At 46.6% G+C, this 72,089-nt stretch overlaps 1 protein-coding gene across 14 annotated transcripts; it reads right to left on the bottom strand.

Annotated features, from left to right (window-relative positions):
• Positions 1–17,628: 17,628 nt before the first annotated feature.
• On the bottom strand, positions 17,629–58,025 carry LOC123155894 (thylakoid membrane protein slr0575). 14 transcript variants are annotated; one of them, XR_006477666.1, is made up of 10 exons: positions 57,603–58,020; positions 57,431–57,477; positions 57,238–57,340; positions 56,952–57,038; positions 39,936–40,019; positions 39,704–39,754; positions 38,927–39,003; positions 24,063–24,170; positions 17,968–18,013; positions 17,629–17,898 (listed from the first exon to the last, which is right to left on the bottom strand). XR_006477666.1 is itself a non-coding variant. In XM_044574037.1 (10 exons), the coding sequence occupies exons 1-10, from the start codon at positions 57,828–57,830 to the stop codon at positions 17,837–17,839; spliced, it is 852 nt and encodes a 283-aa protein (XP_044429972.1). In that variant the 5' UTR covers positions 57,831–58,020; the 3' UTR covers positions 17,629–17,836. The 14 variants fall into 14 exon arrangements, 13 of the variants coding, with proteins under 13 accessions (XP_044429972.1, XP_044429976.1, XP_044429977.1 ...); XM_044574037.1 differs by lacking the exon at positions 24,063–24,170 and adding an exon at positions 18,755–18,817 and having other exon boundaries at positions 38,923–39,003; XM_044574041.1 differs by having other exon boundaries at positions 38,923–39,003.
• Positions 58,026–72,089: the final 14,064 nt, after the last annotated feature.

Raw genomic sequence — 72,089 nt, forward strand, 5'->3', positions numbered from 1 at the left:
ACGATGGGGCTGAGGGTCGCCTCCTCCTCATACAGGGATGCCAAGGCAGGCCACCTTGTTGCTGCACGTGGTGACGTTGATGTTGGTGTCCTTGACTCCTTTGCTTTGGAGTAGGGAACGGGAGGGGAGACCGGCCGCCGCTGGGGCAGGAGAGCACGATGATGTAGCAGGCCAAGAGGGTCGCGGCGCTGGAGACCTGCAGGGAGATCAATGAGAGATGAGAGAGAGATTCTTTTGGCTACACTTACGTGTTGTTGTGCGTCCAACTATTACTGCTAGCAGGGAGAGAGAGAGAGAGATGAGATGATATTTTCTATGCTTATTTGCTTGATGCTATGATGAGGACATCAATACCATTGTTACACCCACAACCCCTACTGCTACATATACTAGACCAATTACTAGAGCTCGCGCACACCAATTAAATTATCAGGTACTTTCGTTTCTTGGTAATGATTCTAATGTTCATGAGAATATGATGCTGCCTAAATTGGATACATTTGTTTTGCTTACAAATGAAGGGCCTAGCTTTGAGAAGGATGAACATTGGAGCAAGAACAAGGATGGAGCTGATGGCATGCGCAACGGGAACAAGAACGGAGTTACAAGTGATAATTTCAGGACTTTGAAGCCACCATAATGAGTGCATGAAGCCTTGGATGAAATATACAAGATGACACTTCATAAATTTCGTCCCGAGGCTATTCTAGGTGTCGCGTCACCTTTTGGGCCAGGCCCATCTAATTTTGAAATACATAAGTGTAGGCTATTTTTAGAGTTCGTGTGTGTGGGGAAACAAGAGATAGGGTTGGTTTTGGACCCCTCCACCAAGGGCCACGAAATCCCCCCCCCCCTCTTCCTCCATATATACAGCCTTTAGGGCACCGTTTAGACTTTGGGTTTTGATTAGATTAAAAGTTCTCCATAGCTGCAACTTCGCGTACTTCGTTTGTGTTCAACGACCAGACCAAGTCGTCACAGAACCCCACATTGATCAATAAAGCTTTCATCTTATATTCGCAATATCCAAATTGCAATCTCAATTTCTTGCTTGTTCTTCGTTTGCTCGTTGGAAATAGACCCTCGTGGTCAGGTTTATCGTGCTCCGGCGCGGTCAATAACCTCTCGGAATTGGTTTAGCGATTGCTAAGGCACGACGTCCTCGCACGTACGTAGTCGGATCATCAAAGTCTACTCCTCCGAAAGGATAATCACCATCTCATCGAAAGATGGGACACCTTTGCCTCTATCAAGTGGTATCAGATTTTCAGGTTGCTTAGTGAGATTTTACAGTTTTTCGTAGTTTAGATCGAGTCTGTTCTTTATACCTACAGTCCATGAAAAAGCCAAAAAAAATAAGGTTAGTTCATCATATCCAAACCAATCTGAGCCAGTGCATAATCTTTTCTGTATTTGCGTTGTTGAATTTGCAGTTGCTTCGTCGTGTCAAGTTGCTGGCCTTAGCGTCTAGTTCTTTAGAGTTTCGAGTTCTGTTCACAAGTCGTCACGCCGCCGCCGCACCATCACCATCGCCCTACCATATACCACCACCGCTTATCCGCTACTTCTCTAAGTCCATATACCACCACCGATCAGAGTCCATATACCACCACCAATCCGATTCCATATACCACCACCAATCCGAGTCCATATACCACCACCAATCCGAGTCCATATACCATCACCGATTCGAGTCCATATACCACCATCAATCTGAGTTCATATACTACCACCAATCTGAGTCCACATATACCACTGTCATATACCATCACCAGTGCGAGTTCCACCAGATTCATCTCTGCCACCAGTCCTAGTCCGAGTCCAGTGTTTGTTCCTTTATCTTCGAGTTCTAGAGCACGCAATACTACGAGTCGTGAACAAGTCGGATTCCCCAACTTCTGTGCTACCCATACAAGAAAAATAGTTCCAGTTTAAAAAAAAACTAAGTCTGGAAAATTCTGGCTAGGCAGCTTTTAGGCCATCTGTAGACTTTTTCGAAAAAAATTTGTTGCGGAGCAAAAAAGAAGAGGAAAAAGTGAAAAAAATAAAAAAAAACTCAGTGTGATCCTCCCTTGATTATGTGTCGCGTCGTGATTTTGTTAGTGTTCTAGGCTCGCGTCTCTAGCACGGTCTAGCCTAGGACCAGCACAGTACCGTCGTTGAGCGTTTATTCAACTTTGCATCTCTGAATTGATTATTGCTGACCCTCTTTGCTACCATATTATAAGCCTTCCCATCTTCACATACACCTACGTTGTGCGTTTGACTCTCCCTGGTGATCGCTCTATCCAAGCTTTGAGAGTTTTGACTACAACGGTTGCCGATCACCACCTGCTGCTGGGTAAGAACTGGTAAGAATTTGAGATTCGATTGACGGATTTGTGACATCCAGCCACTTTCTAGTAGTCTGTAGGATCATATTCTTGTGTGTTTCTATTGCTGCTAACCATGGCAGGACCACAAGCCGACGAGATTGACTGGGAGAACTTGACGAACAAGGAGTTGCATGATAAATTTTAGCAAATGATGAGTGGCCATGTGGGAGATGTGCTAAACAGATTTGAAGAGGCTATGGAGAAGATAGATGCCGTGGAGAAGTCATTCGAGACAAAGCTGGATAACAAGTTTAATGAATTGCTCAAGCGTCTTCCCCAACCACCACTGGCTGCACCTGTCGCACCTCTACAACAACAACAACAACAACATCTCCAACGCCGCCTTCCAAATCAAGTGGGACGAGCACAGCGCGTTCCAATTGAGACTGGTCAAAATTCTGGTGCCAATGCACCTACTGTTGATGCTTCTTTGGCTCTTGCTACTGCAGCTGCTGGTGCCAAGGAGGATGACAATTATGCGGCCGATTATGAGGATGAAGTTGATCAAAATTAGAACTACATGCAGCCACCAGCACCACCACCAACAGGTCGACCTCAGGTATATATTCGCAACGATAGGCCTGCACCACCACCTCAGGTACGAGATAATGACCATATTCCTAAATTGAAATTGAATATTCCACCATTTGAGGGTAGATATGTTCCTGATATATATCTTACATGGGAGTTAGAAACTGAACAACGTTTTACATGTTTACAATATCCCGAGGAGAGACGGGTTGCTGCTGTTGTTTGTGCTTTCACTAGTTTTGCATGTGTATGGTGGTCTGAACATTGTAGATTATATCCTATTCCAGCTACTTGGGATGCTTTGAAAACTGCTATGCGTACTCAATGGGTTCCGCCATATTATCAACGTGAATTGCTTCAAAAATTGCAGCGTTTAAGACAAGGGAAATATTATGTAGAAGAATATTATCAGGAATTACAAACTGGCATGATTAGATGTGGTATTGTTGAGGAGAATGAAGCTATGCTTGCATGTTTAATGGGTGGATTAAATAGAGAGATTCAAACCATTATAGAGTATAAGGAGTATACTAATATCACTCGTTTATTCCACCTTGCTTGTAAAGCTGAACGTGAAGTGCAGGATCGACAGGCATTGGCGCGAACTAACTTTTCTGCAGGTCGACCTTCATCATGGACACCGCGTGCATCTTCTACTTCCACTTCACCAGCACCTCCATCAGGTGCTACCTCCATCCGTGATACAAGGAAGCAGGCACAACCACCACTTTCTGACAAGAGCGCACCTGTCGGGCCTGCACAGAGCTCTCCTTCTTCCATGGCATCAACAGGGCACACAAGTGATATTATTTGTCATCATTGTAAGGGAAGAGGTCATTATGCGGGAGAATGCAAATCTCAGCGTGTGATGATTGCTACTGAGGATGGTGGGTATGAGTCCGCTAGTGACTATGATGAGGATACTTTGGCTCTTATTACACGTGAAGAACATGGTGGAGATGATTCTGAACATGAGACGCAATACATGGCTCCTGAAGATGCTGACAGGTATGAATGTTTAGTTGCTCAACGTATTTTGAGTGTGCAAGTCACACAAGCTGAGCAAAATCAGAGGCATAATTTGGTCCATACAAAGGGAGTTGTGAAGGAACGTTCTGTTCGCGTCATCATTGAAGGAGGGAGCTGCAACAACTTGGCTAGCATGGAGATGCTGGAGAAGTTATCTCTCACCACAAGACCACATCCACATCCTTACTATATGCAATGGTTCAATATAAGTGGCAAGGTTAAGGTAACGCATGTTGTTCGTGTGCATTTTAGTATCTCTACATATGTTGATTATGTTGATTGTGATGTGGTACCCATGCAAGCATGTTCCTTATTACCTGGTAGACCATGACAATTTGATAAAAATTCTGTACACCATGGTAGAAACAATCAGTATACTCTTGTTCATAAGGATAAACATATTACTTTACTTCCTATGTCTCCTGATTCCATTTTGAAAGATGATATTAATAGAGCTAATAAAGCAAAACAGGAGAAAAATAAGAGTGAAAATCAGATTGTGGCAAAAGATTTTGAGCAACAAATGAAGCCTAATAATAAACCATCTAGTGTTGCTTCTGAAATTAAATTGAAAAGTGCATGTTTATTGGCCACCAAATCTGATATTGATGAGCTAGATTTCAGCAAATCTGTTTGCTATGCTTTTGTGTGCAAAGAGGCATTATTTTCATTCGTGGACGTGCCTTCCTCTTTGCCTCCTGCTGTCACTAACATTTTGCAGGAGTTCGCTGACGTCTTTCCACAAGACGTGCCACCGGGACTACCGCCTATTCGAGGGATTGAGCATCAGATTGACTTAATTCCCGGTGCTTCACTGCCAAACCGTGCGCCATACCGTTCCAATCCAGAGGAGACGAAGGAGATTATGCGTCAAGTACAGGAGCTTCTCGACAAAGGTTATATACGTGAATCTCTTAATCCTTGTGATGTTCCTATTATTCTAGTGCTGAAAAAGGATGGTACATCGCGTATGTGTGTTGATTGTAGAGGCATTAATAATATTATTATTCGCTATCGTCATCCTATTCCTAGGCTAGATGATATGATTGATGAATTGAGTGGCTCTACAATATTGTCCAAAGTTGATTTGCGTAGTGGGTACCATCAAATTCGTATGAAATTGGGGGATGAATGGAAAACTGCATTTAAAATTAAGTTCGGATTATATGAGTGGTTAGTCATGCCTTTGGGGTTAACTAACACACCTATTACTTTCATGAGATTAATGAACGAAGTTTTACGTGCTTTCATTGGACGATTTGTGGTAGTCTATTTTGATGATATACTGATTTATAGTAGATCTTTGGAGGAACATTTGAAACATTTACGCGTTGTTTTTATTACTTTACGTGATGCACGTTTGTTTGGTAACCTTGGGAAGTGCACCTTTTGCACCGACCGAGTATCTTTTCTTGGCTATGTTGTTACTCCACAGGGAATTGAAGTTGATAAAGCCAAGATTGAAGCAATTGAGAGTTGGCCGCGGCCCAAAACGGTCACACAAGTGAGGAGTTTTATTGGCCTTGCTGGATTCTATAGGCGTTTTGTGAGAGATTTCAGCACCATTGCTACACCTCTCAATGAGCTTACAAAGAAAGATGTGCCTTTTGTTTGGGGGTACCGCACAGGAAGAAGCCTTCATGGTATTGAAAGATAAGTTGACACATGCTCCTTTACTCCAACTTCCTGATTTTAATAAGACTTTTGAGATTGAATGTGATGCTAGTGGAATTGGCTTAGGAGGTGTATTATTACAAGAGGGCAAACATGTTGCATACTTTTCTGAAAAATTGAGTGGGTGTAGTCTGAATTATTCTACTTATGATAAAGAATTATATGCTCTAGTTTGGACTTTAGAAACATGGCAACATTATTTATGGCCCAAAGAATTTGTTATACATTCTGATCATGAATCTTTGAAACATATTAAAAGTCAAGCTAAACTAAATCGTAGACATGCTAAATGGGTTGAATTCATTGAGACTTTCCCTTATGTCATTAAACACAAGAAGGATAAAAAAAATGGTATTGCTGATGCTTTGTCTCGTCGCTATACTATGCTTTCACAACTTGACTTCAAAATATTTGGTTTGGAGACCATCAAAGATCAATATGTGCATGATGCTGAATTTAAAGATGTAATGCAAAATTGTAAAGAAGGAAGAATGTGGAACAAGTTCGCCGTTAATGATGGATTTGTGTTCTGGGCTAACATATGCATTCCAGCTAGCTCTGTTCGTCTTTTTTGTTGCAGGAGGCGCATGGAGGAGGATTAATGGGACACTGGCGTGAAGAATGCGGAGGACGTACTTGCTACACATTTCTTTTGGCCAAAGATGAGACGGGATGTTGAGCGTTTTATTGCTCGGTGCACTACATGTCGAAAAGCTAAGTCACGACTCAATCCTCATGGTTTATATATGCCTTTGCCTGTACCTAGTGTTCCTTGGGAGGATATATCTATGGACTTTGTTTTAGGTTTACCTCGAACAAAGAAGGGGAGGGATAGCATATTTGTTGTCGTGGATAGATTCTCGAAAATGCCACACTTTATACCATGTCATAAAAGCGATGATGTTGTTAATGTTGCTGCTTTGTTCTTTCGTGAAATTGTTCGCTTGCATGGTGTCCCGAATACTATTGTTTCAGATCATGATACTAAATTTCTTAGCCACTTTTGGAGATGTTTATGGGCTAAGTTGGGGATTAAGCTACTTTTTAGTACTACTTGTCACCCCCAAACTGATGGACAAACTGAATAGTCAATAGAACATTGTCTACTATGCTTAGGGTTGTTTTGAAGAATAATAAGAAAATGTGGGAGGAATGTTTGCCTCATATTGAATTTGCTTATAATCGTTCATTGCATTCTACTACTAAGATGTGCCCTTTTGACATTGTGTATGGTTTCCTACCTCGTGCACCTATTGATTTATTGCCTCTTCCATCTTTGGAGAAGGTTAATTTTGATGCTAAACAACGTGTTGAATTGATCTTAAAAATGCATGAGTTAACTAAGGAAAACATTCACTACAAGAAATATATCAAGTAATGACCTTCTGTCAGTGACCCTGGAAGAATTGGTCATAAATCTATGACCATTTGAGACCAATTGGTCAAAAGCTATTCGGGGGGATCCAAACCCTAAACTATAACGACCATTTTGGTCAGAAAGGTCATAATTTCCTTACACGAAATGGTCATAAAGCAGATAGCACTAGTCCGTTGCCTTATTTTTAGCTGATCATGACCAATATAGATGGTCATAACCTTGTAAATTGTGGTGGGTTGCTATGACTAGGCGCCACCTCATCAGTTTTGCCTATGTGTCATTTTCATGTGTCAGTTTTTGCCCTAGGTTGTGAAGCAACCTATATTTCTGTCATTCCCAAAATTCCCAAAAAAATCTCATAAATTCTTTGGGTCATATCTTCGTCAAATATGTAAATAACCTTCCTTGCCTAGTTCAAAAATAATTCAAAAATATTCATTTTCCTATTCTGTTCAGAAAAACACTTTGTGAAGGAAGTGCTATTTATATATTCTTGATTGCCCTCAAAAAATTTGGGCCCTCTTTCCTATCCAACCAATGCCTCATGACAAAATTCAGCTCCATTTGCCCAGTAAATCTTCCTCGGCAAATTTCGAAAGTTTTTGTCCACCTAGAAGCATTGTGAAGGAAGTACTATCCATGCACATCCAAATGGCATGAAAGTTAGATAGTGTCTTCATATGCCCAAATTATCACCCTCCTCCAAATTGCAGCTCAATCAAATCATCTATGTGAGCCCAACTTCAATTTTTATTTTCTGTCCAGATTGGCACATTGCAAAAGCAAGTGCTATCTATACCACTCCTATTGCCCTCAAACTTTTTGGTCAATCTTACATACCCAAATCATTTCCACATGCCAATATTCAGCTCTATTTTCCTAGTAAATCTTCCTCGGCAAATTTCCAAAGTTTCTATTCACCTAGAAGCTTTGTGAAGGAAGTACAAGATAGGAATATCGTAATGAGTTAAATTTTTGCCACATATTCTATATGCCAAAGTCATAGCTCTACACAAAAGTTTACCACTATCTAACAATACATGTGAGGTCACCATCGAATCTTTGTTTCTGGTAATATTTTCAGTTTGTGAAGCAACTACATTTTATGTTGCTTTATAATTGCTGAAAATTTAACAGGACATTACCTAACTATAGAAAACCCCTACACCAAATTTCAGCATAATCCAATCATCTATGTAAGCATAGCTTCAATTTCAATTTTCTGTCCAAATTGGCACATTGCAAAGCAAGTGCTATCTAGACACCTCCTATTGTCCTCAAACTTTTTGTGCCATCTTACATATACAAATCATTGCCACATTCCAATATTCAGCTCCATTTTGCCTATTAAATCTTCCTCAACAAATTTCTAAAGTTTCTATCCAGAGAAAAGCTTTGTGAAGGAAGTACAAGCTAGGATTATCCAAATGGTATAAACTTTTTACAGTGATTTACTATGCCCAAATTACCATATCCATAAAATTTCAGCTCAATCCACTTATCCATTTGAGCCCAGCTTCAGCATCCATATTTCTGCCTGATGTGGTACTTTGCAAAGCAAGTGCCATCCAAACTCCTCCATTTGAGCTGAAAATTTGCCAAGACAGTGTCCCTAGTAGATGATCATCCTCAGCCAAAACTCAGGCCCATTGGCTCTGTGAATTTCCCGTACCGCTAAGCAAACACTTGGCTGCTAATTCATGTTTGAGCATAGTTCGGTCTCCTCGTGAGATTATTCTGTTGTTATTTTCTTCCAAGCATCTACCTTGGGAGTGCCAAACCTACTAGACATGCATAGGCTTTCCAGAACGCATGGCAACGCCACGGTCACGCGGTGACCACGCGACGGGCATGCGAGTCTACACGCTTTGGAGCTGTGGCCCTGGGCCACCGTCCAAACCTCAATGTATCACCACCAAACCATGTATTTATGCTTAAATAGATACTTATGTACCTAGAAATGATTTTTGGAAGAAATAAAGAGCAAACTATAAGGCAGCTGCAGTTCAAATTTGACCCGCTTCCTACTAAATCAGCGGAAAATTGTCTTTTTCACTAGAGGTGGATCAAGGCTTTTGACACCCAACCATTTTGTCAATTGTGCATTAAACATGGCCTAGTATTTAATAAAATTGATTTGGTCCATTTTTGCAACAATTATTTGGTAGTTCCTTCACAAAAAAATCTCATTTCGGGCACTTGAAAAATGGAAAATGAACTTTCCGTGCAAAGAAAATGAAAACTCCCTTAGGAAACATTGTTTGGAATTTCAAGATGCACCTTGGTGCACAATATGAGATCATTTGAACAAACTATGCCATGAATGTGGCCATAAGATTGATCATTTGGCTTGAAAGCCATGAATCTTCACGCATGATAGATCATTCTGAGAACACTTATTTAAAATAATTTCCTTATTACAAGTTTAATATTTTTCCTGGAAACTTGGTCACATATGATGACACAATGCGAAGGTTTTCCAATTTTTTGATTTTTTTGAATTTTTATGCCCGTTTCAAAATGCGGTCAAAACGGCAGGCTTGACCGTTCCTAGCTAGTTGTTGATTCTTGGAAACCTTTTGATGTTTCCATGATTAAATATATACTTATGTACCTATAAATGATTTTTGAAAAAAATAAAGAGCAAACTATGAGGCAGCTACAGTTCAAATTTGACCCGCTTCCTACTAAATCGGCGGAAATTTGTCTTTTTCACCAGAGGTGGATCAAGGCTTTTGACACCCAATCGTTTGGTCAATTGTGCATTAAACATGGCCTAGTATTTTATAAAATTGATTTGATCCATTTTTAGAAGATTTATTTGGTAATTCCTTCAAAAAAACCTCATTTCGGGCACTCGAAAAATGGAAAATGAATTTTCCGTGCAAAGAAAATAAAAACTCCCTTAGGCAACATTGTTTGGAATTTCAATATGCACCCTTGTGCACAATATGAGATCATTTGAACAAACTATGCCATGAATGTGGCCATAAGATTGATCATTTGGCTTGAAAGCCATGAATCTTCACGCATGATAGCTCATTTCTGAGAACATTTTTAAAAAAAATTACTGTATTACAAGTTTATTATTTTTCCTGGAAACTTAGTCACATATAATGACACAATGTGAAGGTTTTCCAATTTTTGGATTTTATTTTTATTTTTTTATGCACGTTTCAAAATGCGGTCAAAACTGCGAGCATGACCGTTCCTAGCTAGTGGTTGAATATTGGAAAACTTTTGATGTTTCTCTGATTAAATAGATATTATTGTACTTAAAAATGATTTTTAGAAAAAACTAAAGAGCAAACTACGAGGCAGTTGCAGTTCAAATTTGACCCGCTAGCGTATGAATGCTAAATATAAACTTGCTGAAGATAAGGGTAGAAAACATGTTGTATTTGCACTTGGAGATCTTGTTTGGTTACATTTGCGTAAGGATAGATTTCCTGATTTGCGCAAATCAAAGCTAATGCCATGTGCTGATGGTTCTTTTAAGGTGTTGCAGAAAATATATGATAATGCATATAAACTTGAGCTGCCTGCAAATTTTATGGTTAGTCCCACTTTTAACATTGCAGATTTGAAGCCTTATTCGGGTGAGGAAGATGAGCCTCCGTCGAGGACGACTTCATTTCAAGAAGGGGAGGATGATGAGGACATCAATACCATTGTTACACCCACAGCCCCTACTGCTACATATACTAGACCAATTACTAGAGCTCGCACACTCCAATTAAATTATCAGGTATTTTCGTTTCTTGGTAATGATTCTAATGTTCATGAGAATATGATGCTGCCTAAATTGGATACATTTGTTTTGCTTACAAATGAAGGGCATAGCTTTGAGAAGGATGCACATTGGAGCAAGAACAAGCATGGAGCTGATGGCATGCGCAAGGAGAACAAGAACGGAATTACAAGTGATGATTTCAGGACTTTGAAGCCACTATAATGAGTGCATGAAGCCTTGGATGAAATATACAAGATGCCACTTCATAAATTTCGTCCCGAGGCTATTCTAGATGATGCGTCACCTTATTATTGGGCCAGGCCCATGTAATTTCGAAATACATAAGTATAGGCTATTTTTAGAGTCCGTATGTGTGGGGAAACAAGAGATAGAGTTGGCTTCGGACCCCTCCACCAAGGGCCACGAAATTCCCTCCCCCCTCTTCCTCCATATATACAACTCTTAGGGCACCGTTTAGACTTTGGATTTTGATTAGATTAAAAGTTCACCATAGCTGCAACTTCGTGTACTTCGTTTGTGTTCAACGACCAGACCAAGACGTCACAGAACCCCACCTTGATCAATAAAGCTTTCATCTTATATTCGCAATATCCAGATTGCAATCTCAGTTTCTTTCTTGTTCTTCGTTTGCTCGCAGGAAATAGGCCCTCGTGGTCTGGTTGATCGTTCTCCGGCGTGGTCAATAACCTCTCGGAGTTGGTTTAGCGATTGCTAAGGCGCAACGACCTCGCACGTACGTAGTCGGATCGTCAAAGTCTACTCCTCCGAAACGATAATCACCATCTCATCGAAAGACGGGACACCTTTGCCTCTATCAAGCTACTCACTGATAAGATAGTTTAGGAAGTGGAAGAGATTGATCCTAGAGAGAGAGAGAGAGAGAGAGACGAGATGAGATATAGTATGATGCACGGATGTTGTTTTGGCTATTTCTTATTGCTGTGCATATGAGGGAGGGAGAGAGAGAGGAGAGAGAGAGTCGAGCAGTGCTTTGTTGTTGTTTGGCACGACAATGGATCCCTACGTGGATTTGATGAGTGATGAGAACACCGATGCAATTTGAGACTACCATTGTATTTTTGGATAACCATCAAGTAGCTTTTTTGTTTTCTTCCCAGTAGATTATATCCAGCAAATATGCAAGTAACATGTAACTGAGAAGAGAGGTCAAGCCAACATCTTCACTGGTAAGAAACTTGAAAATATTGTGCCATCCTCACAAACATTGGATTATGTGGTTGCCGCGATAATGGGAGTAATAGACGACTAATAATGCTTATGTTAACACCATGTATAACTTTTCTGACTTTGTCATACTTTCTATATTCCTATTTTTTCCCGGAGCGAATCTACATTCATTACATGATTTTGGTAATATCTCTTAAATCTTTTCTGGCTTTGTCATACTTTCTATGTTAACACCATGCCACTTCTTAAATATTTTTGTTCTCTTGAAAATAATAGTCTACTAAACATAGTTAGTTCAAATGCAAATCAGCATGTGGTTGGATGGTTAAGAGGACAATGGTATCTTCGGTCCACTAGGTTCAAGTCCTAGACTTTGACCCTGGTACTCGTCATTTCCTGAATTTATTTCAGGCCGTTCAGATGCGTATTTAGTGGGAGGAAGGGTGTGCGTGCGTGTGTTCATAGGGGTGAATCCGTGAATGTATGTGCGTATGTATGCGGCGTCTGTACCTTGTTCAAAAAATGTAAGATCAAAATAATTATTCTGACATGATTAAAAAAACGGATAATGAAAAAATATCAGTTATGCAGTTAACTTAAAGCCATTGGAACTTGGTTTGCAATACTGGTTTGATTGGATTCCATGACATTATTTTCCTCCGTTGTGGTGGCAAATATAATGCATATGATCCTTCGGTAATACGGGGCATGATTAGATTGGATGCACAATGATAGAAGATATAAGAAACGAATATCCAAGGAAAATATTGTGTGTGTTTGAAATGGAGTGGAGAAAGGGGGATTGTGAGCCGGATACGCCATTGACAAAGATGATAAATTTGAATTAGGTAGGCGAAGACATGAAGGCAGTGGATGGAAAATAAGAAGAGAAGTAGTGTCTCGTGATTATTGTTAAACCACTAGAATATTATGCCCCGTTGCAACGCACATGCATTTACCTAGTATCCCTAGAAAAAAATAGGACCAAGTTGCACAACAGTACGTGGCCATAATTTCTTATCATGCAAGATATGAGATACTCCTTCTATATATAAAAATACAGGTACGGCACGGCAACAGCCACTCATGACCGTGTATCATGAAGGAATTCACCTTACCGTGATGCAATCTCGCTCCCTCCGTCGTCTACACTATACATAGCCATACTACTTTCCCCGTCAAAACCTAGCTGCCGCTGCAACATCCAGTACACCTTGCCTGATCCGTCGTGGAGGACACGGATGAGGCAGACTAAGGGAACACCACTAGATCATCCAACATGAATCTGCAGCAGCGATGCCGTTCTACGGCAAGCCCAAGCAACAACAGAATCATCTCTAGGTATCAGATGCTTCTCGGATGGTACGTCGAGGACTTCGTCCTGGTCATACCATGCAAGAATATGATGGATCGATCACGCCCAAGCGAGGCTGCGTCCGGCCGTGACATGGATGGCTAACAGTCCGTGCCGCTGTCCTCCGATCTCAAGCGAGTTGGTACCTACCAACGAATTCCGCGCCCTTCTCCATCCGGTGGATCGTATCCAACCACCCCCACCCTCTCCTTCTTCCTCCACGCCCTATGCCGACACTCAAGGTCACCGTGTGCTCAGTGTGCTTTTTTTGTTTGCTCCACATGTCGTGTGTTGCGTGCTTACTTGGCTCGTGCGTGCGTGATGATGGAAAGCATGGCTTACTGTGCATCACTTCATGACGCTGATTCTGTGCTACTGCAGCTGATTGCTAGTGCTACTGATGCTGATTTTATGGAGGTCCTTAGTACTTCCCTATGCAATAGGTAGATAGAAAGATGATCAGCATATTTATAAAATTCTTGCAAATTGAACTGACTATTTGTTATCTCTTCTCTAATATTTCTCTAGACCAGAATATCTTTTTTTGCGTGTAAGATCAGAATCTCCTTTGTGCTCTCTATTGCAAAATTGCTCAATATACAATTGATTCCATGGTCCCTATGCCGTACAATTTTTAGACTTACATGCATGTATCGCTTTCAATTACAGAGAATATTTTCCAAAAAATGGAAAGTAGGATTTCAACGCCCATGATCCATCTGAGGTATCCCATTGTACAACATGAGTACTAAATTCTTTATGATCAGATCATGAATAGCCTTGAAGTTCCCTTGCTTTTGTAATTCTCAACATGGACTTTTGCTTGACAATCTGGTCAAGATTTCTGTGGTAGTAACTATATGATTGGTATTTGAATGTTGTTAGTTTTATCCATTCAGTAATTATTTTGCTCCAGAATAATGAACATTGTTGAAATACAAATCACAGACTATCGAATTCATTTGTTTGTGGAAAAACCAATATATTTTTTTGTCTCCTGCAGGAGCCTAAGGTCGATTTTAAGCAATACCCGGGGTGTGTTGACAATTGAGGAACATTGTTGTGAACCATAGAGTTTGACACTTGTTTGAAATCTAGGAAGTGCTTTCAACTAAGAATCTATTTTTTAAGGTATGTGCGTTGGATCAAAGATAATCAGTTATATTTTTAATTTGCATATGATGTGAAAGTATAGGTTTACTTTAACACATTCAAGTGCAAGTGCAAATCGATATATAAGTTATTTTGTGACAATGTGCGTCCATAGATCTTTGTAAACATTAAATTGTTCATGAGCCGTTATATTTTGTCCATAAAATGCTAATTACATTTGAATACATATTGATTTTGTCTTCTGTTACAACGCACGGGCATATGTGCTAGTAGTATTGAATTGAAGGTGCCGTTCGGATTTGTTGCTAAATTCCCGTACGTCTGGAAGTTAGCACAGTCCTTAAAAAAACTATTCCAACATATCCATACAATCTATCCATTCATTCATCCACACATTCGATACCTAATATCCATACTAAACAACTTTAACATGACAAACTTCCAAACAAGAGAAACTAGGGTTCACCTAGTGGTATAAAATGCATCCAAAATACAAAGATTTGATACAAAATAATTGGAGGGAAGGATGAAGAATACCTTGCTCTACGTTGGGGAGGACAAATCGACCAAAATGATGCCTAAACGAGGGAGATCAAAGGGGGGATTGCAAAGGAAAGAGTCACCTCCTCTCTGTTCGGGAGAAACGGGGGAGAGCTTGCTCGAGAGAATGGGTGGGTGGGTGGGTAGACCCCACACCGCCCCGTCGACCACTTACCTCTCAGGGGCCTACAGCCATCGAGCCTGGCAGTAAGGTAAAACAGGCTACCGCCGCAATCCCTAGCAGTGGTCGTTTATCCACGTCAACGAGCGCCATGACGGCACAGACACATTGACCAAGTACCTACTGCCATGTGGCCGTAGGCAGTGTTACCCTACCGCCACAGACAACAGGGGTAGAAAAAATGTCGAATCCAGAAGAAGAAGAAGAAGAAGAAGAAGAAATCAAAACAGGGCCAAATCATTCTAAAGATTGGCACAAATGTCAGAACAGTGATTTTGGCCTCTCGGAGTCTCGGTGGCGAGCATGGGATGTCAAAACAGGGGAGAAGGAGCCAAAGGGTTGCCAGAAGTGGAGGCTAGAGCAGGGTACATGAGAGCCACAGTTGAGTGAGAGCACGTAGCTCTCCCAACTAATGTCGAATTACTGGGCTGATAAGGCTAAAATCCAAATTAAATGACTAAATGTCCACAGATTTTTCAACTTCTTCAAAAGTTCCCAAAAGAAAATATTGCTGATGGGGACCAAGCACGCCGGCACCGGGCGCACGCCACGGCATGGGCCAGGCCTGCACCATGCCGGTCCAAGAGTTGGCACCGGGGGCTGACCTGGTAGGGGAGCCGGACGTGGCAGGGGCGGTGCTGGAGAAGAGGAGGACGACGCCCCCCGTTGCCACGACCACGGCGAGGGTTGCGTCCGCGTCCACGCCCCGCGGTCCCATCAGCGGGAGCAGGCGGAGCTGCGGAGAGGCTTGTGGGCGTGCAGCGACGAGCGCATGGGCGGACTAAAGGCAAGCAAACTGCTCTGCACGGTGTTCCTCCAGCAGGAGAAACGAGCGCGCCTGGAGAAGAGTGGGAGTGGATCGCGCGCTGTGAGGTGCGGAATGGCACCGTGATATTGACGCTCGAGCCCGCGCAACATGTGGAAGAGCTGCTGCTTGTCACCGACTGGTTGTCCGAGGTCGCGAAGCTGGTCGGTGAAGGTCTTCAGGCGTCGCCCTGGACCACGACATGGTACTCCACGTCGATGTACACGGCGCGGAAGATCTCCTCAATGGCGGCCCAAAGGATGTCGGCGGTGTCGTCCAACTGCATGACCGCATCGAGCAGTTCGGGCGAGATCATGGCATAGAGCCAGTGCACGATACAGTGGTCAACCATAACCCACTCGGGATCGCAGCGACGGGGAGCAACAAGGGTGACGAGGTGGTCGAGGACACCAAACATGCTGACGATGGTGAAGAAGAACCGACGCCAGTGCGCGTAGTTGCCGACGTGCCTGTCCAGGGTGATGGGGACATGGTGACGAATGTCAATGGTCTGGAGCACGGAGGTGGGAAAAGCACCGGGGGCCAGCACCAGTGCGGGAGCAACCGGCGGCGCAAGAGGGGCGCTCGCCAGGGCAGTGTGGAGGACGCCGACCGGCGAGGGAGCATCGTCATCGGAGGAGTTGGGAGAGGTAAGAGGATTGGTGCCCATGGCTGCGAAAGGAGAAGGGCGGATAGGCGCGAAAGGGTTGGTTTCCTCCGCGTCTGATATCATGTTTGAGGGAGAGAAGATCGGACACGCATTGCATTGATCAGTAAAGGTACACTTAGTAAAGGTACACTTATACAGGAGAGGGGCAGATGGTGATCGTGGCCGGGCCATGCCTGGAGGAGGTGATCGTATGTGCTGACTCTGAAAACTGCGCACACACACTCTCTGACGCTCTACTGTACAGGAATACAGGTACAAATACATGAGGTTTAACAATGCCCAATGCTAGCCAATCAAGTCAATTTACATCTTTATTACAATAGCCTTTTTTGTATGCTTTGCATGAAGCATACGATTCTAGATTTGGAACTACATACAAAGCTTAAAAGCAAAATTATTTTTTTGTATGCTTTGCGTGAAGCATACGATGCTAGATTTGGAACTACATACAAAGCTCAAAAGCAATATGTTCATATACTATATCTAAAATATTTCAAAACAAGTTACATGAAAAAATTGCACATGAGCCCATAGTTTTTGTTATATTTGTGAAATACGTACATATTTATACGTAAAAAAAGCATACTCAAAAATGATACATACTACCTAAAAATTAATATATATACTACCTAATCATTGTTATATACTACATACTACATGTACATACTCTCTATTTCGACGGATACTACATACAACATACAAAACGCAAAACGCAAGTGGTGGTACCTAAAAATTAGTATATATACTACCTAATCATTGTTATATACTACATACTACACGTACATACTCTTTATTTCGATGGATACTACATACAACATACAAAACGCAAAACGCAAGTGGTGGTAACAAAGTATGTACGTGTAGTATGTAGTATATAACAATGATTAGGTAGTATATATATTAATTTTTAGATAGTATATACATGTTTTGAGTATGCCTTTTTTTACGTATAAATATGTACGTATTTCACAAATATAACAAAAACTATGGGCTCATATGTAATTTTTTCATGTAACTTGCTTTAAAATATCTTAGATATAATAAATAAATATATTTAAAATGATAAAGTAGTATATATAGTACCACATGATAGTATATGAGACATATAGGGTAACTACCACTGGGGAAAATATCTTAGATATAATATATATATATACATATATATATATATATAATAATTAGTGGGGAAAAGAAATAAATATCATTTTGTTGTATATTAGCAGAGAATAGGATTGCAAACGCTGTCACTCTTCCTCTGTGGTCTCCGAGATAAGACGCACTTCATATAGATCGTCACCACCTTTTCCTGGGTCATCGGAACAATGGTAAGACAGTGAATGATATAGGGTACTAGACAATAACGAGCACAACTCACCAATTTCAGCCTTAATTCCAGGACCGAAAAAGGAGGTGAATTTTGCCTGCGTAAGAAAAAAGTTTGCAAGGCTCAGTACTCATAAGCTCCCTCCGTTTCCAAATATATGCCTTTTTAAAGATTCCAACAAATAGATTCCAACAAATGACTACATACGGAGCAAAATGAGTGAATCTACACTCTAAAATATGTCTACACACATCCGTATGTTGTAGTCCATTTAAAATGTTTAAAAATACTTATATCTAGAAACGGAGGGAGTATTTGCATATATACACCTACTACTTATAAAAGCACGAGTGATGAATCCAAATGATATGTGCCATCCAACTACCTATGTCCACTGTATCACGATTGCTTCAATGATGTATCCATCACATCATCTATAATTTGGAAACATGATAATTGCATTGATCATAATTTGAAACAAAATTAATTCATTAAACACAATAAATCTTGGAATTAATATTAATTGCGATCAATCTTGAAGATACTATTACTACTATCAAGCTGTATGTGCATGCACGTATACACGGTTACTAATTTAATTTTGGACGCAACTACAAAACGAACCGTCAGATTTTTTAGCATGGCAACAACTTGAATATTTTTCATGGCAACTATAGTTGCGGTGAGGATGGCATCAGTTTTTGCCATGATTTGGCATCTATATCTATATCTATATCTATATCTATTATTAAAGGAAGGTGATATTCTTGGTTTCGTCCCGCTTAGTTTAGTTCTGCTTCAATTAATTTCACGCACGCTATTTGGTTTCGTTACTTACCACCCGTTCTGGCTCAACGAAGAAAGCCCACTTGGCGGCGCATCGAGGCCTAGGTCCGGAGAGCTAGCAAAATATAAAATTGCCGATGGAAGGATTCAATCTCGTAACATATGAATCGGCCATCCACAGTTTGTCCAAATAACCAAGCTAGAGATATGAGAGGATTTTCTTCTCCCGTTACAACGCACGGACCTTTTTGCTAGTGTTTGCTAAAGGAAATTGGCATCATCGCAACAATTAGAATTGCTAAAAATCTGATGTAAGATTTTTGTCAATTTTTTGGATGTGTATTTTTAGAGAAAATGCATGAAAGCCCGACTTCAAATTAATGAAGCCAACAACCGGCTAGAATACAACAGTGTTGAATTACAAAAACAAAGACTTTCAAAATCTCAAAGATTACATGCATATCTCAATACGACCAGAAGCAGCAGCGAGTAGAGCACCATGGGAAACTACCATGAAGCCGCCGAAGATCTCGTGCAGCCAGAACAGCAGAACCATAGTATCCAGACAACAGCAATTGCCGTGGACATGAAAAACCAGACTGCTTGAAGAACGTCGACTCCGCCGCCCGCCGCCTCAGGCAACTGCCGTATCTCCCCTTCATCCAGACCGTACCACACACGTGGGCGCCCACCACCGGCCAGCAACTCACAAGCAAACAAGGCAAGGAGCCGCTGAAAGATGCGGAAGGACAAACTCGCCACCACCAACCCCGGTAACCAGGAGGGCCGAGCACCGCCACCGCCACCAATCACCACGCACGAGGACCACATCCCCCGACCACCCCTTGAATGCCGCCTCCAGGAAAGACCAAACACACCAGGACGCCTCCACCATCCGGTCAAAAGGCCAAGACTTTCGTCCGAAAGAAGGAGGAGGGGGCGGACTTGGTAGTTTGACCCACTCTCAAGAGGGAGAACGCACCGGAGCACCGCCAGCATCGAGGTCGACGTGAAATCGACCAGGTGTTTCCCCCATTCCAAGACTTCCACGACCCCATCCTCGACAGCCCGATCTGACAGGCCAACGACCAGATCGGCGAGAGGAGACCGCCATGAGGGGAAGGGGCCGGGAGGAAGAAGAAGCCACCTGTCGCTGCAACGAGACCTCGTCGCCCTCACACCGCCAAAGCGGGCGGAAGGGAAGGCCATCTCCACCCAAGGCCGTTACCCTGGCTTCCAGAGCCACTCACACCGGCGCGAGGCAGCAGATCCTTGCCGCCACCTTCACCGGAAGATGCGCAATAGTCGGCAGACTCCTTTGATGGTGGCAAGGAGGGGGGAGAAAGGAGAGGTGGTGGATGCTAGGGTTTGGGTCGCTCCTGTGTCGTCCGGGAAGGGCAATGCATGAGCCATGATGTATTTTAGTACACCCCTTTAGAAAAGTCGTGTGTAGATCCGAGGTGGAGACTGAAAGTAGTCTTTGAAGTTCTAAAGGGTGATTTAACTTATTGATGGTTTGGATCAAAATACTCACCTTTAATCTCCTAGATTCACGATGTGATCTCGCAAATTTCGGCATGCTTTTGTTAATCGTACGAGGGCCATTACCTTGTAAGAAAAATGGGCATTTACATTTATGCCCCTAATTTGCGCCCATTCAGATTTACCCCTAACTTTTTTATGTGCTCAAATTTGCCCCTAAAATGCATTTTAGGTTGCCAGAATGCCCTTCTATGCCCTTCTATCTGGTCAAAGTTGTTTGATGGAAACTTTGAAAATTTAAAGCAAATTCATATGAACTCAGAAGAATGCAAATTCATATGAACTCAGAAGAAAGCAAATTTAAAGCTTTCATCGCCTAGACGTGCATTTATCTGCATTCACCTAAATAGTTTTATAATGTTATAAACCCTAAAAGCTTTAAAGAGTGCTTTTGTCATGAACATAAATGACATGCGCATATAGGTGATGTTTTTATGAACATTCTGATATCTTATTTCGCATTCAGTTGAGTTCATATCAATTTGTTATAAATTTTCAAACTTTTGGGCAAACAACTTTGACCAGATGGAATGGCATTCTGGCGACCTAAAATGCATTTTAGGGGCAAATTTGAGCACATAAAAAAGTTAGGGGTAAATTTGAGTAGTGAGTTCGAGTTAGGGCACATATGTAAATGCCCCATGAAAAATACACACATCCAAATGTAGGTACATGCGAGAGCACAATCTAAATATATATATTTTTCTTCGCCAATACACCAGGGACGTATCATTTCTTCATAGGTAAGACAGAGCACAAAGAAGGGGATGGCAGCTCGTAGTCTTGCGCCCACGGCAAGACAGAGATAAGCCAGAGCCTTGGTGGCAGGTTGCTCAGCCCGTGTACAAAGCAAAGCGACTACTCAAGCATCAATCTTAAACCGTGGGCGCCCGCTCTAGCCCAGTACGCGGCCTCGTCTTGGATGGATGCAATGAGCGGCGAGACGGAGGGGCTCTCGTTGTGGAATATGCACCGGTTGCGCTGACGCCAAATGGATCAAGCGGTGAGGATAGGGATGGCAGTTTTGCCTATGGGTATGGGTATCCGTGGTACTATAACCGAAAACAATGGACACGGATGAGACTTTGGACCACTTTGTACTCATGGATAATGGGTATCTATACCCGCAAAATAAATGGGTAGGGTATGGGTACGAAGTTATACCCATGGGTAACCCAATGAATACCCGAAAAAAATAACAAATAAAAATAATCCATAAATACGTCTTTTAGGCTATTATCCCTAAAATACGTAGTAGCCAATTGTCCAATTCTCTTAACTGGCCCATGGACCACATGCCCACAACCGTGATTCTCCTCACTTTGACCCTTTCCTCGACCTCGAAACACGAAGCAATCAAGTGAACTTACTCATCGGTTCATTCCCAACCGAGGCGTCGCACTGCATCTTCATCTCCCTGCTTATAACTCCTCCCTTTTTCCTTTTTAAAAAGTGACATTCTATGTGTTAGAGTTGTGTCGAATATTGTGTACACTATAGGTTACAGTTGGACTTGTAGTTGTATTGTGTTTAGATAGGATATGGAGTCGTGTCCTAGTAGGACACTTGTATCCTAGGCCTCTCATATATAGCAGGGGTAGACACACGATGTAACCTATGCCAACATAATAGCATCGGAACGCAGCGGAAGCCGACGACATGTGTCGGCGTCCAAGGCGACCGAGTGCGGTATTGTAGCGGTATCATGGGGAGGAGCGCCCATAGTCAGGCCCCGGGGATGTAGCCATATCGGTGAACCTCGTTAACAAATCTCGGTGTCGTGCTTGTGTGATTGCTTGGTCCTCGGATGATCTACGATGGCCTCGGATTTATTCTAACAAATGGTATCATGAGCTAGGTTGTCTGGAGGTAGCGGATTGTTGATCTAGAGGAAGCAGAGCAGAGAGATTTTAGCTGTGGAGTTGAAACCGAGCTGAAGACGAAAGAAAGTTTGTCGGCGGATCGGAACGGTGGCAACAAGATCTGTTCGGAGTCGACGTTTTGGAATAGCAATCAGAAGCGCTTGCAGCGTGTACAAAGCAATCGAATTTTGGAATAGCAATCAGAAGCGCTTGCAGCGTGTACAAAGCAATCGAGATCGATTCTTCTCGGCGAGTTTGGCGGCGTACCGCACGCACGTGGCAGGCTGTTGACACCAGATTTTGGCACGGTCAATAACTTATTTAAGATGGCGTCAAATGGAGAAGTGATCGTCATGAAAGAGTTCCGTATTGTCGATATAAACATCTTTGAAGTTTGGGTCATCGCAGTCCGATTTCATCTCGAAGGCCGAAACTATGCTCAAAATACTAAGATCTTATATTCAGAGTACAGTTTGGCTGATTAAGCCCCCAAGACGACCTCAAATGGAAACATTATCTACATGGATTGTCTTCGTCTCGTCGAAACAGTCGATTTTGATATAAAAATCGTTCCAATCCGAGTTCGTATGCAAAAGTTAGAGCCATCGGAATACAGCCCTGTCAGGAGGCAAAAAACTGGCGCGCCCCACCAGACACCCTGTCTGATGGGTAGCGCGATGATAGCCTATTTTGCGCGACCGATTTGACCCTCAAGATGACTTCTGATCAAAAAATGTTCAACATAAAAGTTGTTCGTCTCGTCGAAACGGTCAAGATTGCTTTTGGGCTCGTTTCCATCCGAGATCGTTTACCACCACAAAAAAGACCCGCAAGATGCAGCCAGTTTAAACCGAACAGTTTTGGAAAGTTCGGACAAAACCAATCCGAATTTGACTAGGGTTTTGGACGTGAATCCAAGCCTTTTCCTTGCACGGGAAGTCCAGCCGCCTCTTATATACCTAAGGGGTGACGGCCGATTGAACAACACACAATCGAACAATCATCTACCACTTTTATCTTTTATCTTTTCTCCTTAACCCTAGTTCTTCTTCTTCCTCGTTCTTCGTTCGTTCTTCTTTTGCAGGGCGGCGAACCTCGAGGCCCTAGGGGCGGTCAGCCCGACCTAGGGCAGCCCATAGCCGCCGCGCGCCCTGACGGGGTCCCTCCCGGGCGTGTGGGGTTTCGGGTCTACAAAAGCGCCCGCCGGATTGTCTTGCGTACCGCGCTTCCGGCGGGTCTCCTTCGACGTGAGCTGCGGTGCATCACCCCCGGCGTCGAGGGTACACGGCGACGTGTTCGTGTGTGAACACACTTTTTGGCGACTCCGCTGGGGATGAAGCTTTGAACGGTCTCCAGCCCGTTCTTGCTACGAAGAGATCGTCATCTAGGGTTTGCAATCTACAAAGGTAACATGAATACCCAATTCACTTATGTAGATGCAAGTAATACATATGTTGTTGCTAGATCGTCTAATGAGCATATTGTATCGGCTAGCCCTAGTTTTATCAATCATGCATCTAATTATGTGCAACAGCCGATTCAGAATAATCTTCATGCTTCAACTTCATGTAATTTTAGCAACATGCAACATATGTATCCCAACTCCCATGCATCGGCAACCCCACAAATCTATATGCCGATGAACAACATGAGGAGTTCGGTTAATCATGTTGAGACACCCCATGTAGGAACTTCCAATAGTATGCAACAAAGTGTTTCGACTTTTTATTCATCGGCAAATAACTTGCAGTATGTTAATCCAAACGTGCCGGTGGATAGGGGAATTGGCCATGCCACTACTAGTTATTCGGCCAATTACCCTCAAACATCGTATGCTACACCTCATGCTACGAATTTTTCGGCACCATACGCAATTGTAGATATGTGATTCAGCTCCGCACCTTCATGCTCATGGCCGAATAAGTGAGAATTCTACCAGAGCGCATGTGTCTTTACCTAGTAACGTAGCATATCATGTTGCCCCTGCACAATTACAGAAATTCGGCAACACACCATTGCCGAAAGCGTCTCAAAGTATTGGGGGGCAATCCGATGAAGATTGGGCTGAAATTGGTCGAAAAAAGCTTAAAGATAGACTAGCTACAATGTTTGCTGAATTTAGACAAGAACAAGCAAGCTTGCAAATCAAAGAAAGAAAGAGTGGTGATTCGGATAACAAAGTTAATTCGGTTATTAAAAAAGCCGAATCAAATAGTATGTGTACCGAATCTATCAAAGAAAAAGAGGATGCCAAGGCATTGGAGAGTCATTCAAAAGTAGAACAAAGTATTATTCAAGTGATACAACCATCATGCTCTCCCAACGTAATTGAAGAGGTATGTCTAGCAAGTGACTTGCCTATCTTCCGATTTGGTCGCAACTTTATTGTCGATGCTTCTATAAGAAAAATTCTAATAAGTAATTTTGAAAGACCAATGAAGAAGGGTAATTTACTTGTTAGCAACAAAATTGTTATAGACTATATCGGTCAACCCATTGCACCATTTATAAAGACCGATAATGACTTATTGTTGTGGCCAAAGCTTTCCCTGTTGCTTTATCTAAAGTTCATATCTAGTTGGGTAGCTTTGCTTATTTCTTACTTGGCTTGCACTTTGTCTCAATTGAGACATGTGTGTTCTAAATATTTTCGTATCGGAAGTTTAAAGCCAAGGTTAATTTCTTTTGAGAAATCCAATGCTAATATAATATCTTGTCCAAAGACACCGGAGATAGAGTGGAAAACACAATTATAGCCGAATGGGAAGATTCTAAATCTGAACCATTCGTTTGCTTATCTTCAAAGCCGTTCACACAGCAAGATCGGCTAGAAAGCAAGAAGTTTACCTTCAATTCAAGCATGTGTGACTAAATATTTGATTTATTGCTGAAAAATAATTACATAAGAATTCTTGATCACCATGTCAAGCCAACAGTTCAAGGACGAATGTATTGTAGGTTGCATCATTCGTTCAAACATAATTTTGAGGATTGCAATATGTTTCATCAAATAGTTAAATCGGCCATTGAAAAAGGACGATTGAAATTTGTTGAGACACCAAGAGATGACCAGTCTATTCCGATTGGTCTCGATGGCAGAAAGTTTTTGCATCGGCTGCTTCAAGCCGATCCATTTAAAGAGGAGGTAAAAACTGCAGGTGATGGGGTCAAGCTTTCAAGTAAAGAAGTTGTTGAAGAGCATAATGAACATAATTTTGAGGGCGAGAATTCCATCGAAGCTACAATGGAGACGCCAAGGACTGGGGGGCAGCAAGCAAATCCAATGATTGATGCAAGCACAACCAAAGGAAACAAAGGCCGAAATAAGCGCAAGTGTAAGAGATCAAAAATCACCTTCGTTGAACTATTGGATAAATATCAAAAGAAGAGTGAAGAGAAGAATGCTTATCGGCCAAATCATGCAAAGAAACCAAGATCACCCCCAAGGCGCAAATATGAGGATTGGTATTGGCAAAGTGAAAATTTTAATGCAACATATTCATATCCTTATTTTGGGCCGCCAATGCCAATGCCGTGGATGCCTCCCTATGCTCATATAGATACATATTCATCATGGGACAGGTATGATACAAGGGCACATTCTCCATCTTATTCTAGACGATCTCACCAATACTATGCAGCTCCAAGGAGATCAACATTTGAACAATCACGCGTCAAAGACCGTTTCAATCATAAAGAATCAGTCTGGTGCACAAGGAAGAATAAGGAGGTGGTCGAGCAAATCTACCGCGTCAAAAGAGATGGTCGTAAGAGTGTCACTTCAGATATGATCTCAAATGAAAAAGAGCCAATTAAAATGTTGACATTGGCTACAAAAGGCAACGAGGCAAGTCAATCAAGTGCCAAATCTGAAGAGAAGAAGTTGAGAGTGCACAAGGTAAAACAAGAATTGCCATTACTTCAAATAAAATCGCAGCTGGGATGCCCACTCGACTTATCGTATTGGCAAAAGAAGGAGTTGCGGAAGCTTAATGCACAAGAACTTGAAAAGAGAAATATGGCGTGGGTTCCCAAAGTAAATATTCAAAATAAGAATTATGTGTGAGCTTCATTTACAAGGAGTGCGACAAAGGTGAAGAAGGAAAAGAGTGAAAGCTACGAAGGACCAAGCCGAAGGTTTCAACATCTTCGGTCCACACATTATCCATTTTCTTCAACAATGCCGTTGATGCCTATGCCATGGAATTCTTCATCAGGTATGGTTGGTTACCCTCAATGGGCTTATTTTAATCCATGAATAAAATATAATTTCTTACATCATGAAAGGGTATTACCAAATCATTATATGTTCGATTAGCTTCACTTTTGTTGCTAATCTAAATGGCCGATATATACTTATCGTCTTAAGAATATGCAAAATGGCCGATGGAGTGTTGACATCGTCCTTAGAACAAGCCATGCGGAAGTTATTTTTCGGCACACAAACTTTGCCGAAAAACAGGGGGGCATGTGTTGACACCAGATTTTGGCACGGTCAATAACTTATTTAAGATGGCGTCAAATGGAGAAGTGATCGTCATGAAAGAGTTCCGTATTGTCGATATGAACATCTTTGAAGTTTGGGTCATCGCAGTCCGATTTCATCTCGAAGGCCGAAACTATGCTCAAAGTACTAAGATCTTATATTCAAAGTACAATTTGGCTGATTAAGCCCCCAAGACGACCTTAAATGAAAACATTATCTACATGGATTGTCTTCGTCTCGTCGAAACGGTCGATTTTGATATAAAAATCGTTCCAATCCGAGTTCGTATGCAAAAGTAGCCATCGGAATACAGCCCTGTCAGGAGGCAAAAAACTGGCGCGCCCCACCAGACACCCTGTCTGATGGGTAGCGCGAGGATAGCCTGTTTTGCGCGACCGATTTGACCCTCAAGATGACTTCTGATCAAAAAACGTTCAACATAAAAGTTGTTCGTCTCGTCGAAACGGTCAAGATTGCTTTTGGGCTCGTTTCCATCCGAGATCGTTTACCACCACAAAAAAGACCCGCAAGATGCAGCCAGTTTAAACCGAACAGTTTTGGAAAGTTTGGACAAAACCAATCCGAATTTGACTAGGGTTTTGGACGTGAATCCAAGCCTTTTCCTTGCACGGGAAGTCCAGCCGCCTCTTATATACCTAAGGGGTGACGGCCGATTGAACAACACACAATCGAACAATCATCTACCACTTTTATCTTTTATCTTTTCTCCTTAACCCTAGTTCTTCTTCTTCCTCGTTCTTCGTTCGTTCTTCTTTTGCAGGGCGGCGAACCTCGAGGCCCTAGGGGCGGTCAGGCCGACCTAGGGCAGCCCATAGCCGCCGCGCGCCCTGACGGGGTCCCTCCCGGGCGTGTGGGGTTTCGGGTCTACAAAAGCGCCCGCCGGATTGTCTTGCGTACCGCGCTTCCGGCGGGTCTCCTTCGACGTGAACTGCGGTGCATCACCCCCGGCGTCGAGGGTACACGGCGACGTGTTCGTGTGTGAACACAGGCGTCCCTAGGCGGTTCAGCACGCGCAGGCGTGCATGGCTCGCGAAGGGGGTTGGCCGAGCAGGCGCGGGAGCAGCAGAGGCCTATGCTCTCAGGGTAGGCCGGGGCGCTCGCTGTGGCATGCTGAGACTTGAGATTTGTTTGAAAAAAAAAGAGGATGTCGTTCGTTGCGGTCAAGGGCGTTGCTCGGTGTTGTCTTAGTCACTGGGGCATTGACTTGATGGCTATCACATTGGATCGATCAAGTATGTTTGCTCAAGAAGAAGAGAAAAGGCTTGGAAAGTCACGTGTGGTGTAGCTGCTGTTGTACGCACACAAGAAGGCTTATGTGCTTTTTCCTTTAGAGTTCTTGGTTTTGTCCGTAGATCGTGTATGAAGATGGTCCGCGACAGCGTTAGTTCGGCATGATGGTCGAAGGGAAATCAAGACAAATGATGTGCGTACGAGGCTCGTGGAGTCTGGAGCATGTCATGCGGCCGGACAAGTTCGGCTGGGTCGGACTATAGACAGTCTGACGGATCGACGTGAGTCGGTTGGTACAGAAGACGGTGGTGGGATTGGCGACGACGACATAGGAGCGTGATGCCGATGGTGACCGACTTCTGGGCGTGGAAACACGCGGCACGGGCCTGAGTGCTTGTGTGGCTTCGACAAAACTATGGCGCGGGGTTGATTCAAGACGGTGCACACTTGAGAGCTTGAAGTCGACGGGGCGCGAGGGTGGACTGGTCATCTACCATGAAGTCATGTTGAAGGTGGAGCTGGATTGAGGGGCTACGGTGTAAGGATCCAGAGAATCGAAGCCTATTCAGCGGATGGGAAAAGCGAGTGACATGCAGTTCGGACTGGAGCCCAGTGGTCTGATGGAAGCGTGAAACTCGTCATCGGTCGGCGATGATCGGTGGTACTCTAGAGTGGGGGTTGAGTGGTGTGGTTTCACAACCCTTGAGACTCGACTGGGACAGCGGAGGCTTGACGCGGTAATAGCGGCGAGGCGTGCGGTACGCACGGGACATGGAGACGTGCCAGGGCTCTGGTGGTCATACATGTGGTGAGACAACTGCGAATTTGACTCGGGATGACTATAAGCAACGGTGAAATTCCTTCATGTTTCAGACAAGCGGTCAAGAAAGGAGCGGTAATGTTGAGTTCAGGTAACTCTTATGTGTGACACCCAATATGTGAGTTGTTCACTTTCACGCAGGTCAGTGATCAGTGTGTGATGGCGTTGGACGGGTACTCTGGAAGTTGGGAGCACAACTAGAGTAACAAGGGACTTAATTTTGCTCGAGTGTTGACCGTGGTCAAGAAAAGAAGGGACTACAAGTTGCAGGTGGAGTCACATGGAGTCTTTGGAGTAGCAGCGATGCTCATGGGATAAGCTCAAGTCCAATGTACACGGAAGTTTGACGCATTGATGAATTCAAGGTGATGGAGAATATTCGCCAATGTGGAGTTTGTTAGAGTTGTGTCGAATATTGTGTACACTATAGGTTACAGTTGGACTTGTAGTTGTATTGTGTTTAGATAGGATATGGAGTCGTGTCCTAGTAGGACACTTGTATCCTAGGCCTCTCATATATAGCAGGGGTAGACACACGATGTAACCTATGCCAACATAATAGCACCGGAACGCAGGGAAAGCCGACGGCATGTGCCAGCGTCCAGGGCGACCGAGTGCGGTATTGTAGCGGTATCATGGGGAGGAGCGCCCATAGTCAGGCCCCGGGGATGTAGCCATATCGGTGAACCTCGTTAACAAATCTCGGTGTCGTGCTTGTGTGATTGCTTGGTCCTCGGATGATCGACAGTGGCCTCGGATTTATTCTAACACTATGTCCAATATCTAATCCCCTATTCCGCCGCATGCCGTCCCTATCCTGCTTTGCCGCCGCTTAGTCGAGCGTTGGCCGCCCTTCCTTGCCGCCGGCTAGGGCTGTTCGCTAGCCCGTGGGAAGAGGCCGCTCGCCGCCATCACTCGCTAGAAGGGACGCCGCCTCACCAGCCAGTGAACCTGCAGGTCTGCACGAGAAGAAGGGTGCTCCTCTAGCTACCATGGCTAACAGAGGTGGAAGATAGCCAAGTTTAATTCGAGTGAAGAACCAGAGCAACGCTAGTTCGACGGAAGAGTTGAGTATTTTTCTAGCCCTGAACGGTACGCATAGATTGCTTCAGTGATAGAACAGTACGCATAGATTGCTTCAGCAGAACAACACACATTCAGTATGCATAAATTTGCTTGAGTGATAGTAGAATTTTAGTGGCATACAGTACGCATAGATTGTTCTCTTTTTTTTGCCTAATTTGTAAGGTTGTGCTGCGGCATCCCCTAACACCGGCTCGTCACCGTCACCGGCAGAACAGAGGTTAGAGGTCAGCTACGAATATGTCACCCAATACCGCTGAAGCTCTTATATGCATGCAAGCATGGATTCCTGCTGATTTGCTTGGTAATAATCCATTTATTCCAGTCATGAATTATGAATTACATCTCATTTACTTTGATTATCTTCTTACTAAATGTAGAATAACTTTGCTTTAGATAATGTCACTTCCGATCAATTTGCGATTCAGTTTGTTCTTGAAGATGAAGGAGAAGTTATGGTAACATTACAGTGCTGCCATTTACAACTTATCCTGTACAGATGATGTTATTGAGTACATTCTTAAACTTTTTATTTCTTTTGTAGGAGGAATGTGAATCTGAAGTCACCATTGGTGACTAAAATGAGCAAGTGCCTCTACTTGGTTGTTAACATTGAGGCATGGGCGTGCATTAGGGATCATGCAATGTTGTTTGGTCAATTAGTCTTAGCATTGCAAGTTTGCAAACTTTAATTTGTTTTCAATGTTAGTTTGTAATGGAGATTAAGACCTTTAATTATCTGCCAATCATCATTGCAAACTTTTGTTGCAGCTACAAACCAGATTGTGATGGCCGAGTACCTAAATTTAGACCCTTCTCTCATCTTAATTTTTGTCATGCCAAAGTTATATGTTGTACCCATTGGATACCCGATGGGTATGGGCATGGGTACCACTTTGTGCCCATGGATATTGAAATGGGTGGGTATAGAATTCTTTTTTGGATATGGGTTTGGGTAGAAGAGGGTCGTACCCGCCCATACCCTACCCATTGCCATCCCTGGGTGAGGATTGCCAACGTGGCCAGCCCCATACGATGGCCAGAAGGAAAAGCGGCAATGTCCGTCGCGCACCAGGGAAGGAACTCGCAAAGGGCGCAACGGTCGTTGTGCGGCAAGCAATGACGGGCCAGCCTCGTAAAGGTTCAGCAGCGGTCAATATTGGCAGGCCAAATGAAGAGCCCAGGAACGCCAAGTCAAACACCAAAAAGGGGCGACCTTAGAGCCAGTGAAGAGAACATAGCATGACTTGGCAAAGTAACAGCCATCGGTGGACGACCGCCAAGAGAGGCTGTAGAAAGGGGTACGGGCCGAAGAAGCCTCCAAAGTTGGACATACTGGATCGTAGCACCTGGCATGAGCGCGCCCACGAATGTCGGCCACCCAGCTGCGGCCCTGAAGCCCATCGGTCACCGAACAAGACTTGCATCGGCGCCGGGCAACAAGGGGTAGAAGAGAGGGTGCCAAATCAGAGATGGCCTTGTCATCGATCCATGGATCCGTCCAGAAATCACAAGTGTGCCCGTTGCCAACAGTCCAGGTGATGGATGCTTGGAAAACGGATGAGGCGTCTGGGTCGCTTGGTAGGTGAAGATGAACCCAAGGCCTAGAAGGGTCGATCCGCTGAGGCCATAGCCATCGCATGCGCAGGGCAACACCGGAACGCTGGAGGTCCAGGATCCCAAGGCCACCCAGCTCGAGAGGGTGACAAACACGTTCCAGTGCACGGGACCGTGGCCGTTGCCGCTCTCTTTCCAACCGTGCCAAAGGAACTCACGGATACTTCGGTTGATCTGCTTAAGAATTAGCCAGAGCCACCAAGATGAGGGTGGGTATGGCACATAGCACGTGACGCACCAGGGCAAGACGCTCTTCGTGGGAGAGGAGCGTGGCGTGCCAAGACAGCTGCTTGACGATGATGGGCGAGGCTTCTGGTCTATGCACTAACTTTGCAAAAATGCTCGGCTACACCTATTCAGTGCGCTGACCCCTGACCCCGAGCAGCTCACCATTGGCAATGAGCTCTCATGTGCAATTGTCGTCTTCCCCATTACCTACCTCAGGACCCCCCTCTTGGTCCGGAAGCCTTCTGCAGCTATCCTATTCAGTGTGCTGACCCCTGACCCCGAGCAGCTCACCATTGGCAATGAGCTCTCATGTGCAATTGTCGTCTTCCCCATTACTTACCTCAGGACCCCCCTCTTGGTCCGGAAGCCTTCTGCTGCAGAAGGCTTCCGGACCAAGAGGGGGGTCCTGAGGTAAGTAATGGGGAAGACGACAATTGCACATGAGAGCTCATTGCCAATGGTGAGCTGCTCGGGGTCAGAAGGCTTCCGGACCAAGAGGGGGGTCCTGAGGTAAGTAATGGGGAAGACGACAATTGCACATGAGAGCTCATTGCCAATGGTGAGCTGCTCGGGGTCAGGGGTCAGCGCACTGAATAGGTGTAGCCGAGCATTTTTGCAAAGTTAGTGCATAGACCAGAAGCCTCGCCGAACACACGAAGCAGCTCGTGGATGGCACGCGGATCTTGCAAGGATGGGTGACAGAAGATGACGATGTCATCGGCATAAAGAGATATGCTGGAGGCGGCATGGCGTGTCGTGAGACGCTGCAGCACGCCGGAGCGGTGAGCATGCATGAGAAGGGAATTTAGAGCATCGATGGCAATAGCGAAGAGCATATAGGGGATAAAGGATCAACCCGCCGAAGCCCACAGGCATGGGAGATCGAAGGCCTAGGCGATCCATTGATGAGAATGCGTGTGTTGGAGGTGCAAAGTAGCATGGAGATCCAATCACGCCAATGGCTACCAAAGCCAAGGTGAAGCAAGACCTCGAGGAGGAATGGCCAAGAGACTAGTCAAAGGCGCACGCGATGTCAAGCTTGAGAAGAACTCTGGGCACCCGCAAGATGTGGAGTTGACGGGCCGTCCTGGATGAGCATGAAATTGTCATGGACGCAACGGTCGGTGACGAATGCACTCTGGTTAGCAAACACCAGCTGGGACAGCCGGGGAGCAAGGCAAAGTGAGATTACCTTGGCGATAAGCTTAACAACCAAATAAATCAAGCTTATAGGCCGGTAGTCCGAGAGGGCGGAAGCATCCGGCTTCTTAGGAAGGAGCGTGACGAGGGCTTCATTAAGCCGCTCTAGGCTGCGGCCATTGAGGGAGAAGAACTTGTCGAACACCTCACAAATATCACCCTTGAACTCGGAGGTGAACCCATCGGAGCCCGGGGCCTTCCCGCGAGGCAACACCTTCATGGCCTGCCAAATCTCCTCCTCGGTAAAGGGATGCTCGAGGTCGAATAGGTCGAAGTTGCGGTTGTCGATCTGGCCAAGATCGATGGAGAATTTCTGCTCACAAGGGGTCCCGAGCGTGGAGGAGAAATGGAGATAGTTAGCTTTGGACATGCCCGGCTCGTCAAAAACGGTACGGTCGCCTTGCTTGATGGAGAAGATGCGATTCTTCTCGAGTCTATGGGCCGCATGGATCTTAAAGAATGCACTATTGGTCTCATCCTCCTTGAGCCAGCATACATGCGTAACGAGGAAAATTATTTTTCGTCAATCTTTGTGAGTGGAGTGGCGGAGACAAGCAGCCCATGGACATCAGTACATCACCATGGATCTTTCATCAACACCCCAAGTGCCAACTGGACCAGTGACTAGAGCCCGTGTCCGTGCCATTGAATCTGAGGTGAACTCGCTTCTCTTCGTACTTTCGGTGCATTCACATGAGACATGCCTACCACCTCAATCCAAGATCCTATGCATTCTCAAATACCAAGGATCCATCCATGAAGGAGTGATGGAAGAAGGCCAAGTCGCTGAGGAGAAGAAGAACAAGAAATGTTGCACGGCTTTAGCGGCCGGACTGTCCGGCTACCAACCAAGACTATGAAGTGCCCGGAACATCATTACCCAAAATCAAAGTCGGTGAAAGAAGCCCTCTGACCGTTCGTCCGGCTCTTCGTCCGGCCATCGGTCGAATTATCCGGGTAGCAACCCAGACTGTGTGGCCCGTGTAGGTTATTCTACTCATGAACATTGTGCCAGCCTGGAGCCGAGCCTACATTAGTAGACGGACTATCCGGCTAGCAACCAAGAATAGTTGGCCACCAACCCAGACTGTCCGGCCTCTGCCTATGTGCAGATCTGGCCAAGAGGTCATGTATCCTCTCTCTCATCTGCCCTTTCGCCCCTTAGCTATATAAAACGTACCATGCACTCAAATTAGGGTTAGCAAATCATACCTAGACCTTGAGAGAGCTTTGCTCACCTAATCACCTCCTAGAGGATCAAGACGTCCTAAGGGAGAAGAATTCCCAATAAAATAAATAAGACTACCTCCCCTTCTAGGGTTTGGAGAGAAAAATCTCTCAAGGCCCCATCTCTCTTGGAGTTTTAGGAAGAACTCTATCATTTTACCTTTTCTTTTGTTGACTGTGGATCTATATGTATCTCTTCTTTTGGATGTTTTGAGAGAACATGTGTGATGGAAACTTGTTCATCTAGTTTGCCCTCTTGTGTTTCTTCAGTTACTGTGATTTTTTCCTTTTGCCATCTCATTATTGTGAAGATTGGGACTGATATAGACTCGACTAGATGGCGAGTCGTACGTTGGCCCGACCTTTTCATGGTACTAGCAGCAGCAAAAAGAAATTCTGGTCGAGCAAAGATGCAAGAGCGTAAGATCAAAAACTTGCATCAAGTAGATTGGATCGACTTCGCGCGCAGCAACAACAAAATCCCCACGGATCAGCAACGAAGATATTTGGTGTCCCCCGACATGAGACGTTTTCTCTAGTTGTCTCTAGTTTTATTCAACTCAACTAAAATAAAATCTCCCGTACTATAGCTTCCAGTGGAAAGGCAAGGTATATGTGCTTCGCCTAATGATTCCCAAGCCATCACCGACAATATTCAAGCTCTCCGGTGCCTTTCTTCAAGCGGTTTTGGCCTTCTTTGAAAGGATTGTTCTACGACATTATCAACGGGTTTGCACTAGGCACGGTAGACATATTGCGCCTGAACTTTGTTGTCATTAGTTTGATCCCTAAGGTTAAAGGGGCCGACTCGATCAAGCAATACCGGCCGATTACCCTTATGCTGTGTTTGGATGTCTGTATTGGAGACCTCTGTATTGTATTAGTTTCAATTCCATTTCAGCCAGGGAACTGTAATGAACATGAATGTGAATTCAGTTGTTTGGATGTTAACTGAATTGGCTCACGGAATCCTACTGAGGTTTCAATACGGAATCATGTTTGGATGTCAAACTATGGAATTGCATAGCAACATTAGTATATGGATCAAAACAAAAGTTGTATAATGTGTGACTACAATTGGATGATTATATAGCAGCAGAAAAAATTATCAAATATTCTAGAATGTTGGAGGAAGAAGGGGAGCCGTGTTGATGCATGAAGAAGGGGAGCCGTCTTGGGATCCGGCAGTAGCTACCTAGGCAGAGGAGGACCAGGAAGAAGGGGAGCCGTGTCTCGTCTGAGGAGGCCCGAGGGAGAGGAGATGGGCTCCGGCGGTGGGTCACCGCAGCGCCGGGGACGAAGGGAAGGGCCGGCGCCGGCAGGCACTGCAGCCGCAACCATCGGAGGTCAGATGGGATCTGGCCGCGACGAGCATGGCCGGAGACAATGGAAGGGGCGCCGGAGGATAGGAAGGATCGGCGGCGGAGGAAAAAGGGGATGGGAGGGTGTCAATCTGCGGGGCGCCGCCATCTTCCATCTGCCTGCGCGCCGCCATCTTCCATCTGCCTGCGCGCCGCCGTCTTCGAGCTGCCTGGTTGCCGCCGTCCTTTGTCTCGTGGTGGAGGAACGAAGGGACGACAGCGAGGCCCAAACCGTTTTCTTTTGCGGGCTTGAGCCAATTCGGCTGAAATCGGAGGTGTGGCCCTCCGAATTGCCGCGAGGAGTGGGCGTGTGCGAGCGAAAACGGCTGCGTATTTGTTACCAATTCGGTCTGCTGTTTCAGAGTACATCCAAACAGCTGAATTGGGGCAGCCCAATACCAAATCCATTACAGAGAGCCCAATACAGACATCCAAACGCAGTGTTATCAATGTGCCTTTCAAAATTTGTGCTAAGGCTTACTCTACTAGGCTCGCCCCCATAGCCCAGCGCGTGATTAATAGAAGCCAGTCGGCTTTCCTCAAAGGGCACAACATTTTAGAGGGTCCGGTAGTTCTGCAGGAAATTATCCACGAGCTTAAGCGTACTAAACAACAGGTCGTGCTCCTCAAACTCGACTTTGAGAAGGCCTACGATCGAGTGAACTGGTAGTTCGTTCGAGAGGTTTTGATTCGAAAGGGTTTTGAATCAGGTTTTACCCATCGCATCATGCAGCTGGTCTCGGGGGGCCAGACTGCGGTGTCCATAAACGGAGAAGTAGGGAACTTCTTCCGCAACAAGCGTGGCTTAAGGCAAGGAGACCCCATCTCCCCCCTGCTCTTTAACCTAGTTGCGGACGCCCTCTCGGCCATGATCGACAAGGTCAAGGGTGTCGGGCATATCCGCGGAGTGGTCAGCCACCTCATTCCGGGTGGTGTCACGCACCTCCAATATGCGGACGACACGATGCTACTTTTTGAGCCTGACGACCATAGCATTGATTCCATCAAGCTCATTCTCCTCGCTTTCGAAGTAATATCGGGCCTCAAGATTAACTTCCTCAAAAGTGAAGTTATCGCCATTGGGATGGCTGGCCAAGAGGCGACCCGTGTTGCCAACCTCCTTAATTGCAAGCTTGGGAGCTTTCCAATTAAGTACCTGGGCCTCCCGATCACGGACAAACACATTTCTATCCATGAGTGGGAGCCCCTTTATGGCAAGGTGGCGAATAGGGTAAGCCCTTGGCGAGGTAGGTTCATGTCTTCCGCTGCCAGGCTTATCCTAACAAACACTAGCCTTTCCTCGCTGCCCATGTTTACCATGGGGATGTTTCTCCTCGCTGACGGCGTCCACGCCAAGCTTGACACCCCTAGGTCAAAGTTCTTTTGGTAAGGGACCGGGACCAAAAAGAAGTATCACTTAGTGAAGTGGGCAGCGATTTGCAGGCCTGAAAAGTTTGGTGGATTGGGAATCCTTAACTCCAAACTAATGAACGTGGCCCTCCTAACTAAGTGGGTTTGGAAGCTAGCGCAAAACGAGCAGGGGCTCTAGGCAGAGATTCTCAGGGCAAAACGAACCGTACAGACGGCGACCTTGGATGATACGAACTGTATAGACGGCGGACAGCGGCTCGATCTGGAGCAGCAGATCAGCAGGCGTCACACGCGTACAGTAGCAGATCCAAACCGATCGAAGACCGAAAACAGCAGTAGGGCAGCTGCGAGCGATCAGGAGAAATAACCAAGAAATCGATGTAGAGATCAAAGGAAGACCGGGAAAAAAAACTCATTCGAGCAGCACGAGTTGCAACGTGCAGTGGAGACCCTAAAACCTGGGATCTGTTACCATGTTATCAAAGCAACTTGTATTATTGGGATACCAAAACTAGCATATGTACACATACGCGAGGATGCCAAAAGGCAACAAAAGGATGCCAAGATTAGCTCAAAAAAAAGGATGCCAAGAGACTAGAATGCAAAAGGCCAAAAGACATCACTAAAAGACATCACTAATATAACTCTAACAGAATTGAGCAGAAGGACATGGTCTGTGCGATCCTCGGCAAGATTGTAGGATGGCATGGTGCAAGCTCAGGTCATGGGATGGCATGACTGGTCGTTGGGCGAGCTACATGGCACGTTTACTGTTTCTCTCGGAATAAAAGGAGAAAGCTAGAAAAACTGCAAAGAATTACGCAGCAGAAAACTCGTGCGTCTCCGTCTTCCTCTCTCGCTCACTCTCGTATCTCAATTCATAGGTAACATGAGCAAGGGGCGCACTAGCGGTTACACACCAGCTTCTAGCAATAGGACAGCGGCTCCGACAATATGGTGGATGCTGCATTGTAACTCACGCCAGTGTGGACTGGCAGTAGCCAATTCCTCGCTGAGACATGGGCGTCCACCTGACGGTCGGTGTGGTGTGAAGACATCGCACCAATTAGTCAGCGCCTTTTGGCCTTTGCGTGGAGTACCGGCGGAGGCGACTATCGAACGATCCATCATTTAGATGCTGACAGGAGCACTGCTCCGTGTCCAGTGTGAAAACTCTTGTCCTTACCTTTATTGGTCGGTATCAGCAGCAACAAACTTGCGTCGTTACATTGTTGAAGTCGTTGTCTACTTGTTGTGCTGGTCTTCATTGGCTGGTCTCGATAACCATGACGAAAATCCTTGTCCGGGCCGTTTCTGGCCAGACTTGGCGAGACGATAGCATGAGGACGTTTATCCCTTCTTGAAGGTGTTGCTGCGGAAGAAGTCTGATCTAGCTATAGGTATTAAACTATTAATGTCATAGCTTGTAATGGTTCAGCCGTGGTTCCCTTTGTTATATACTAGGCTTAATAATTAATAAGAATGGTTGTGTGCATCGCAATGAAGCAAAGGCCGGAGATTCTGATCTCCCTTCCAGAAAAAAATTGGCCTTGTACGCATGCTGAATAATTGTTTTCATCAGTGGATAATAACATAGACTGGAAGCATTGCAAGAAATTCATCAGCTGATCTGGAGTTCTGAAATTTGCAATAGCTTGCATGGAGATGTCATGTGTGTAGCCTTCAGAGATTTGTTCACTGTTTAGTGCGGCACTGCTTATCAGCACCAGTCCATGCTTGTACCAACGATTGAAGTTGTTCACAGTTTGTATGGGTGGTTCGCTGGAGCTAACTGAACAGGTTCCACTGACAGGGATTAGAAGTGAAGGGAATTGTGGGGGTTAGGTGAGGGGGTGGAGATGACCCAACCCCTGGGTGGAATTAATCCCCTAGAGGAAGCAGGCCGTAGTGTGTAGGTACATCTACTCCCCAACCAAGTGAGTTAGGCTCACTTCTTTAACTTGTCCTTTTCACATACTGAAACTAACACTATAAGATTAGTATAAAAATAGTTTTTGAGACTACTAAGGTAACTAGCTCTCTCTGCATGCATTTATTTTTGACAACATTTATTTAACTCCACAGTGGTGATCTTTTTATATTTAGAAACCCGGAACAAATAAAGGAGGGGGTATATTTAGAAACCATGAACAAATAAAGGAGGGGGCTAACCTGCCTCTTCTCAAAATCTGATAGCTCCAACGATTTGGCTTCGAATTCCAGTACTAAACAGTATTTCCCATCATCAGTTACCTACATGGAAAATATACTATGAATCCCAGAACCAAGAATTACGCAAGTGAACTGAAATGTCCTTTTGTTAAATCATGTGATGATTTGATGGAGTAAAGAATTTTGGTGTAAATAAACCAAAGATAAAGACCAGTCAACTTTACTAAAAACATGAAAACAATCAACAAACACAAGCCACTGAAATTTCCGTAGAGCATATGGGAAGTTGAAAGAGTGGCTAAACTTTATGTAATTTCTACATCGTGAATTTATTAACAAGCCATAACAATACTCATGAAGGCCAAATTTCTTGCTAAAATTTCTACATCATGTAATCAGTAACAACCCATAACAGTACTCCGTCATGAAGGCTAAATTTTTTTCTGAGATTTGTACATCATGTATTCGGATAAAATACCACTGCTCCTGAATACATCTCACTCTGCCTTTCAAAACTAGTCCTACTTAAGCTATAGCTATAGTCCTCGCATCGTCCATCTTAGTCAACACCATCTAGTATTTTGCCTAGAGATCTGTGGTAATGCTGACCAATGACAAGGCGATAAAATACGGGGCCACTGATGAGACAAAAAAAGGATCTAATGGCACTTGATGTAACTATCTCAATATAAATTGTCAAAAATTAAATGTGTGCTTTGCAGTAAGTATAACCATCTGTAGAAAAGACTACTCCAAGGAACAAAGTAAATGCAAAATTTACTTCTTGAATCTTTTGTAATATAGGTGCACTACGTCTTGGAATGCCGCCACCCTGCCAGTTCGATAGAAGGAAAGAAGATAAGTAGGATAAAGTAGCAGAATCCTTCCAATGTAAAGAAAGAGATTAACTAGAAAATATTCAGGAGCTGAGGTGAACTTGAATATATAGGTATAATACGAATAAAAGGAGAGATAATGTCAGATTATGGCAAAGCACCAAAACAAGGAATTACCAAACCATATTGAAAGATCCGCTTTAGAGCTTCATCGAGATGCTGCTCATCACCATATCTATAACGTGTAACATCACTCCTGACCTAGAGGTAGGAGCAAGATTAACATGTGGCATGGTAGATGTTTGCATTGACTTAAAGAAAGTATTGAAAATTAAGCAATTAATCGGTAATACTTTGCAAAACAAACATTCTTCCACAAACACCAGAACTAGAACCGACGCACTTGCATTGGTTAAATGCTTGGCATGTGAAGTCTGTAGGTAGAAAAGAACTGCAGAGATATTTGGTTTAAGAATAGTAACGCAGACACAATTGTAATGAGGTCATACCGGCACCGTAAACGGAATGGGCAAAGTTTTAAACATGTTTGGTTAGCTCATGATAATCAATTACAGTGCATGGTCTCTGTTCAATTGTAGAGTCGGCGTCATCACTGGCACATCCACCAACAGCGTCAAGGGTTGGTTCCCACACCTCGTGTTCCGATTTGCTTCGGCGGTGGGTTGGACGACCCGGAGGCGATGGCGTGGTGGTGTACATGGCGGAGGACACACCGATCAGCCTGCCTCTGTTCGTTCTTGCTGCTGCTGGAGTTGCAGCAGCGGCTCGGGCCACCTCAATCAGAATGCGACGCGGGAGTTCGTCTGCCGGTGGGTGGATGGCAACCGGATCCTGTACAGCGAGCGCATGGTCGACACCCTGATGAATGGGGGCTGTGATTGAGCGTGGCATTAAACCTGTCGCTGCTGATGGCCAGAACAGAGCGACGGTGTCCCATCTAGGGGGGCTCTCACCACATCGACTCCCGGCCTGGTGAGCCGGGCTGAGGACCCCTAGATCGGTTTCGTCTTGGGGCGGCGACCTACCAGGAGAATCAAGAAGCCTTGCAGTTCAAGACAAGGACTCCATATCCGTGGAGGATTCCTCTCCACCAACGTAGCCGACTAGGACTCCTGTAATCCTAGGGCTCCAGTGTCTTATATAAGCCGAGGCTGGACTAGACGATAGACAACATTACACATTACAATCTCTTGGTAGATACATGTACTCTGTGCTACACTCCAACGCAATAAACACAAACAGGATGTAGGGTATTATCTCCTCAGAGAGCCCAACCCTAGGTAAAATCATGTGTCCTTGCTACCATCGCTCCTAGAGGCCTAGCTTAGGATCCCTACCTCGAGATATGTCGGTTTAGGTTCCGTCAGTGGTGGCCCATATAGGCCCTACTAGGGGATGGGCAAGTTCATCTACGTCGGTTCTGGTAATCCAATCAGCCCGACGATAGTTTGGATACATTCGTCCTTTGTGTCATTATTCAACAATAATTTTTTATTAGCGACCAAGCCGACTCTCGTCATGGACTGGACCATTGGGTGCGCCTATTGGGCCTGGGCTGCTCGAAAGCAACGGAAGACAGCGACTACAAATACAAGAACGAGCTACAAACAACTTGGCTCGGAACAAGACGGCTTCGGCCACCTATGCTTCTGATGCGAAGCATCCCACGGTCATCCCCATGGACATACCTACGTCTCCCACGACACCGCTTGGACCAATGACAAGAGCTCGAGCAAAGGCTATCGAAGATAAGGTGAGCTCGCTCCTCTCCGAACTACCACTTTCTACATATGAGACATGGCTACTACCTCAAGCGGAGACCCTATGCGTGATCAGGTACTTGGAGGAAGGCCACGGATCAGCTACGCCCAACGGACAAGGCGGCGAGGACACCAAGTACAAGGAGCGAGAAGAGAAGCAGCCAGAAATTCTCCAGCCACCAGACGTCCGAGACGTGTCGGACGTCCGACGCCTGATGCACCAGCCCGCCAGGCCAGCCCTAGCCAGCGAACGCTACAACGGCCGGACGTCCAACGCGCCTCAGACGACCGACACCTCCCAGCGCCCGGACGACCGAGCCCCGCCGGACATCCGGCGCCACCATCACAGAACCAAAACATCAAAAGTATGGAGACCACCGGACGACCGACGCCCCGGACGTCCGACGCCGGCCGGAAATCCGACGCCGACCATCCCGAGCCAAAACATCGGACTTCCGACAAGTACCAGACTTCCGGACCCTCGCGAGCCACAGGACGACCGGTAGCTGTCGGACGTCCGACGCCTGTGTGTTGATTCAAGACCCCTCACGGGAAGACCCCTCAAGACCTCCTCACGGAGAAGAAGTTGCTACTTGTATCGTCCTTTGTTGATCGTGGATCTTGTATCACTCTTTATGTTCGAGGATCTAGCGCATGTGTGATCTTTCACGTTGATTTGAGTGTTTCCCCTCGTGTTCTTCGTGTTCGTCGTAGGATCACCTCCAAATCGTGGAAGATCGGCCCTAGGGTTTCCACCCTGCATCATCTTGGTATCATGAGCCAAGGTTGATCACGAATTTCGAGCACTACCCTTGTTGATTTTGTCCCAATTTCGAAAATTCCCCCACGAAAATAGCCCCAAATTTTTTTTGTGATTTGTTGGTTTTGATGAAGTTTTGTTGGATTTGATCCATGGATTTGCTTTGCCACGAGTGGATCTAGCTTTCCCCAATCATCTCCACCATTTCCATCCATAAATTCGTCCAATTTTGCCCAAATTTTGCCCCTCCACCACGAACCCTAGAAGTTCATCCCGTGCCCGAAATCGCCCAGACACCGGACGTCCGACGAGTACCGGTCGTCCGACCACCACTGGATGTCCGACGTTTCCTGACGAAACTGAAAATTTTCAGTTCGGCCACCTCCACCGATCCACGTCCACTTCTGCACATACTCCATTACCAATACACCTTTCGCGACCACCACCGCTTCCCGCGAACCACCATCGATTACCCACCACCAACTCCGACAAATTTTGACACGTTTTGTTCTTTGAGAATTTGAGTTGCGGTTTCCGTTTCCTAATGCGTTTCGGCTACTTAGGGACGGTGCGACATCAACACCACCGCCGCTCATCTTCGTCGCGGACTCATCATCGACAACAACCGCTCAACCATTTTGACACCTTCAACCGTAAGCAAGGACGGTAACCTCGACGGCATCTTTGTCTACTCCATGCCATTGCATTGATAACCCCATAGCCCATTTTGCGTACCCTTCCTATCGAGACTAGCCATTTGAGTATTGCCGGCAACGTCACTTGTGCACATTAGTGATCATTGCATATATCACATCATCTTGGTGTCCATATCTTGGTATCATCTCTTGTGTCACAAGGTTGTCATCGCATATACACAATTGTTATCTTGGTTCGTGAAGTTTTGCATGAGAAAGAGCTCAAAAGAGACAGAGCCAACCAAGCTTTTCAGCAAAAGGGAAAAATAAATAAATAAGCTTTTAAGCAAGAACCATAGCATCATACAACATTAAGATTGTCATACTCGATCATCTTGGATCATATCACCGGAACACCATACATATAGCATACTTGGGATAGAAGTCGTTGCATTTTTGCTTTGCAGGTTGTGCACAAGTCTCGTGTCCGCCTATAGTGCAATCATGCTAGCGTCTCTCTAGCGTTGTGCAACAAGAGCATTTTCCGTGGATTCCATATTTTGAGCTCATTTTTGGTTGCACGACCCCATTTATCTTTCGGTGTGTATGTTTCCGTGTACCTCCTTTTGCTATCTGTCTACTTGTTGCATTAACAAATTTGTGAATCTTTTCCAACATTATTGAGTCTTGCTAACAATTGCATAAATTTTGTGCCACCATCCTAACTGAGCTCCTCCAAGGGCTTATTTGTGTAGGTGCTCTGTTTTCGAGTCGAACGACTAGTCGCGACTAGTCGTCGACTAGTCGACAAGTCGTTACATGAAGGTCGACTCAACCTGTCGACTCGAATCATTGGATGAGTCGATCGACTCGATCGACTAGTCCCGACTAGTCTCGACTAGTCGCAGTTTTTGAGGCGAACGACTCGTTCAATCTGTCATGAAAGAGAAGTTGGGCAGAGAAAATGGAGCAGGGAAGGAGGGGTGGCTCCAGGGAAGGATGGGGGAGGCGGAGAGGAAGGGGTGGAGGCAGAGAAGCCATGGAGGAGGAGCTGCAGCAAGGCCATTGCGGCTGTCGATTCGTGCCTGGGGGCTGGAAGGGGAGCAGGTGAGAGAGAGAGTTAAGACGAGAGTGGATGGACGGTGAAGATTAGAGAATATGGATGGTCCAGATTGAGCTAGGCAGGCTAGGGTTTCATTGGGCCTTACTGGGCCAATATTGCCGTGTGGGCCAGTATTGAAGGAAGATTGGAGCGTCTGGAAACCTAGATCGAACAGTTCCAGCCCCCCTCCCCCGACCCAGCCCTCTTCTGCAGCAGCCGCCGCCCTGGCTTGCTGCTCGTCCCCTTCTCCCCTGGTTGCTGCTGCCTGCTGCTCATCCCTTGGTTGCCGCTGTTGTTGGGCTGCTCCTCCCATCTCCTGATGGCCTTGTCTTGGTTGGTTGCTGCGACTCCTCCCTTGGTTGCCGCTGGCTGCTGCTGGTCTGCTGCTGGTCTGCTCCCTACTGCTTAACTCACGTCGACTCATCGCATGTCGACTCGTCGACCATGAGTCTAGACTAGTCACGACTAGTCTAGAGTCGCCCCCCCTGAGCGACTCGTCGGCTCATCGACTCGAAAACCTTGTGTAGGTGTGAGAGATTGACGGGAACTGGTACCAATTGTACTATTTCCTTGTTACATCATTGAGTGATCTTTGATCCATTCTCAACATCGGTCAAGGTACATTTACATTTGGTAACGTTATTCTCTTTCTCCCACTCACACTTTACTTGAAATGATGGATAGGCCAACTACTTCTACCAACCCACTCTACATCGAGCAAGATGAGGACCCGAACACCTACGTCACCAAGAACCACCTCTTCGGCGCACAACGAGCTTTGCATCAAGAACAACAAGCATTGAGCGGCTGCATCAACCATCTCGCCACCGACTTGCGACAATCCGAGTGACGTACAAGACTACTTCGACAACAAGCTCGACGAACAAAAACAAGAGAACAATGCAAGAATGGACGAGATTCATGCCTTGTTGGTCAACCGCTCTTCTACCTCGTCGTCCTATTCAAGACGGAGCCACTCAAGTCGACATTCCTCCGACACCATCTCCGGTTCAAGTACACCAACATCGAACACTCTTCGACGAGCCGCGCGCCAAGATCGTCAAGCAAACCGCAATCCTCTACACGAAACCGATCCTCAAGAGCAACTTCTAGCGCAAGAACATCGACATCGTCAAAATCAAGCTACCTTTGCGTAAGCACAAGAAAGACAACGTCAACGCCAACAAGAGGAAGAGCGGGCGCGCCAACACCAAGACGAACAAGATGCCGAGGCACAACGTCAACAACAACAACGGCGTGAAGCTCAAGCACTTGAGGCGCAACATGCCCTTCGAGAGACGAGTCGCGCCGTTGCCGCACGCAACTGGCATACTCGTGAGCAAGAAGCGCTTCGCGAGTAAGTCCAAGAGAGGAACTATCAAGCAAGAGTACACCGACAAGTTCCACAAGCTCCTTGACAAGAACCCCAAGTTCGCCAAGAGCAACAAGACAATGGGAATCCTCAACGCCAAGAGCAACATGAGGTTGGCAACCCTCCACGTCAAGGGCATCATCACCCTCGACCCCAACACAATGAAAAGCAACGCTATGGCAAGCTCAAGTTCACCATGCCCAAGTTCACCGGAAGCAATGATCCCGAAGAGTACCTTTCATGGGCATTAAAGGTTGACAAAAAATTTCGTTTGCACAACTATGAGGAAGACAAGATCGCCATGGCATCCCTTGAGTTCCAAGACTATGTCCTCATTTGGTGGGAGCAAGTCATTGAGCGACGAGAAGCAAGAGGTGAACCACCCATAACAACATGGGATCAAATGAAGGATGTCATGAGAGCGCGCTTTATGCCAACATACTATGACCGCGACCTCTTCAAGCGACTACAACTACTCAAGCAAGGAACAAAGAGCGTTGAAGAGTACTACAAGGAAATGGAGATTGCCATGATACGAGCGAATGTCACGGAAGATGATGAGCAAACTATGGCACGTTTCTTGAATGGGCTCAATCACCCTATCAAGAAGATCGCCGACTTCCAACCTTACTCCAACCTCATCGAGCTAGTGCACCAAGCTACCAAGGCGGAACGTCAAGTGCAAGATGACTTCAAGTATGCCAAGTACTCTTCCAAGACTTACGGCGTCTCCTACAACCAAACCAAGCTTCTACGACTACAACGACTCCTACCTCGACAAAAACTTCACCAAGCAATGGCGACAAGTCAAGCTACAAGAAAACTTCGACATCATCAAGTCGTCCTCCTACTGCAAGCAACTTCAAGCCGAGAGCTTCATCATCATCTACTCCAACCGATGAGACCATCAAGACAAGTTCAATCAAGTGTTTCACGTGCGGCGGCCGAGGCCACAAGTCCTTCGAGTGTACCAACAAGCACACCATGATACTCAACGATGACGGAACCTATGACTCCATGAGTGAAGAGGAAATGGAAGCCCTTGAGCAAGTGGCCATGCACCGGCAAGTGAACGAAGATGAAGATGATCAAGTCTTTTGTGACGAAGATTCGAGCCCCGCTCTCGTTGTCTCCAAAGTCCTGACACTTCAACATCATCAAGACGAAGACCAAAGATGCCATATCTTCCACACCAAGGCGGGCATCAATGGAAGGTCCGTGAAGGTCATCATCGACGGAGGAAGTTGCCATAACTTGGCAAGTGAAGAACTATGCTCCAAGCTCCAATTGATCAAGATGAAGCATCCCCACCCCTACAAGGTCCAATGGTTTAGCGACTCCGGCACTATTCAAGTGGAACATATGGTGCAAGTTTCATGTCCGTTTGCCACCTCCTTCTTGGACGACCATGGCAATTCGACCAAGGCGTCATCCACAATGGGCGTACCAATCACTATAGCTTCAAGATGAAGGGAAAGGAGGACGTGCTACGACCTATGTCACCTAGTCAAGTGATCGCCGACAAACAAGCCACCCATCGTGGAGAAAATATATATAGAGAGAGAGAGAGAGCGAACCACTGAAAAGAGAGAGCGCCACAAGCCCAAATTGAGTGCCTCCACGATGAGCGACAAGAAAAACTTAGTGTTATTTGCCACCAAAAGTGAGATGAGAGAAGTGTGTGAGGACCCATCAAGTGTCATGCACTATGTCCTTTTGTGCAAGGACGAGGCACCCAAAACTAACACCTCTCAAAATCTACCTTTAGTGTTATCTTCTCTATTGCAGGAATTCCAGGATGTATTCCCCGACGACCTACCTCCGGGTCTACCTCCTCTTCGAGGCATCGAACACCGCATCGACCTCATCCTGGGAGCACCACTTCCTAACAAGGCACCATACCGCGTCAATCCCGAAGAAACCAAAGAGATCCAACGGCAAGTACAACAACTCATCGACAACAGACATGTACAAGAAAGCTTGAGCCCATGTGCCGTACCGGTAATCCTTGTTCCCAAGAAAGATGGTACATATCGCATGTGTTCCGATTGTCGTCCTTGATGGATAAGTCTGTGTACTAGGGTCATTGTGGGGCTGTAGCACATGGTCCTTGTGGCAGTTAGGATAGAGTTCTGTTCTTGACCATCAAGGACTGTCAGTTAGCATCTTAGACTAGCATCTTAGACTAGCATCTTAGACTGGCATCTTAGCAGCATCTTAGCATATGCCTTGGCTGGCTAGCAGCCTATAAATATGTATCCCCAACCCCTCAGGTGGGTATGGCATTGTGTGAGAAATAAACCAACGAAAATTGTCCCAACTCTCCTAGTGTCATCCACAACTATCAATGCTCAGGCTGAAAGGTCTAACAAGTGGTATCAGAGCCTCGTTAACCTGCACCCTGAGCATTTCCTGTGAGCAGCCCAAGTCGGTAGCAGCAGCTGCTCCGTCTGCCTCTGGTTACCTTCCTCCCTCCGGACTGTCGAGCAGCAGCTCGTCTTCATCAGCCTCCTCTTCACGCAACAGCCCCCCTGCAGCGAGCCATGTCTGCAGGTCGCTCTCAGCACACGGCTACCTCGAGCATGTGGCGCCGGCAAGAGGCCGAGCGCGCCGTGGCAGAGGAGCCTGAGCGAGCAGCTGTAGCAGCGGCTGCTGCGGCGGCAAGAGTGTCGAGGCTGGCTGCAGCGAAGCTGGCAGCAGCCAGAGCGGAGGTAGAAGCAGCCAGGGCGGAGGTAGAAGCAGCAGCAGCAGAAGAAGCAGCCCGTGAGGCTACGGCGGATGCCAAGGCACTCCGCGGCAGCCCCGGCAGCTCCAGCAGCTCCGCGCCTGCGGACGACGGCGCCGACGCAGATCGCGCCAAAGTGGCGCAGGAGCGGACGGCGCAGTGGGCAGCCGAGCACGCCCGCGCTCCAGGTGGAGGCGCGCACCGCGATGGCGGCTGCAACGACCAGGACCGCGGCCTCTACGAGGTCCGGACTGTGGTCAGGGATGTTGGTTCCAGTGTTGGGTGGCCTACCCTCACTAAAACCAACTACGTCGAGTGGGCCGGGATCATGAAGGTCAGGCTCCAGGTGCGGCGCATGTGGGAGGCAGTCCAGGACAGCAACGTCGACCACCTAGAGGATCGACGGGCGCTGGACGCCCTCATCGCCGCAGTCCCGCCCGAGATGCAGTTCTCGCTTTCCAACAAGCGGACTGCCAAGGAGGCTTGGGACGCCATCGCCGCAGCACGCATCGGCAGCGACCGTGCTCGCAAGTCCACCCTGCAGGCACTTCGTAAGGAGTGGGAGAACCTGGGCTTCAAGCCAGGTGAGGACGTTGATGACTTTGCTCTCCGTCTCAACACTCTGCTGCAGAAGATGGTGAAGTTTGGCGATGCCACCTACACCGAGGAGAGAGCTGTCGAGAAGCTTTTTCGGTGCATTCCCGAGAAGTACAAGCAGATGGCTCGCTCGATCGAGTCGTTGCTGGACCTCTCCACGATGACGATCGAGGAGGCGATAGGTCGACTCAAGGTCGTCGACACCGACGAGCCACACCCCCCCTCGGGGCCCGTCACCACCGGCGGGAAGCTGCTCCTAACTCGGGAGCAGTGGGATCCCAGCCTTGGTGACAAGAAGAAGGGGGAGCCTTCCTCCTCGATGGGCGGCCGCAAGCGTGGCAAGCAGCGTAAGGTGCGAAGAGGCCCCCCGGGCAGGGCACAAGGACGTGCCGAAGGTGACGCCCGCGGAGGCGCCAAGGACGGCGCCGCTGGCAAGCCCAGGCCGGCACAAGACAACAGTTGCCACAACTGTGGCCGGTTTGGCCATTGGGCCAATGAGTGTCGGCAACCACGACAAGGCCAGGCTCACGTCGCACAGGCGAAGGAGGAGGAGACGGCTCTGTTCATGGCGCATGCAAGCATTGAGCTACCCTCGGCGACTCCAGTCGCAAAGGCTTTCATCCACCTCGATGAGCCAAAAGCACATGCTCTTCTCGGCGATGGCTCCGGGAAGGACAAGGCTACGGGGTGGTGCCTCGACACCGGCGCCACCCACCACATGACCGGTCGAAGGGAATTCTTCGCCGAGCTCGACTCCGATGCGCGAGGCTCCGTCAAGTTCGGGGATGCCTCCGCTGTGGAGATAAAGGGCGTCGGCTCCGTCATCTTCACCACCAAGATGGGAGAGCACCGGCTGCTCACCGGTGTCTACTACATCCCCGCGCTAAGGAATTCCATCATCAGCTTGGGACAACTGGATGAGAACGGCTCACGCGTGCTGATTGAGCATGGGGTCCTACGCATCTGGGATCGCCAGCGTCGCCTTCTCGCCAAGGTGCCCAGAGGTGAAAATCGACTCTACGTCCTTGATGTGCAGGTGGCACAACCGGTCTGTCTCGCTGTCCGTCGAGACGACGAGGCGTGGCAGTGGCATGAGCGCTTTGGGCACCTTCACTTTGAGGCCCTGAAGCGTCTAAGTGCCAAGGAGATGGTGCGAGGCCTGCCATGCCTCGACCATGTGGAGCAGTTCTGCGACATCTGCGTACTGACAAAGCAGAGACGACTCCCCTTTCCCCAACAGGCGAGTTTTCGGGCTAAGGAGAAGCTGGAGCTCGTGCACGGAGACCTGTGCGGCCCGGTGACGCCAGCCACACCAGGAGGTCGACGCTACTTCCTGCTGCTCGTCGACGATCTCTCCCGCTACATGTGGGTGATGATCCTCGGCAGTAAGGGAGAAGCGGCGGACGCCATCAGGCGCGCGCAGGTTGGTGTGGAGGCGGAGAGCGGCCGCAAATTGCGGGTGTTGCGCACTGACAACGGCGGCGAGTTCACGGCGGCTGAATTCGCGTCGTACTGCGCCGATGAGGGCATCCAGCGCCACTACTCCGCGCCGTACAGCCCGCAGCAAAACGGCGTCGTCGAGCGGCGCAACCAGAAGGTTGTGGGGATGGCTCGAGCTCTCCTCAAACAGAGAGGGATGCCAGCTGTTTTCTGGGGAGAGGCGGTGCTAACGGCCGTCTACATCCTCAACCGCTCGCCTACTAAGGCACTTGACGGCAGGACACCGTACGAGGCCTGGCATGGGCGGAAGCCGGCGGTCTCCCATCTGAGGGTCTTTGGCTGCCTTGCTTTCGCCAAGGAGCTCGGCCACATCGGCAAGCTCGACGACAGGAGCACTCCGGGAGTCTTCATCGGCTACGCGGAGGGCTCAAAGGCCTACCGCATCCTCGACCCAAAGACACAACGTGTGCGCACAGCGCGAGACGTCGTGTTCAACGAAGGGCGAGGGTGGCAATGGGACAAGGCGGTGGACGACGGCTCGACGCCGACGTATGACGACTTCATTGTCGAGTACGCCCACTTCAAGGAAGCTGGGGGAGCAAGCAGCTCCTCTTCGCCGGGCATGTCTACCCCGGCCCCCAAAACTACATCGACTCCAGCGCCTGCTACGCCGACGACACCACAACCGGCGACGGCGCATACTCCAGCCCCTGCGGTCACCACTCCGGGCTCGTCTTCATCAGCACCAGCTCACGCAGAGCACAACCCGATGAAGTTCGCTTCCCCGCTCACTCACGACGAGGAGCGTATCGACGCGTGGCATGACGGCGAACCGCTGCGGTACCGTACGATGGATAATCTGCTCGGCGACCAGCCGGTGCCGGGACTGGTGTCACGTGACCTCGAGGCGCAGCTACAGCTCGCGTGTGAAGACGGCGAACCACGGTCTTTTGCAGAGGCCGAGAGAGACGCAGCATGGCGCGCCGCGATGCAGTTGGAGATGGATACGGTCGAGCAAAACCGCACCTGGGAGCTCGCTGATCTCCCTCGTGGTCACCGCGCAATCACCCTTAAGTGGGTGTTCAAGCTGAAGAGGGATGGAGCCGGCGCCATCATCAAGCACAAGGCTCGCTTGGTGGCCCGAGGCTTGCAGCAGGAAGGAGTCGACTTCGACGACGCTTTCGCTCCCGTGGCACGGATGGAGTCCGTGCGACTTCTTCTTGCGCTGGCTGCCCAGAAGGGCTGGCGTGTCCACCACATGGATGTCAAGTCGGCATTCCTCAACGGCGACTTGAAGGAGGAAGTCTACGTGCATCAGCCACCGGGATTTGTGATCCCCGGCCAGGAGGGCAAGGTACTCCACCTGCGCAAGGCCCTCTATGGCCTACGGCAGGCACCTAGGGCGTGGAACGCCAAGCTGGACTCCACGCTAAAGAAGAAGGGCTTCGAGCAAAGCCCGCATGAGGCTGCCGTCTACCGACGGGGCAGTGGAGGAAATACCCTGCTGGTAGGCGTCTACGTTGACGACCTGGTGATCACCGGCACCAAAGATGCAGAGGTGGCGGCGTTCAAGGAAGACATGAAGGCCACGTTCCAGATGAGTGACCTGGGGCTCCTCTCCTTCTATCTAGGGATTGAGGTGCACCAGGACCACTCCGGGATCGCGCTTCGACAGTCCGCCTACGCCAAGCGCATCGTTGAGCTAGCTGGGCTCACCGACTGCCATTCAGCTCTCACTCCGATGGAGGAGAGGCTGAAACTGAGCCGCGACAGCACGACGGAGGAAGTGGATGCTATGCAGTACCGGCGCCTAGTGGGGAGCCTTCGCTACCTCACTCACACACGGCCGGACTTGGCATTCTCCGTCGGCTATGTCAGTCGGTTCATGGAGCGACCAACGTCGGTACACCAGCAGGCAGTGAAGAGGATCGTCCGCTACATAGCAGGGACCCTCAACCACGGCCTCCACTACCCTAGGTGTCCTGGGGCGGCACACTTCGTCGGGTACAGCGACAGCGACCACGCCGGCGACATCGACACCAGCAAGAGCACGAGCATGATCCTCCTCTTCCTCGGCAAGTGTCTCGTGAGCTGGCAATCAGTCAAGCAGCAGGTGGTGGCCCTGTCCAGCTGTGAGGCTGAGTACATAGCGGCCTCCACCGCCTGTACTCAGGCGCTCTGGCTTGCTCGACTGCTTGGTGATCTTCTCGTTCAAGACACCAGAACGGTGCAGCTCCTGGTGGACAGCAAGTCCGCCCTGGCCCTGGCAAAGAACCCCGTGTTCCACGAACGGAGCAAGCACATCCGACTGAGGTATCACTTCATCCGCAGCTGTGTGGAAGAAGGGAGCATCGAGGCGAGCTACATCAACACCAAGGATCAGCTCGCAGACCTGCTCACCAAGCCCCTTGGGAGGGTCAAGTTCCTCGAACTTTGCTCCAGGATTGGGATGATTCAACTCTCCCACAAGACAACGTACAAGACTTAGGGGGAGAATGATGGATAAGTCTGTGTACTAGGGTCATTGTGGGGCTGTAGCACATGGTCCTTGTGGCAGTTAGGATAGAGTTCTGTTCTTGACCATCAAGGACTGTCAGTTAGCATCTTAGACTAGCATCTTAGACTAGCATCTTAGACTGGCATCTTAGCAGCATCTTAGCATATGCCTTGGCTGGCTAGCAGCCTATAAATATGTATCCCCAACCCCTCAGGTGGGTATGGCATTGTGTGAGAAATAAACCAACGAAAATTGTCCCAACTCTCCTAGTGTCATCCACAACTATCAATGCTCAGGCTGAAAGGTCTAACAGTCCTATCAATGCTATCACCGCTCGTTATCGCTACCCCATTCCACGCCTTGATGATATGTTAGATGAGCTTAGCGGAGCCACCATTTTCTCTAAGATTGATCTTAAGAGTGGCTATTACCAAATTCGCATCCAAGAGGGTGATGAATGGAAAACCGCTTTCAAAACCAAGTTTGGCTTGTATGAATGGTTGGTCATGCCTATGGGTTTATCCGAAGCACCCGACACCTTTATAAGTGTGATGCATTTTGTTCTTCGCCCATACATTGGCGTATTTGTTGTGGTCTACTTTGACGATATTCTTGTATTTAGCAAATCTCTCAAAGATCATGTCACCCATCTTAGAACCGTGTTGCAAACTCTTAGAAAAGAGCGCCTATATGCTAATATGGACAAATGCCTTTTTGGTGTTGATAAGCTCGTTTTCTTGGGTTTTGTTCTGTCTTCTAAGGGTGTTCATGTAGATGAATCTAAGATCAATGCTATTAAAACTTGGCCCCAACCAACCAACTTGCAACAAGTGCGTAGTTTCCTTGGCTTAGCCGGTTTCTATCGTAGATTCATGAAGGATTTTAGCACCATCGCTTTACTTTTACATGCTTTGAGCAAGAAAAATGCAACATTAGTTTGGGACCATCTCAAGATACTGCATTCAATGAGCTTAAGAATTTGCTTACACATGCTCCTTTGCTTGCTTTACCCAACTTTGATAAACCTTTCGAGGTCCATTGTGATGCTAGCGGTTATGGCATAGGAGGTGTGTTGATGCAAGAGAAGCGCCCCATAGCTTATTTAGTGAAAAACTTTCCGGAGCGCAACTTAACTACCCCATCTATGACAAAGAGCTATATGCTTTAGTTAGGGTCTTGCATGTTTGGGAGCACTATCTCCGCCCTCATGAGTTCATTCTTCACACGGATCGTGAAACACTTAAATATCTTAATATCTTAAGGGTCAAACTAAGTTGAACAAGCGTCATGCTAAGTGGAGTGAATTCATTGAGTCATTTCCTTATGTCATCAAGTACATCAAAGGTAAGGAAAACATTGTGGCGTATGCGCTTTCCCGTAGATGCATGCTTGTTACCCAACTTGAATTGAATGTCACCGGCTTTGACCACATAAAAGACTTGTATGCGCATGATCCTACTTTTGCTATTCCATATGCCAAATGTTTGACGCATACATCTTGGGAACGTTATTACATCAAAGATGATTATCTTATGAGAGCTAACAAACTATGTATTCCCGAGTCTTCTCTTCGTTTATTACTTTTGCAAGAATCTCATGGAGGACTTATGGGACACTTTGGACGCGACAAGGCATTTGCTACGCTCTCCAAGAACTATTTTTGGCCCAAGATGTTCCGCGACGTCTCACGCTTCACCAACCGATGCTCGACATGTCGCAAAGCTAAGTCAAAAGCTCTATCCCATGGTCTCTATATGCCACTTCCAATTCCATATCACCCATGAGAAGATATTAGTATGGACTTTGTGCTTGGTTTGCCTAGAACTAGAAATGGCAAAGATTCTGTGTTTGTTGTTGTGGACCGATTCTCTAAGATGGCTCATTTCATCCCATGCAACAAGATAGACGATGCTTCACATGTTGCAAATCTCTTTTGTAGGGAAATCTTGCGTCTACATGGAGTGCCAAAGACGATTGTCTCGGACCACGACGTCAAGTTTCTAAGCTACTTTTGGAAGACACTATGCGCCAAGCTCGGGATCAAGCTTTTGTTCTCTTCGGCATACCATCCTCAAACCGACGGCCAAACGGAGGTCACGAACCGAACGCTCTTCACTCTACTACGCGTGTTGATTAAGAAAAACATCAAGGAGTGGGAGGAGTGTCTACCCATCGCCGCGTATGCCTACAATCGAGCACGACACTCTACTACCGGCAAGTCCCCCTTCGAGGTCGTCTACGGCTTCAACCCGTTGTCCCAATTGGGCATTCTACCTCTACCACTACAAGAGCGCATCAACATGGACGCAAGTACACGAGTGAACTACCTCAAGAAGATGCATGAAGATACAAGGCACACCATCAAGCGCCAAGTACAACGACTCGCGACCAAGCTCAACGTCAACAAGCAACCCATTATATTCAACATTGGAGAGCTCGTGTGGCTACACCTTTGAAAAGACCGCTTCCCCAATGAACGCAAGTCCAAGCTTCTACCTAGAGCCGACGGACCCTTCAAGGTGCTCGCACGCTACAACAACAATGCATGCAAGATCGATCTCCCGCGCGACAAGTACAACGTGAGCGACGTCTTCAACGTCAAAGATCTCTCTCCCTACCATGGTGATGAGGCTTTCGATCCGATGTCGGATCTTTCCCAAGGGGGGGGGGGGATGATGCGGAGCATCCCACAGTCATCCCCATGGACCTACCTACGTCTCCCACTATACCGCTTGTACCAATGACAAGAGCTCGAGCAAAGGTTATCGAAGATAAGGTGAACTCGCTCCTCTCCGAACTACCACTTTCTACATATGAGACATGGCTACTACCTCAAGCGGAGACCCTATGCGTGATCAGGTACTTGGAGGAAGGCCACGGATCAGCTACGCCCAACGGACAAGGCGGCGAGGACACCAAGTACAAGGAGCGAGAAGAGAAGCAGCCGAAAAGTCTCCAGCCACCGGACGTCCGAGACGTGTCGGACGCCTGATGCACCAACCCGCCAGGCCAGCCCCAGCCAGCGAACGCTACAGCGGCCGGACGTCCAACGCGCCTCAGACGACCGACACCTCCCAGCGCCCGGACGACCGACGCCACCATCACAGAACCAAAACGTCAGAAGTATGGAGACCACCGGACGTCCGACGCTGGATGGAAATCCGACGCCGACCATCCCGAGCCAAAATGTCGGACATCCAACGTGTACCGGACGTCCAGACCCTCGCAAGCCACCGGATGACCGGTAGCTGTCGGACGTCCGACGCCTGTGTGTTGACAGCGTGTTGGGCCGAGGCCCATGTACCCCTTCGTCCACTTAGACTATATATACCCCTCCTCCTCCCTCTTTCTAGGGTTAGCAATGGTTTAGCTCATTTGAGAGATAGAGCTTTGCTCATCTACTTGATCCCCTTCTCCACCGGAGTTCACAACCTCTATGGAGAAGATCCCCCAAGTGGATTCAAGACCCCTCACGGGAAGACCCCTCAAGACCTCCTCACGGAGAAGAACTTGCTACTTGTATCGTCCTTTGTTGATCGTGGATCTTGTATCACTCTTTATGTTCGAGGATCTAGCGCATGTGTGATCTTTCCCATTGATTTGAGTGTTTCCCCTTGTGTTTTCACTCGTGTTTCCCCTCGTGTTCTTCGTGTTCGTCGTAGGATCACCTCCAAATCGTGAAAGATCGGCCCTAGGGTTTCCACCCTACGTCAGCTTATGTCTTCCTCTTCTATTCATCTTCTTCCCTGTATTGGTGGAGATTGAGGAATCCATGGCTGTAATCTCCATTAGTGAGGAATAGAGAGGGTCTTGCTAACATTTGGTAATTAGAGCCAATCGTTCCTCCATGCAAAATCCACACAAATTCTAGCCATTTTAGGTGAATCAGCTTGGGCTGCCCGCAGTGGGATTGTTACCATCACGTTCTGGACACACTTCAAACTGGGCATGCTTCTGCCATTGCATTACAAGGATTTGAGCTTCTGGAGATATTTAAGTGTGGACAAGATGATGTTGAAAACTGGGCATGTTATTCAGTGTGGTCTCGAGCATATCAGTGAACTCCTATTTAGAACTCCACTATCAGTTAACGCATTGCACTCCTATTTAGAACTCCACTATCAGTGAACTTACCAACTACACGGCCTGGCTTTCATCCAAACAAGCGAACACAACATAGACAGTTTGATCACATATTCACATCATTGATAAATGGTGGCATTTGATCGAGTGCAACGGTGGAAGAAGAGATTGTGTGTCCAAGAGCTCATAAATAATTATTACCTGCTTGAGGATAGGGGTAGCACACTTCTCTCTTAGAGCGAAAGCATCAGAGTAGGTTATGCAGGGCACTGGTTTCAGTTCAGCATACTGCATATATAATTCAAGAATCAACACATACCTCGACAAATAAATCAATAAACAGTCCAACCTAAACTCCCAAGGATCTTAAGCATGGCCAATCATCTCAAAACATATTTTCAACTATAAATCCACAAGACGCATAACTTTTGTACTAAAAGACAAATAACTGACAGAAGCACTAATATTAATCGAAGAGAGTTCTTGCCTTTAAGGCCATGCCTATGATTGTGAGAGGAAATCCATAGGTTAGCATCAGAGCAGACCACTCCGAACCAGGGAGAAGATTGAAATACGCCCCAAATCCATACCTGGGACGCAAAAAACGCATGAGCCACCGATAGAAAAGCATTCTGGATCTCTCTGATTTGCACAATAGGATCTGCAACATTTGAACTTACGACAAGAGGGAGCCACCTATCCCTAGTCCAATCACACCAAAAGACACCTGCAGATGGAGGGGGGGGGGGGGGTATTCAGCACCAAACGCACGCCAAATTCTAAGAACACAGCGCTACCGCTTGCTTGTTGCTCCTGGCTCTCAAGAACCAAGAAAACGACCAAGCCACTCACCTTGGCGAGGGTGAACTCATCGTCGGGGATGACGGCCTTGTCGTCGGCTGCTCCGGACGATGACGCGGGTGCGGCAGGAGGCGAAGAATCCGCAGCTCGGACCAGCGCACCGGTGCGACTCGGGCGGCATGGTACAAGGAATTCATTTCTCGCCAAGCGGCGAGAGGGGAATGGCGCCGGGAGGGCAGCAAGAGCCCGGAGTAAGTTTGCGGTGCACTGCACAGACATGTCTCTCGCCGCACGTCGCGGCACAGCCACTAGCGTGTAAATCAATCCCAAGGATTTATCCTTGGGAAGTGAGTGTTTGTTCCCCGGGAATTTCAGTGGAACAGAGAGATGAGAACGAGATGGTGGCTGGGGTTTCGGCTCGTGGACAGGGGAAACTGGGAGAGTGGATCACGCACCCGTCTAGGTCAGGCTCAGCCTATCGCGGAAGATAAAGGGTGAGTTTGGATGGTGTCCTGACCATTGTGCCTGGAAAAAGTTACTCCCTTGTTTCATAATATAAAAATATTTTTGACGCTAGAAAGAAGTAGGTGTCTGAAAGCTGTCTGATACGTAAGTGTCTTCATGCCTGGTCAGGCTAGCCTGGATTAGGGCATGTACAATGGTGGCATATGGATACATATGCCTCATGACAAAAAGTAATTTGAGGTACCTACATTTTTTTTTCTCCCTAATGCAAGCTATCACTAGTGGGCCTAATTATGAAATAGAAAAATAAAGACTCTAGTACACATGCATCTCTACTTTTCACTCCAACCTTTTCAGTTTTTGTCACTGGACCACACTTTTCCTCTTCAAGCACCCGCCTCCTGGAGAGGATCCCGCTTCCCTATCCGAACCTACTTTACGTCATATCCGATCCTACATGACATGCGAGGCATCACCTTGAGGCTATGCATTGTATATGCCCTTAGAGGTGTTTTGATCGTAGCCTGGCCTAGCATATTGTTAAATGGACCAAAAGTCAGCAAATCTGGTATGCAACAGCAGATTATTCTTGGAATGGGTGCCAGGTAAACCTGAGAATAGTTTGTAATCCAGTCCAAACCGTGCATCCACAAGTTCACCGGCCAAACCAAACCAATCCAAACTATAGCTGCTATAACCCAAACCAAACCAAACTGCTCGTGTCAAACCAATCCAGCCCATTCCACAAATACAGTTTCAGCCTACAGTTTCAAACTATGGACATGTACATATCTCTACTTTTAATGGAGGAGTTGGTAGCCTGGTATGATCGTCTGGTTCTTATTCGTCACCTCCCACCACCCCCACCAACTGGTTTTTATCCTTTCCATTAAAAAAACAAATCTTATTGAAAGAGATATCTTGTTTCGTGCTTACTTTGACAGGTTCTGATTCATTCCAATCACGTAAATAAATAGGTGATTAAGAATTCAGAACTCGCACCATATATTTGAATTACCTTCCTAAAATATAGACGTAATATTTTCCTCGATAACCTTCCAAAACAAAATGTGATATTCCTTAATAAAAAATCATTAATCATGCACACTATGTTGTTATTATTATCTCCACTATTAATTGACTATCACAAGTTTCCTAAATAACCAAAGAACATATATTTTACTTGTGGGCATACGCATCCGCGCGGCCCTACGGAGGACGTCGTGCGCGACACTATGAAGGATGTCGCGGCCGGGCCTAACACTTGCGCGATACTCGAGAATGCTAAGGCGTGCATCACGACGTCAAGGACAACCATGAAGGAAGGCGTGTCATCATACCACCACGTACATGTGTTCGTGGACATTGTCATATTATATTTCTTGTCATTAACACACAGAGACACACAGACTACATTCTCAAATCAAGTGTGTCCATTCAAATGTCAAGAAATTTGTTAAGGAAATATGTCCTACAATACTTGGTAGTCGTCGTCATTCATAGCAGCCATTCATGCGAAAATCTCTACTCCTAATAGAAAGAGTTGGTAGCCTTATATGGTTTATTTTCGTCCGATTTTTATTCGTCACCTCCCACCACCCCCACCAACTGATTTTTCTCCTTTCCATTAAAAAACCAAATCTTATTGAAGGAGATATCTTGTTTCGTGCTTACTTTGGCAGGTTCTGATTCATTCCAATCACGTAAATAAATAGGTAATTAAGAATTCAGAACTCGCATCATATATTTGAGATTACCTTCCTAAAATATAGACGTAATATTTTCCTAGATAACCTTTCAAAACAAAATGAGATATTCTTCAATAAAAATTTATTAATCATGTACACTATGTCATTATTATTATCTCCACTATTAATTGGTTATCACAAGTTTCCTAAAGAACAAAAGAATATATCTTTTACTTGTGGGCGTACGCATCCACGCGCCCCTACGAAGGACGCTGTGCACGACACCATGGAGGATGTCGCGGTCGGGCCTAACACTTGCGTGATACTCGAGAATGCCAAGGCGTGCATCACGACGTCAAGGACAGCCATGACGGAAGGCGTGTCGTCATACTACCACGTACATGTGTTTGTGGACACGGTCATATTATATTTCTTATCATTAATATACAAAAACACACATACTTCATTCTCAAATCAAGTGTGACCATTCAAATGTTAAGAAATTCGTTAAGGAAATGTGTCCTACAGTACTTGGTAGTCGTCGTCATTCGTAGCAGTCATTCATGCGAAAATATTTTGGAAATCAAGCACTAAATCAATTTGGAAATAAAACCATTAATGTAATTAATTAACTAGACAGTTAATTATGTATGCAATTAATTAGGTCCATTTAAATAGAATTTTTTTTGCATCCAATTAATTTTGAAACCAAGTCATTAATGTAATTAATGGCTTAGGTAGACACTTAATTATGCCTACAGATAATTAGAAGTAGAGATTTCTTTTTCCAATTAGGCGGGTCATTAGTTGATTTGGTTAGGCGTGATTATTTGTGTAATTAATTAATTAAGCAAGCAGTTCATCGTGTTGAATCATTTTAAAAGCACTCGTCGGGAAGGATGATCAACGGGCTCTCGGCGACATGGTCGAGCACCACTTGCCAACATGGACAACAGACACCATGTCGCTCGCGACATGGACGACCTAGCGTTCACCAAGATGGATGACGACCATGCTCTGCAAGATGTCCACATGTTGACGGTTTCTGAAACGTTCACGGATGAGTACAACACGACACTAGATTGGCGAGGTGGTTCATGCTATAGTTGAAAGGAAGAGTGCTCCATGAATAAGAAGGAAAAAGGAACTAAAGCGACCAAGTGGTCCATGGTGTTGGAGATGGAAAGAGTGTTCCAAAAATATAAAGCGAAACAAGAAAGAAATAGTATTATAAAAAATAAGTAGGAATGAGAATTAAAACTGACGAGGAAGGAGGAAGAAGAAGATGATGAGGCGTCGCTGACAAACGCGTTGATGTTGGCGTCAACGAAACGGGTTGGCAAAGAGACTAGGAGTAGAAGATGTGGGGAAGGACATGGAAGAGAAGAACATCAATTATCCCTTCTAGCAATGAATGGTATCTGGGCTAGAGGTGGAGCTTATTGGTGACTAGGAATCTCTACTCCTAATGGAGCAGTTGGTGAATAGTCTTCACGGTTTATTTTCGCTGGGTTTTTTCGTCTCTCCTCCCACCACCCCCCTCCCATCCTGGTCCATCAGTTTATTTTTCTCTCCACTCTTTATTACAATCAGGACTTTCCTAATGTATAACAAATCATGGATCTAACTTCGTTAAATTATGCATATCAATCAATTCCTTTTATTGGTTCAATTTGTCTTAGAAACAAATAACAAATTTTTAAGAAACAAATAATAGATTTGAATCTAACTTTCCTAACTTATCTAAATCAATCGATTTCTCTCATTAGTGAAATTTGTTTTAGGAAACAAATAACAGACACGTCACGAACTTTCCTCCCAATAAATAGTTTCTTAACATTTGCAAAAAAAAATCAGACACGTCACAAACGGGCAGGTACTGATATCATGTTACCAAACAATAAAACCCCATTTGCGTAGAAATCAGTTCAGAATCCTAACTTTCCTAAATTTTTACCTTCCCTTGATAACTTCCAATATTTCCTATGTTTTACACCTATTGAAGGAAATCACCCCTCCATCGATATTAGCATTTTTTTGGACTGAGATCTCCGGGTTATGATTTTTTTGCGATTCTTTCCAATTGTGACCTCTCCTTCCGCTCCGGCCCCTTCTCGCATAATCACCTCAACCACAGCCAGCTGACGCCACCCTAGACCTCTTGCCTCTCCACACCTTCTCCGCCACCTCCTCCTCGTACTCCATTGACAATCCCTCTGCCATGTTTGTCCACGGCGGTGTCGAGGGCATGGCGCAATAGCGTACCAGTGGTAGAGCAGCGCATAACAGCAGGAAGAAGCACGCAGCAGGCGAGGCGAGGGGTCGACGGTGGAGGGCAGAGATGCGGCCGGCGTGGTTGAGGGGGCGGCCGATGGAAGATGGCCGTGACAGGAGGCGGCGCGAGGCAGGGGCGCGACAGTGGGGCGAGCGAAGGGACAGGCGGCAGCAGACGGGGCGAGTGCAGCCAGCGAGAGTGTGACGCGTTGCCAGGGTGTGCGTCGTGGGGCACAGTGGTGCGGTGGCTGTGGCGAGCGTGATGGCAATGGCGGGCGCGACGGACGCGGTGTAGCACATGCGTGGGCATGGAGAGCCAGAGAGGGAGTGGCCCCACGGGCGCGGAAGAAGAGCTGAAGGCTCGGGCATGGGCGCGCATAGGAGCGAGCATGTGCCACGGGGTCAATCCGAGGAGCTCAGTGGCTACCCCTGCAATGGCCATGGCGGACGGCGGTTCTCGGCCACGGCGAAATACCAAACGAGAGCAAACGAGAGGGGAAACTAGGGAAAGGCAAGAGGAGATCACGGCGGTGTCAATGGCACCCTAGGGGAAGACAGGGGAGCTTGGGGCGGCGCGGATTGAACGACAATGTCGCGGTGGCCGAAGGTTGAGGAAGACGGCAACGACGTTGATTTGGGGGTGCTGGACTTGATCTCGTTGGCGCAGACGAAGTAGCATAGGCATTCGGAGCTCCCCGACAAGCTCCTAGCCAGCAGGGAGGGCAGTGGCTGTGTGGACGGGGTCGGTCATGGTGGCCGTGGCATCTGACTTTGTCCAGTTCACCAGGATCGAGCGAGCGAGGAGGATAAGTGGATCTGGGAGGGGGCGTCGAGGAGGAGTGAGGCCATGGGGGCACGGGGGGCAGGGCGTCACCCTTATCCATTCCCCTTCGATGTCGGCGAGGTGGTCGAGTGGGAGCCCGACTCTGTAGCGATGGGCTCGGGGAACAGGAGAAGACGACCGTGCGGGGACTGAACCACTGGGCCGGTTCGGTGGCAAGGCCCGGGGGTAGGGGGAATCCCCTTTTTCATCGTCCTTTTTGGTTTTTAATGTATTTTAATCCGTTTCTCCTTTTTAACATCGTTTTCTATTTATTCTTATATCAACTAAATGGATTTTGTTAATTGTGAAACTACGTACACAATTCGAGCACAATATTTTTAGGTGGCACAAAAAGTTTGGGGCCAAAAGGAAATACATAAAATTAAGTTTATATTTAATTGGTTATTTTAACTACTGTTGGACCTCTTACTAATTTGACAAGATTTAATTTTTGGGTCAAATAATGTTGGGCTCAACATGTGAAAGATCAATGGAGTTTATAGAATATGGTGAACATTCTAGTTTTACTGTTTGACGAAATAATTTATTTGACTTTATTTTGAATTTGAATTGGGCTTTGATTTTTATCAAATGGCAGTCTGGCTTAGAAAGCCTGATGACATGGCATCATTAGGGGGAGGTCAGTGTGCCTGACGACTTGAGGTGTTACATAATCTTTTCATTTCTGAAATTTCATTGTTAAATGATTGGGGAATATATCACACTATCCATTAGTTCAGTCAAGCTCACCACAAGTTCACACATTATTGACAATTGAGTAAGTCTTATTGGCGGGGAGAATAGGCTATGTGCGTGTGTGTGTTAGAGAGAGAGAGAGTGAGTGAGGAAGAGGGAGGGGGAGAGAGTGTATGTGTGAGGATTTGATGGTAAAAAAGGTCGTCAATGTCGTAATATTGAACTCTTAAAGTTAATGTGGCCCCGTTGCAACGCATAGGCGTTCTTCTAGTACATTCAGGTTGGCACGGCACTTACTTCCCATGTCAGTGTGCATTTGCGAAGTTGAATGGACTTTTGAGACTGGTCTCTAAAGTTATTTTTTTTGTCAATAGTATGTGTTAGTTTAATCCACTTTATTATACAGTAAATATGAAAAATTTCATCTTTGTTGCAACGCATGACGAAGGTGAGGTGGGTGTCATTTGATTTTAAAGAAGGAGGTTCCAGCGAGAAATGTCCCACTATGGCAGAAAACCGAGTGAGAAAGGGAGGGTCCGAAAGAAAAAGGGGGTGATACGTTGTGGGGTGGTTTTTTTGTGTTGGGCCCATGTGTTGGAGATAACATGGGGGGTAGTCCGAACAACCGCAGTTCTCCCCCATATATGGTCTAAATTTGGGGGTGGAGCCTACTAAGCATTCGTTTGATGTCCGAACACGTCCGGACCTTTGAGAACAAATGAGATTTGACCTTACAGACAACCTTAATCATTTGTTTAATTAATTTATATATACATTTCCCGTAGTAACGCACGGGCGTTCTACTAGTACTTCCTTGGATACATGTTGATGCATCTTCTCCCTGAATGTGTACATACGCACGTGGACATCAAAAGTTGATAGTACAATGACGAAGCTACGGACCTCCGGTCATCTAACTGGTACGACCTCTGCTGCCCCGTGAAAAACTGCTGGCCATGGACGCATTATGCATGCTGAGATGAGTTGTGGCAGCAACTCCACTAACTGCGCACTCTACTGCACGCCCCTGCAGGCTGCAGCAATGGCGGAGGATGGTCTGCGCGTGAGTAGGGCGTGGCACTTAGAGGCGGCACGACGTGGACTGGCGTGGGGGCACGATGGTGCTAACAGTTCACCTTAGAGCTTCGCGGCAGCGAGAGCACATGCGGCCGGTGTGGTTTCTCGTTTGCGCGATCAATCACCACGCCGAGCCTCGCCGGTGTGCCGAATAGACCATCCTGGCCGTGGTGAACCTCGCATCCCAAGGAATAGGTCAGAGACACCTCAATCGACAGCACGGTCACCGTCTTTCCTCGCAGAGCCAGATACGACTAGATGAGTTACGACCGCGTAACACGCACGGACGGTTGCGGTGCTCCTTCTCTGTCCCCGAACACAACCCATGCATGAGCAGGAGATGACGGCGGGTCAGGGGGCATAGCATGCGCGGATGAGGATGGAAGTGGAGGGAGATGAAGGCGATGGCCAGAACTCGAGCACGGCGGCAGCGATGGCTCGGCGACCCCCTAACCCAGTTGCTCTATTTGGTCTGCGTCTATGGGTCGAAGCTGATTGAGACTAATCGATCTCTATCCAAACCAAACTAAACCAGTCCGGTAATGGGTAAAGCCCAGACCAAACCAAATTAATTTAGCAGCTTAGCTCGTTTCGTCCAATCCAAAGGCAGACCATATGAAAACTGAACTGAAACCGTAGTTTCAGTCCAAACTATGCTGAGGTTTAGTGCCAGGCCGCTGCGCTTGTGCGCCAGGCTACCCAACTCGGAGGCCTGTCCGAGGGAGTGAGGTGCCTGGATTTACAACTCAGGCTAAGCAAGATCCACATCAATCGATCCAGGCCAGCAGACATATTTTCAGGACATCAACCAAATACAGTCCAGATACTTTCAAGGCAGGCTCGAGGCCAGGCATTTTTTAGCGTGGACTTGATCCAAACACGCTCAAAAGCCGCTATGCTACCCCCATAGCAGGAGCGTTTACATCGCGCGAACGATCCAGGTCGTGCGATCTATCGTGCCAGGTCCTTATTACGCCGATGTCAAAAATCCGCCCGCCCATCTCATTGCATGTCGTGGCTTCGAGTCTGAGTGGATGACTGATACGTCTCCAACGTATCTATAATTTTTGATTGTTCTATGCTATTATATTACCCCTTTTGGATGTTTATGGGCTTTATTTTACACATTTATATCATTTTTGGGACTAACCTACTAACCGGAGGCCCAACCCATACTGCTGTTTTTTTGCCTATTTCAGTATTTCGAAGAAAAGGAATATCAAACGGAGTCCAAACGGAATGAAACCTTTGGGAGTGTGATTTTTGGAACGAACGTGATCCAGAGAACTTGGAGTGCAAGTCAAGAAGCAGCCGAGGCCTCCACGAGATAGGAGGGCGCGCCCCACTGTCTCGTGGGCCCCTCGGGCGTCCACTGGCGTACTTCTTCCTCCTATATAAGCCTATGTACCCCGAAAACATCCAGGGAGCCAACGAAACACAATTTCCACCGCCGTAACCTTCTGTATCCGCGTGATCTCATCTTGGAGCCTTCGCCGGCACTCTGCCGGAGGGGGAATCGACCATGGAGGGCTTCTACATCAACATCCTTGCCCCTGCGATGAGTTGTGAGTAGTTTACCACAGACCTACGGGTCCATAGTTATTAGCTAGATGGCTTCTTCTCTCTTTTTGGATCTCAATATAATGTTCTCCCCCTCTCTTGTGGAGATCTATTCGATGTAAACTCTTTTTGCGGTGTGTTTGTAGAGATCCGATGAATTGTGGGTTTATGATCAAGTTTATCTATGAATAATATTTGAATCTTCTCTGAATTCTTTTATGTATGATTGAGTTATCTTTGCAAGTCTCTTCGAATTATGAGTTTGGTTTGGCCTACTAGATTGATCTTTCTTGCCATGGGAGAAGTGCTTCGCTTTGGGTTCAATCTTGCGGTGTCATTTCCCAGTGACAGCAGGGGCAACAAGGCACGTATTGTATTGTTGCCATCGAGGATAAAAAGATGGGGTGCATATCATATTGCTTGAGTTTATCCCTCTACATCATGACATCTTGCTTAATGTGTTACTCTGTTCTTATGAACTTAATACTCTAGATGCAGGCAGGAGTCGGTCGATGTGTGGAGTAATAGTAGTACATGCAGGCAGGAGTCGGTCTACTTGTCACGGACGTGATGCCTATATACATGATCATGCCTAGATAATCTCATAATTATTCGCTTTTCTATCAATTGCTCGACAGTAATTTGTTCACCTCCGGCCCCTGAGTCCAGACCAGCCCCGAGCACGCCAACACTCTGGTTAGCCCGGAACCCGGCCGGAACCTGCCCGGAACTTCCGGAGCCCGGAACTTCCGGCCCTGCCCGGAACTTCCGGCCTGCCTGCGTGCAAAGACCCATGTATCCCCCCTCTCACTTACCCCTTCGTGGGATAGCACTATATATACTCCCCCACCTCCTCCTAGTTAAAGTTAGCATTGATTTAGCTCAAGTTAGAGATAGAGCTTCGCTCATCCATCGGATCTCCTCCTCGTGAGAGACCGCGGCCTCTTCGGAGAAGATCCTATTGGATTCAAGACCCCCTCGTGGGAAGATCCCCTTGTGGATTCAAGGCCTCCTCACGGAGAAGATCGGTTACCTTTGTATCCTTACCTTTGTTGACTTTGGATCTCGTGTATCTCTTTGTGTTCTTTGATCTAGCACTTGTGTGACCGATTCCTTGTTGGTTGAGTGTTTTCCCTCATTCCTCCCCGTGATTTCCTCGCGTTCTTCCGCGCATTCTTCGTGTTTCCCCGTAGGATCCACTCCAAACGTGAAAGATCGTGCACATAGGGTTCCACCCTACATCATGTTGGTATCATGAGCCAGGTTGATCACGTTTTTGGAGCCCCTACCCCGTGTTTTCTAGCTTGATTTTGTTGATTTCGTCCTAAATCCGAAAATCCCCACCAAAAATAGCCCCAAATTTTTTTGTGATTTGTTGGTTTGGATGATGTTTTGTTGATTTTTATCCATGGATTCGTTGTGTTATGAGTGGATCTAGCATTCCCCTTCTTTTCCCCCACTTCCATCCACGAAATCGTCTCAATTTTGACCCTGAAAATCGAGTTTTTCCGCCCCCATACTCAGATCTGGAATTTAGGGTTCGTCCCGGACGAAATTCCACGACCCCCGAAACTTCCGGCCTCCCCCGGAACTTCCGTCCCCCGGAACTTCCGTCCTTACCCCGGAACTTCCGGGCTAAACAGAGAGTTTACCCCAAAATCCCCCCTAACCCCGGCACTTTTTCTGCGACCCCCGAAACTTCCGGCCACCCCCGGAACTTCCGGAGCCCGGAACTTCCGGCCCTAACCCGGAACTTTCGGCCTAACCAGAAAGTTTCCCCGAAATTTCAGCTTCAGCCTCTTTCACCTTTTTCATCATAACTTTTCGCTCCAAACTCCGATTTGAGTGTTCTTTGGCTCGTTTTGAAGGTATCGACGTGCCCGAGGTCCTCACGTTGGTTTCACCACCATTTGACTCCATCAAATTTTTGGAACTTTGGCATCTTTGCCTAGGCCTTCCACCATAACATCCGCATTGCCACCACCGACTTTCGCAACCTAACCCATTATGATCCCCATAGCATTTGAGGTTGTTTGAGTAGTGACTTGAGTCTCCTAAGGTGTTTAGGCTACTTAGGGACGGTTGCTTCTTCCTCAACCACCACCATAACTTCCGCATAGGCTTGCCCACCATACACTTCCGCCATCCCCAACTTAACCCAATAGTTGTTTGAGCTTCTTTGCGTTGTGGCTTGTGTCTCCTAAGGTGTTTCGGCTACTTAGGGACGGCAACTTCAACACCGACACGTGTATAGCCCATCATCCCACTTCCGGTTTGCCAAGTGCAAACCACCACCACATTCCCGCTACCACCATTTGACATTTGACATTTGAGATTTTGAATTAGCGGTTTTTCCGTTTCCTAAGGTGTTTCGGCTACTTAGGGACGAGACTCCATCATCTTGGTTTCTACATCAAGAACACCGCCACTCATCATCGACGGATGGTAACCTCCATATCATCTTGGTATCGTGGTATCCCTCCTTTGTATATTCCCTTGCCATTGCATTGTTAACCCCTAGCCCATTTTGCGTTACTTGCCTATCGAGACTAGCCATTTGAGTATTGCCGGCAACGTTACTTGTGCACATTAGTGATCATACTTCCCATAGCATACATACCATATCATCGTGGTGCATATATTGCTATCATATCTTGTGTCACAAGTTTGTTCCCGCATATACACAATTGCTATCTTGGTTTGTGCATTGTGCAAAAATGGCCATAAAATAAATAAATAAATAAAGCTTTTAAGCAAAAGAAAAAGAGAGAGCAAAGAAGCTTGTAAGCAAGTGCCATAGCATCATACCACATTGCATATAAGATTGTCATATCCGATCATCTTGGATCATCTTGAGAGAAACACTGGGAACCATACATACATAGCATACTTGGGATAAAAGTTGCTACATTTTGCATCTTATAGGTTGTGCACAAGTGTCATATCCGCATATTGAGCAATCGTGCTAGCGTCTCTCTTGAGTTGTGCAACACGAGCGTTTTTCGTGGATTCCACATTTTGTGCTCATTCCTTGGTTGCATGACCCCATTTATCTATCCGTGTGTGTGTTTCCGTGTGCCACATATTGCTATTGGTCCATTTGTTTCACTTGCGAATTTGTGAATCTCTTTCAACATTATTGACTCTTGCTAACATTTTGCATCAAATTTTTGTGCCACTATCCTCACCGAGCTCCACCATAAGCTTTACTTGTGTAGGTGTGAGAACCGACAAGAATTGGTACCAAAAGTGCTATTTCATTGTCCGCATTTAAGTGAACTTGATTCATTGTCAACATCGGTCAAGGTACATTGGTATAAGTTCTTCTCTTTCTCCCACTCATATTTGCTCGAGTCTTGTGATGGATAGGCAAGGCATTTCCTCTCCGGTCCTCGACAACAACGACGGCGTGAACAACTACATCACCAAAGCGTCTATCTTCGATCTACAACGACAAGTGCAAGGCGCACAATCAAGATTGCAAGAGCGCATCGAGAACATCTCCATCGACATTCGTCATTCCGAAGCAAGGAAAAGGGACTACATCGACAAGAAGCTTGCCGCACATAAAGAGGAGCAAGATGCAAGGATGGAGGAGATTCAGACCTTGCTCAAGTCTACTTCCCCTTCATCATCTTCAAGATGGCGACATTCAAGCCACAAGTCTTCGGAGCGCGAAAAAGATGCAAGTGCAAATCGTCCTCGTCCACATCTACATGGCGACCATCATCACGTTCGTGATCAACATAGTCAGGAAGGACAAGTCACCTCCAAGCATCATGTGCACGACGACAACGAATGCCAACGAGCTCAAGCATGACAACGACATCATCATCATGAAGATGCTCCACAAGCGCAAATGCACAAGTCCCAACAAGCCCTACTTCACGCCAAGTCCAAGCTTCATAAGCAAAAGAGAAGACCGCGAGACGAGCACCACCAAGACGGCGCTACGGCTACAACAACTACTTCGGCATCTTCGCCAAGTGCTATCAAGGCATCTTCGCCTTTGGACGTACGACATCTTCGCCTACTTCCCACGTGTACGCCTACACCGACTTCATCAAGTCCAAGGCGACCACCTACAAGCAAGGGCGACACTTCCATCTTCGGAAGCCCCTCAAGGAAGATGGCAGAGCATGGGAAACTCCCTTCGGTCATGGAGATGAGCTACGAGGTGCCACATCATATGGGCCTCCAACACCAAGACGGCGACAAGACGGTCGAGCAAGGGCCATCCCCTTCGACTACGACGACGAGCGCGAACCTCTTCAACAACATGAAGACGACGCCCACATTGGACTCATACTCCGAGTCAAGATATGCGACTGCGCATGGAGACATTTGCACCAACATCTCTCCGACACCCACATATGTCGAGATGCCCCATTTGCCATGTGAGGAGAGCCACAAACACATGAGTGATATGAGTGACTCCACCATACATGACATTGAGAGCATTTCCTATGAGAGGATGAGTGTGACCACCACTAGCCCCACACATGAGAGCATGCCACACATCCTATGTGAGGTTGAGCGCCATTTGAGTGACTCCACCAACCATATGAGTGAGAGCATCCTTGAGGAAGTGAGTAAGCCACAACACTTAGAGAGTGAGGTAGTTGACATGGCATGTGAGGCCACTATGATTCCTAACGACTTAACCTCTACTCCTAGTGTGTTTTCTTCTTTGGTGCTAGGTCTCCTACATGATGACACGCCTATCCTCGACGAGTCCATCCCTTCAATGGAGACGACGATGGCCATGGTGGACAATGATGCACTCCCCACATGGTTCCATCAAGATGACGATGACCACGACTTGATCTCCAACACCTCACCTACAACACATGAGCCATGCTCCAAAGGTAACATAGGTGATGGTGCTTCTCTCGTCCCACTAGTGGACTCTCTTGACATCGATTGCTCCCATGATGTTGACCCACCTATTCCCATGCTTCATGCAAGTGAGACTTCTTCATGCCTTGACTTACCTATTTATGATGAATATGATGATGAGCATGTTGAGTTGCCTAGTTGTGATGCTATGCTCCATAGGATATCATGTGAAAATTCTTTTGGTCACATCATGTTTGACAATCCATTGAACTTTTGATATGCTATGAGTGACATCTCCCATATTGCATCATTTCAATCTCAACATAGTATCTATGCACGCCCCATTAAAATAAATCCCACTTGCACTTATGGCATAGATGATGAGATGATGGTCATTGGCTTTTGTTTTTCATGTGATGATATTGCCATGCTTCCTTTACATGATTTGCGCAATTCATCCACTATGCCATGCCATGATCACATTGTTTCGAATATGCATTGTTTTGGATGTTGTCAATATTCTCCATGTGATGTTTCCATTAATGCTCATGAGGAGACACCCATAGTTTCCTCATACATATTAGGAGATTTTGATGCATCTCATACTTTGCATGATTCTCATAATTGCGTGCACCATATGCATTCCATGAATAACAATGCTCTAGATATTGCTCGTGATGCATTACACAATTTGAGTATCCATTATGCTATACATAATAACAAACCTATCATGATGGATGACATGTTTCTATATCACGCATCTTATTTATTTGAGCATTGGCTATTTTGTGCTAACCGACACATGCATGTGCGCATCATGATGGATGATGTGTACACATACCATGCACACACAATTTTTCCTTTGTCTTTGTTTTGTGTAGGTACTTATGAACAGTCGTCAACCTCACAATCCCATGAGTTGACGAAACGAGCTCTTGAGAGCAACGACGCTTTGGGATACCGTGGACTATCCTTACCACCATTCCCTTCGCGCAAGGACTACGCGCAACTCTTTTACTTGGCTCTCACACGTCTATGGGCTATTTACCACTTGTCACCTTACGCTCATTTTCCCGTGTTCACTTTGCATGTTATACTTGCTTCTATGCCTTTGCC

Source organism: Triticum aestivum, chromosome 7B (genome assembly GCF_018294505.1).
Source record: "Triticum aestivum cultivar Chinese Spring chromosome 7B, IWGSC CS RefSeq v2.1, whole genome shotgun sequence".
NCBI classification, from domain to species: Eukaryota; Viridiplantae; Streptophyta; class Magnoliopsida; order Poales; family Poaceae; genus Triticum; species Triticum aestivum.

What these genes read in the sequence shown, in the direction of transcription:
- LOC123155894 (XM_044574037.1), bottom strand. Translation starts at nt 57,830, where the DNA reads ATGTCTGTGCAGTGCACCGCAAACTTACTCCGGGCTCTTGCTGCCCTC. An exon ending in TCGTTGAGCCAGAACGGGTG is followed by an intron (nt 18,014 to 18,754) that starts GTAAGTAACGAA and finishes TTTCTTACGCAG; the next exon opens with GCAAAATTCACCTCCTTTTT. An exon ending in TGGAATTAAGGCTGAAATTG is followed by an intron (nt 17,899 to 17,967) that starts GTGAGTTGTGCT and finishes CCGATGACCCAG; the next exon opens with GAAAAGGTGGTGACGATCTA.